The 72,089-nt window shown below is 34.3% G+C and overlaps 5 protein-coding genes across 7 annotated transcripts; 4 read left to right on the forward strand and 1 right to left on the reverse strand.

Moving 5' to 3' along the window:
- Positions 1-13,034: 13,034 nt before the first annotated feature.
- LOC145582869 (TNF receptor-associated factor homolog 1a-like) lies at positions 13,035-23,027 on the reverse strand. Of its 2 annotated transcripts, none has more exons than XM_081639901.1 (13): positions 22,883-23,027; positions 22,206-22,432; positions 20,602-20,713; positions 19,948-20,036; positions 19,767-19,835; positions 19,549-19,678; positions 18,499-18,657; positions 17,688-18,036; positions 16,818-16,930; positions 16,585-16,732; positions 15,290-15,759; positions 15,013-15,217; positions 13,035-14,604 (listed from the first exon to the last, which is right to left on the reverse strand). In XM_081639901.1, exons 2-13 carry the CDS (start codon positions 22,384-22,386, stop codon positions 13,186-13,188), a joined length of 3,444 nt encoding a protein of 1,147 aa, XP_081496027.1. In that variant the 5' UTR covers positions 22,387-22,432; positions 22,883-23,027; the 3' UTR covers positions 13,035-13,185. The 2 variants fall into 2 exon arrangements, with proteins under 2 accessions (XP_081496027.1, XP_081496026.1); XM_081639900.1 differs by having other exon boundaries at positions 13,035-14,607.
- A 12,321-nt stretch (positions 23,028-35,348) lies between these two features.
- LOC145582870 (uncharacterized) lies at positions 35,349-48,842 on the forward strand. Of its 2 annotated transcripts, none has more exons than XM_081639902.1 (9): positions 35,349-35,603; positions 36,127-36,256; positions 37,161-37,233; positions 40,373-40,626; positions 40,933-41,049; positions 42,902-42,953; positions 46,941-47,513; positions 47,749-47,843; positions 48,517-48,842. In XM_081639902.1, exons 2-7 carry the CDS (start codon positions 36,161-36,163, stop codon positions 47,492-47,494), a joined length of 1,146 nt encoding a protein of 381 aa, XP_081496028.1. In that variant the 5' UTR covers positions 35,349-35,603; positions 36,127-36,160; the 3' UTR covers positions 47,495-47,513; positions 47,749-47,843; positions 48,517-48,842. The 2 variants fall into 2 exon arrangements, with proteins under 2 accessions (XP_081496028.1, XP_081496029.1); XM_081639903.1 differs by lacking the exon at positions 35,349-35,603 and adding an exon at positions 36,661-36,769 and having other exon boundaries at positions 36,121-36,256.
- A 692-nt stretch (positions 48,843-49,534) lies between these two features.
- LOC145581800 (quillaic acid 3-O-glycosyltransferase CSL1-like) lies at positions 49,535-53,605 on the forward strand. Its single transcript, XM_081638830.1, has 8 exons — positions 49,535-50,151; positions 50,414-50,506; positions 51,439-51,561; positions 51,658-51,870; positions 51,998-52,097; positions 52,188-52,370; positions 52,568-52,911; positions 53,038-53,605. Exons 1-8 carry the CDS (start codon positions 49,570-49,572, stop codon positions 53,518-53,520), a joined length of 2,121 nt encoding a protein of 706 aa, XP_081494956.1. The 5' UTR covers positions 49,535-49,569; the 3' UTR covers positions 53,521-53,605.
- A 7,002-nt stretch (positions 53,606-60,607) lies between these two features.
- Positions 60,608-62,305, forward strand: LOC145580731 (uncharacterized). Its single transcript, XM_081637847.1, has one exon. It carries the CDS (start codon positions 60,608-60,610, stop codon positions 62,303-62,305), a length of 1,698 nt encoding a protein of 565 aa, XP_081493973.1.
- A 1,899-nt stretch (positions 62,306-64,204) lies between these two features.
- On the forward strand, positions 64,205-67,799 carry LOC145580732 (quillaic acid 3-O-glycosyltransferase CSL1-like). Its single transcript, XM_081637848.1, has 8 exons — positions 64,205-64,810; positions 65,065-65,169; positions 65,620-65,757; positions 65,881-66,093; positions 66,179-66,278; positions 66,489-66,670; positions 66,756-67,103; positions 67,257-67,799. The coding sequence occupies exons 1-8, from the start codon at positions 64,205-64,207 to the stop codon at positions 67,797-67,799; spliced, it is 2,235 nt and encodes a 744-aa protein (XP_081493974.1).
- Positions 67,800-72,089: the final 4,290 nt, after the last annotated feature.

Consider the following 72,089-nt stretch of genomic DNA (forward strand, 5'->3'; position numbering starts at 1 on the left):
TTTTGTTCTAGCCATTGTGTCCTGCACAGACACAGAGAGGGAAGAAGCCGGAGATGAGCAAAGCACTCCAGAAACTCCAGACAGGGTACCCCCGGTTCTAGACTCAGCCGTCCCTGGTGACCGGCTGAGCGTCCTGGGCAGTGTCGTGTGTGCAAATGGAGAGTTCATTTTATTTTTTGAAAAATCAAAGTATACAGCCGGAAACGAGTGTATACAGGCTAAAGAAAAAGAAAAAGAAGAAAACTTAAAGAAGGAAACGGATGAGTTACCTTGCTTTGAGTTCTGAAAATTTGAAAACGGCAAAGAGTAACCGGTGGCCGGGTGACTTCGAAAGAGCACACGGAAATCTGGAACTTGCTTAAACGCAACCGGGATCAGAGCACCCCTCTCTCTAGAAAACTCTCTTTCTCTCTCTAAAAAGTCAAGCAAATGTAAAAAGTGAAGAGGAGAGAGGGGGGGTAAATCCCTATTTATAGGGGGTGAAACGGTGCAAATTCCCGTCACCTCCGTCAAAATATAGCCGTTTTTACTGTTCACATTTCACGGGCTGACACGTGTCACAGGCGCCACGTGGCCTGCCACGTGCCACTTGTGAGGGGCAAATGTTTAGGGAATTTTTACCCTAGACAAATGGACCAATGAGGAAGTGCCACGTGTCAAAGGCTGGCAGGTCATCCTTGGCCAATCTCCAGCTGACACGTGGCCTCTCCAGATATTCTCGTAGAATTGCGGCCTTCAAGGGCCCAATTCCCCAAAATCCGCTATTTGGCGGCGCAGCCCATCAGTCCTAGGTCAGAATGACCTAGGGAGGGGCACTTTTCCCAATGACCCTATAAATAGGGAGATATTCCCAAAAATTGGGGGACATTCAGAAATTTACTATCATTTATTACATCCTACTTTCTCTCTCATCAGAGAACCCCTGAGCTTGGAATCCAAGCAGATCCCCACCTAAATTTCCGCACTTTTTACTCTCTTTCAAGTTACTAACTTGAGCGTTGGAGGCGGAGCACCACTCAACCGGTGTCTTCGTTGTTTTTGCAGGTACAGAGCCAGCAGGACCAGTCTTCGAGTTGTAACTCTCCCAAGGGACGAAAACACCCAAAACATTTGCGATCAAAGATTTTCATCGATATACCTAAATGGGACTAACATTATGAAACGGAGGGAGTACATTTAAATATTATATCTCTCTTTTATCATGATCCCCTCCTTCATTACTTTTTATTAAACTATTAACCCCACTATGTTTCGTTTATAAAGATATATTTCATAATCGAATTGGCTATAGTCCTATAGACACTTCAGACAGTGCACGGAAAGATAATTAAAGATTTCACAAGACGGAAGATTTGTTTTCATCCAAACAACTTTTATAAACTCCATAATACAAGTCAGATAATTAGAAGATGATTTTCCATCAACCGTAAAAAAGATAGAATAAATTAGACTGAGTTATTTCATGAGAAAGACTGATACTGGGTGCTCCGTGCTTAGTGATCATACGGCTGCAATTAACACCTTTTATATACACTCGGAAACCTTTGGTGCACATATAAATATTTCATAATCTTATTAAATTAATTTTCCTCTTGAAGATATGTGAAAATATACTTCCAAGAATGCTTCTTAATTAGTTTGATGAAAAACGTAAATTAGTTCGATAAATATGTCCCAGGTATCTAGTGGAATACTGGAATTGGATCAAAAATTAAAATTAAGGGTTTCAGAGAAAGATATACTCCGTAATCAGATAAGCATAGCATCCAGAAATTAAGATTGAGACTAACAATTATGCAACTGATAATTAATTTCAAATTTTAATTCAAAATGGGCCATTACAATATGTTTGGACGAATCAGATCAAATACTAATATATCAACAATCTCAGGGACATATTCTGAATCATTCAAAACCAAAGTTGAATTCCTCTGCACAAAAAAAAAAAAAAAAGTTAGTTTAGAATTAATTTTTTTTTTTTTTTTAAAAGAAAAAGATTTGAGGGATATGTGGAATTAGATCCAAAGTCCATCAGATTAGGCAGAGAAACACGGTTAAGAATGAGAGAGAATTCCTCTGAAACTCAACCGTGGTTTCTCTGTCTAAACAGATGAATTTGAATCGATCTTTGTTTGGTTTTTACTCCAAATTGAAATGACTGTGACAGAATGAGGTATTTAAAGATCTTTATTTTAGGGTTTTACAAATGCTTGGCGGCTACTGCTGTCAACCCTATGATTCATTGATCCTACCCCTTTTTCCATTCTCTTTCTAACCCTTTTTTTTTTTTTTTTTTTTTTAATTTATACTCATGCTCATATTATATATGGGCCAATCAAGCCCACAATATTATGGGCTGCTTACACCTTTTCACTTTCAATCTGCTTTTTGGATCAACATTATTTCTTCAATTTTCCACTGTTAAGCACCTCATAGATCTGTCAATCAAGGGTCGAATTCAGGTGGTTTGATTCAAGTGGTTTCAATAATTACTAAATATGGTAATTGGGTTGAATAGGGTTAATTTTGAGTCATTTGGATCGGGTTTGAGTTCTCTCTCATTAACTTAGGTTTGGAATAGGGTCAACCAGGTCACAAATTGACATGTAGTCTCATTTGTTTTCAGAAGTAAAATACAAGGATTTGATTAGGAACGTCTTCTCACAAGACCGTGCCCTAATCTATCAAGTAATATAAAATAAGAAAATTTGCTATCCATAAAAGGATTAATATCTTGGTGCCTCGGAGTTGAATACCCTAGAAAGGAAAAAAAAATATGTTGTCTGATTTCCCTTACGATAGATATGTTGAGACTTGAAGGCCGAGAAAACTCCAAAATGTTCTTAACATCATCCATCAGCAGTTGGAGCTTCCATGGACAATTATAATTACCATGTAAAATATTAATAACTGTCAAATTACTCTGTATCTCCTTCAATATAAATATGAGTGATATTATATTGTAGTCCCATATCATTCTTTGTAGTAATTAACTTGTTACGTTACATAAATATTTATCATTGCTCATTACTCGTATCACATACAAGCATTATATTAGGGAAGTGGTATTGATTATGACGAGTATTTAATAATAGAATCTTACAAGATAAATACATATTTGTGTAAGATTACGAAAAAATACATACATCTCATTACTCCGTATCACTTACCAAACACTTACACAAATACACCGTTACGGTAGTAAATCCTAGACAAACACAATCTATTTTATTGAGTAAATGCATTAATCGTGGAGTACAGCAAAACCAAGAGTAGGAGTCTTCACGTAATCTATGACTTGACTAAGCCATATGGTTAGTTTGCTCCCAAAACTTAAGATGTGTACGCTCAAGCCTGCATGTAACGACCTTAGAAATAAATTGACTATGCCTTTTGACGACTTTGCTTCAATTGTCAAAGCCAAGGACGCAATATTCTACTCACCAACACACCATTTTATTCCCTTCGTTCATTACTAAACTATTTTATTATTATTTTGCACATAAGTCATCCTCAACATTATATTTATTTCCTTATCAAATAAGTCAAGCAAAATTTGAGGGAACCAATTTTTATACCAAGTATTCCCTCTGTCCTTTATTTTTTGCCCCATTTGACTTTTTACGATCTCCAAAACACGTGTTCAAATGTATTTATCTCAATTTCAATACGCATAAGAATTATAAATATTGATATTAATAAAATATGCAATGAAACGATTATAACAATATCCCACATGAATATATTATCACTTATAGTTCAGCGAGAATTTATGGTCAAAGTTTTATAAGTTTGACCCATATATTTACAATGGGACAAAAAATAAGAGATGGAGGAAATATATTACAATTATTATTCATCAATAATCATGACATCTCTTTAATTTATTCAAAATATATCCTAACAATCACATGTCATTAATATTTTTTAAACACATCGATCATTCTAATGTTATGATCCTAATACTTTTATTGCTATTAACAATATTGATTTAGCAACATAACCAAAGTCCATTTCATCACCTCTAATTCTATTTATATTAGGTACTCGTCAAAATAATTAATTTTAATCATATCTAAAGTGCTGAAATAAGTTGCCTAGCAAAGCTGTCAATTTGTCATACGATTTATCTCAATCTAAGAACGACTTTGTCATACGATTTATCTCAAGCTAAGAACGACATTAGGCCACTTTATAACCATACCTTTCATACGTTGATAATTGATATGTCAATGTCAAAAAAAAAAAAAAAAAAAAAGGAAAAAGAGTAAAAAAGAAAGAAAAAGATACTTGATATGTATAGAATGAATTGACTTTCTTTTATTTTGCACTAGCAGGATTTTCTTTTAATTTGATTAGGGAATGCTGACTTTTTGAAAGGTGATGAAATATCAATTAATTAGAACTACCAATAATTCAGCTCGCTGCTTTTATGTAATGTTAATGCTGACTTTTTGAAAGGTGATGAAATATCAATTAATTAGAACTACCAATAATTCAGCTCGCTGCTTTTATGTAATGTTAAACAAACTTAATTCGATGCAAAGTACTCCTACATAAGAGGCTAGGCAGCATATATATACTTTTTGATCAAAGCATAAAAAATAAATAATAATTGACCATTTACATATACAATAATTAGTTAATCTGTATTTGGTATTCCTATATAATTAAATAAAATTATTTTCGTTTTATTAGTAGTTTTAGGTTAAGTTCTTTAATTTTCACTTTTTTTTTGAACTAAAATTATCTTTATTGATTTTCTATTGTATTTGTTCTTTGAAATTTAATAAATTTTACCGATTAAAAATTAAATTAGTATTTAAACAGTGTTTGTTTATGGACAGGGATTTTCATTAGTAAAAGATTTGATTATCAATAGGAGATGGAGTAGTAACCAGTTCAAAGTGGTTGACCAATAGCTGAGTCAAACAAAGAATCCTTCTTGCCCAAGTCCTTTGAAATAAAACGTTGAATAATACACACAACTAAAACAGCGTTAAATTTGTTCATTGATCACGTTAACTAAAATTATCATCGTATATATATATACCATCATACCTCATTTGTATCATATCATTTCTAAGTAGCACATCCAACAACATACAACCATAAACAGATCTAGTAATTAAGTTCTTACCAAAAAGCTTTATTTACGTTTATTAACAACTCTTTAAATTAGTAATACGTCTCATACTCTTTTATATTATAAGTCGATCATGGGTTTGAAATTAAGCATGAGATCTTTGTTCGTTATAAGTTGCATTTTATGTGTTCTTGTGGCAAATATTCATGGTGTAGTTGCCATTAGACACTTTCGCGGTGAGGAATGGTTGGCGAAGAGTGATATGATGTCGTCGTTGTTCTTCCAGTTGCTTCCAAAAGGGGCGTCGCCACACTCAGGAAGCTCTCCATGCTCGTACATCCCTGGAGGCAAGGGAGGCCACTGCTAGCTAGTTTTAAGTGGCCTTGTATCATCTGCATGCCATTGCATGCACCCATTATTTCATGTAATTACAAAAATAGATAGCTAACACAACATACACATAAACTAGGATTATGATAAATGTGCATTAATGTATAGAGTGCAACATTTTGTAGTTTAAATTATTTATTTTTTTAATTTCTTGATGACAATTCATTTATACGTACCTTTTTGGTACGTAATAATTTTATTAGCAATAAAATGACGGCCTCTTAAATAATTAAGAGGGACCTTGTAATTTTTTTTTTTTTAAAAAAAAGTGTAGAAATAAAATTTCAGCTTTCTTAAGTAGTCTTAAGCTAGTACATGTGTTTCATGACATCAAACATAGTCCGATTGAGGAGGAAATTAGCATTTACTAATTAACGCGGTTATAGGGATTGGATTAATAATCTATACATATACTATATTCCAAAAACTATAGTGAACAAATGCCTTCTTGATATAGATCTATCTACTTAACGTTAAGTCGTTAACATGACATGTATGTATGTGACACTTTAAACATTCATCGACTTCCTCCTCTCAAATAAAATAGGGTCAAGTCAAGACTCAAACAGTTGAACCTACAAGGTTATGACTTCTTATTGGAAAAGTAAATGAACATAAGTATAATTTTATTGTTCCTTTGAATAACAAACCAACCTATAATATTGTGTATCTACAATAAAAGAACATATAAAAATTTAAGGAAAATTTGTCAAAAACAACCTTTTAAAGTGTCTATTTTATTAAAAACAACCTTTTAAATTTTTTTTTGCAACTTCAGACCACATTATAAATTTTTTTTACCAAAGACAACCTAATGCTAGTTTTCGGCGTTGACTCTATTTTTCCGATGTTGACCACGAGTGTGTGAGGCACGTGACTTCATATATTGCTAATTATACCCCTTTCCCCTCCAATTAACTCCTATTAAAACCCTTCAAAGTGACAAATTACTTTGAGAGAGGAGGGGATTTAGTATGAGTGAATTGGAGGGAAAGGGGTGTAATTAGCAATATATGAGGTCACATGTCTCATACACTCGTTGTCAACATCGGAAAAATAGAGTCAATGCCGAAAACTAGCATTAGGTTGTCTTTGATAAAAAAAAATTATAATGTGGTCTGAATTTGTAAAAAAATATTTAAAAGATTGTTTTAAATAAAGTGAACACTTTAAAAGGTTGTTTCTAACAAATTTTCCAAAATTTAAAGATTGTTTTTCGTTATAATTTACTTGGCCTATCATCAACTAACTTTAATTTTGGTTATAGAAATTTAAAAATTATTTTTCGTTATATTTATCCAACAACTAGGGTAGGCTGCTAATGCATTTATTTTCTCTCTTTAACCAAAATAAAAAATGCGCAATACCTAGTCATGTCCAGAAATCTCTTTCAGCTTGGTATTTTAAAGGGTATATATAATTGTCTAAATACTAATTATAAGAGTTATATCAAACTGTTTAAAAGATAAGGAAGAAAAGCCAAGAAAACTACACCGGTAAAAAAAACATAAAAATACCATACATATGGTTCGCATGCATAAGTGAGGGTATATAAATAAATAGACATTTTTAGGAATATAATTGGTATAAGACTATTCATAAGCATTTATTTAAACTTTTAAAAAGATAGAGATTGTGGTTTGATCATTTTTATTTACTACCTTAAAGGTTTATATGTAGATGCCACTTATCCGATACAATGACATGAGCGGTAACTAATTTGTCAAACATGCATTTTTTAATTTCAAGGTCACAACTTATATTAAGAGTACTCCGTATATCTTAGCTAAGAAAAATCAATTCTTCCAAAAACCATAATTCTAACAAGTAGATCCTACTTATGTCAATAAAAGTGTGCAATAATTGTCCTAACTAACACTCACTAGCTATTACCGAGTAAGGTCTAAAACTAGTACACAATTTTTGAAATGACCTAATACGGAGTATAATTTAAGTGTGTAAAAGTATGACCTCTAGTGGATCATATTATGTCAAATAGTTTTGGTCATTACTCATTATATATGTCAATGTTAAAGTGCATGCAGTCTGAAATTCAATTTAATTGATTCATTCCAACACCAAAAGCAAGTTAGGTTGTTTCTGACTGCCATTATATATATATATATATATATGAACCCAATTAAGCAGCAGGTCAATTGAGCAGCTGACCATTAATTCCAGGATGCTCAAATAGCTCTTTATGTAACAAAATCATGAATTTGACGCCAAACCAAAGCTCTATAAATTAGCGAGCTTCATAGTATTACAAAGATTATTACTCCCTCCGTGTTTTAATAAGTGTTACACTTTGATTTTTTTCACTATTCACATAATAATTTTGACTTGGTTAATTAGTAATATATAATAAACAAATGTTATTGTATAATATATTGTTGGATTCATTATAATACATAATTTCATAATATCAATTTTTATATAATTTTACTAACATTATATAACTAGATAAATTTATAGTCAAAATCGTGTCTTGACATGCGTGTTTGGTAAACTGTAACACTTATTTAAACATAGATGGAGTAGTAACATTTGATCGATAATTGAATTGGCCTAATATCGATTACGTCATTTTTATTTATGCACAGTGATCGAGCTCTATATTGAAGTACTTCCAAGTTCCTACTTCATGTTATTACTTTACTATTCATTCTACCTGTAATAATATGAGAAAAGTAATTATCCCCACTAGTAAATACATTGCCTACATGGCTACATATTTCATCTTAGAGAAGTTCAATCCATTTTCAATTAATGAGATCTTGCGATTGAAATAAAATAGTAATAGAACTCATAACTCCATATGTTTACTTGATTTTTTGATGTCCTACGTTGTCTTTATTGTATCTTTAGCTTTTCATGCAAGTACGGAATATTGTACTATGTTTAATATTTTGTCATATGGAGTACAATATAGGAGCTAAAAATACTACGAAATAAATAACACAAAGGCCTTGTTTGGCAATTGGCTGTTGGCTGTTGGCTGCTGGCTGTTTAACTTGGCTTGTTTGACTGGCTGTTAGTATTGGCTGTTTGTAGTGGCTGTTTGACTATTTATTGTATGTAAACATGTTTGGTAAAATCAGCTGTTAGATATTGGCTGTAACTATGCAAAACAACCTTAAAGGGCATTATTATGTATTCTTATACATTTATTCTCAGTATTATTAATTATTAATTACTAATACAAAATATTAACTACTAATTTATAATTACTTATTATTAATTATAAACTACTAGTTATTAAGTACTAATTACTAATTATTAAGCACTTAATATTAATTACATATTACTAACAATTGTTAATTACTAGTTATTAATAATTAAGTACTAATAATTACTAATTACGGAGTACTAACTATTAATTTTTAAGTACTTATAACTACTAATTTACTAATTATTAAATAATAATTATTAATTATTAATTACTAATAATAGATTATTAATTACTAATTATAAATTATTAATTACTAATTTTTTATTACTAATTACTAATTATAAATTATTAATTAATAAGTATTGATTATGAATTACTAATTATAAATTATTAACTATTGATTATTGATTATTAATTACTATTTATAAATTATTAATTACTAATGATTAATTACTGATTACTTATTATTAATTACTAATTACTAATTATTAATAATTAATTATTAATTACTGATTATTAATTATTAATTATAGATTAATAATTATTAATTATTAATTACTGATTATTAATTATCAATTATCAATTACTAATTACAAATTAATAATTAATTATTAATTAATTACCAATTATTAATTACTAATTATTAGTTGATAATTATTAATTATTAATTATTAATTACTAATTATTGATTGATAATTATTAATTACTAATTATATATTATTAATTATTAATTATTAATTATTAATTATTAAATATTAATTATTAATTATTAATTATTAACTATTAATTATTAACTATTTACTATTAATTATTAATTATTAATTATTAACTATTAATTATTAATTATTAATTATTAATTATTAATTATTAATTATTAATTATTAATTATTAATTATTAATTATTAATTATTAATTATTAATTATTAATTATTAATTATTAATTATTAATTATTAATTATTAATTATTAATTATTAATTATTAATTATTAATTATTAATTATTAATTATTAATTATTAATTATTAATTATTAATTATTAATTATTAATTATTAATTATTAATTATTAATTATTAATTATTAATTATTAATTATTAATTATTAATTATTAATTATTAATTATTAATTATTAATTATTAATTATTAATTATTAATTATTAATTATTAATTATTAATTATTAATTATTAATTATTAATTATTAATTATTAATTATTAATTATTAATTATTAATTATTAATTATTAATTATTAATTATTAATTATTAATTATTAATTATTAATTATTAATTATTAATTATTAATTATTAATTATTAATTATTAATTATTAATTATTAATTATTAATTATTAATTATTAATTATTAATTATTAATTATTAATTATTAATTATTAATTATTAATTATTAATTATTAATTATTAATTATTAATTATTAATTATTAATTATTAATTATTAATTATTAATTATTAATTATTAATTATTAATTATTAATTATTAATTATTAATTATTAATTATTAATTATTAATTATTAATTATTAATTATTAATTATTAATTATTAATTATTAATTAAGGATAAAAAGTAATTTGTTTAATGAAAAACCAAAACCAAAAAGCTAGTAACACTAGCTTTTTGTTTTTGGCGGAAAAGCCGGCTTTTTCACCTAGCTGAAAAGCCATTTACCAAACAAGTATTTTGGCTGTTTGACCAAAAGAAAAAGCCAAAAGCCAAAAGCCAACCAAAAAGCCAACTAAAAGCCAATTACCAAACAAGGCCAAAGTATTAGTCGCACCCAATGTTTCGTCCATCAAGAAGGTATCATCGTCATCTTCTTGCGATGAAGAACAAGTTTTCACCTGATGACAAGTTGGTGGTGGTTATGGCGAAGGAGAGGAGTGGGGTCATCCATGGTGGAAGAGAGAGAAAGTTTAATTGCTTAAAATTATCAGATTTTTTGAAAAAATGCTCAAAAAATCGAATTGGGGCTTTATTATGTGATGCATATTTGTTGAAATTGATTGTCCCATATGATTGTATGTTGAATTGTAAGCATTTTGATAGCATATGCATGTATTTTAGTTGAGAAATGAGCAAGTTATGTTATATCCGTGACCTTTAGTACGAGATCTTCAATAGAGGTTCTGCCATTGTTATACATATCATCAAACAAATTATACATATCTTCAAACAAGTTATATATATCCTCCATCAAATAATTTATATCCTCCAATAATTTATATCCTCTTCTGGGTGGATGATATCCTATATCGACTAATGATATTCTCTATTGACTAGATGATATCTCACTAATGGTAATCTTAATTTGTCTATCACATATCAGCCACTGCAAATGATTTTATACGTAGTATGTAAGACATGGGCATGAGGCGTAGCGGGAGCGAGGCAGAACACTAACAGTCTAACACCATCACTAGCAATATTATCAACTTTTGTAACGTAAATTTCTCTAATTTGTTTATATATATATCGAGCAATTAATAAGAGTTCATAATAATTAAACATTAGCTCATGCAAATTCCAAAAACTGGGTTATTTATTAATTTATCTTTGTTAGGAACGTATGCACGAGTGCACAACTGATAATTTGATGTTATCTAAAAATTTTACTCCATGCAGTAGTTGTTTGAAATATGACTAACATAATGTTATGATGATTATATAGTTTATAATTGACATATTTTTTGTAAGTAATTAATTATATTACTTTATTTATGGTATTAAGTAGTATTGCCAACATTTTTTTGATTTATCCAATTTTTAGTTTCATTTATGTAATTTTCATTCTTACTTTAAAGTTTCTCAAAAAATATTTATTATATGTTGGATGAAAATTTTCAAAATTTATATTTACATCGTAGACATTATAAGACTAATTGTGGGCATTTTATAACGTGAAAAAATGAACTGATCATATTATATATCATTAAAATAATACGATAGTTATTTTTCAAATAACGACTGTAGTACTGTACTAAAATTATATATCAATTTAATTTGATGTACATGTATATATTATAGACCCTGTTGCTAATTTAATTCTAATTGTTTCTAATTCTAACTAGGCAATAGTTATGGGCATGCACGCTCACTTGTGTATAAATTGATTTCAAAATTTTAACATGTATTATATGAAATGGTCAAATACATACAGTATTTGATTAAATGTTTTCAAAGATATGTAAAGATTATTCTTGGATGCGTATTTTTAATGGTGTCCGTTGACGGTCTTAACTTCGTATTGTATTAATTTTTATTTACTTTACTTATAATTTTATATAATTGTAATCATGAAACAATAGTATTTTTGGATCAACATATCAAGTCAAATCTCACAAAATACCCTGACTATTTGTTCAAAAATAATACGGAGTAATAATAATAATAGTACCATGACTAATGTTTTTTAATAGATTGAGAATTTAATTTGTGATCAATACATGAGTGTCAGTTTTGCACCAAAAAAATATATATGTCAGTTTGTCACCCTAAAAAGTTACTTTGTAGTATAGTTGTTTTTGGGTTGTCCTAATTTAACATACATTCGAATAATAATCCTCCAAACAAAGGTCAATTAATTAAAAAAAAAATTGTTCAAAAACAAAAGATAATCTTTATTGTTCCCTCCGTATCCGAATAATTGATATAATTAAATTTAGCACACATGTCAATACATGATTGATTTTATGAAGCTTTATATTAATACAGCTTTATATTAATACTCCATTTATTTTCTTTTCATTGCAACACATCATTTGGACACATGTTGATTAGAGAAGGTAATTGAGCTAATTTATCAAAATAATTTTAACACCAAGAACTAAGAGAAGGGATACGTTAGCTACATCATTTATAAATTATTTTAGTTAATATTTGACTTTATACTTTATCCTCAAAGTGCATGCAATGAAGATTGTTGTAAATAAAAGAAAGTGGAGGAGATGCCTAAAGTCCTTTAATTTTTCCCTACTTTTGAGCTCCTTTTTATTAAAACTTTTGGAGGTGTCAAAAAATATTTTTTTAGCAATTAACAAGCATATTTTAAAAAAAAAATCTGGCAAGAAACTACATTCCACCTTTTAAGTGAAATTTTTTGCAAGAAAATACCAGTCGCCGGATTCTCAGACGTTGACTAGTTAAGTGTTGGTCACATGCGTGTCATGTGTCTATTATAATCTTAATGAACACCTCCCTTCAGCTTTTAACCTGACTAATAAGCTCGCAACTCTGCTTATATACCATCGAAATTCTGGGGATGTAAATAGAGAAATGTGACGTTTTGAAAGTTCCAATAGACACATGACATGCTCACAAGCAAAAGCCATACCGACAGAAGACAAGGTTGCGTCGCAAAGAATGGCCAGAAACAAAAGAACAAAAGCCTCGTGTGTATCAACTAAAAACTGAAAGCAAATAAGCCAGCATCACTCTTTACAGAATGTTGTTTCTCAGGATTACAACCACCAGATTCCAAGACCAAATTCCCTTCATTACTTATTACAAATGTTATCTAAAATGGCCCTTTAATGTCCATTGGAAGGCCTGAACATAGCGTAATTATTTACGCCACATGTCATATTTGAGTACTCTGGAATATTATAAGAGTAGCCATCCACCCCTGAATTCCTCATGCTTAGCAACGACAGATCAGGACCCACCAATTGCCACTGGTTTGGCACTAAACTATCAACCTGACCATTCATATAAGACATAGGATTACCTTGAGGGATGAACTCTCTGACTGAATCATAAGGACTGCCTGCACCATAATCCTGCTGGAAGCCATCATCAGGGTAACTCCTAGATCTATCAAACCTACAAGAGCTTCCCAGAGATCCTGCTTCGCTCAATAGGCTCATATCAGTAGAGTAACTCAACTGCCGATTGAAAAGGGTGGGACCATTGCCAAGACCCTGGAAACCTGTGTTCCCATGTGAAGTCCTGCCAATAACCTGCTCATCATCAAGAAGATCATTGATGATGTCAAGGTGGGGAAATTCATCAGCCAATGCAGTCTGGACCAAACGACCGGAAGTACCAGCTGGCAATTCCGAGGGGAAGAATTCATGGGGTACACTGTTCATGGGTCGATATAAATCGAAATTTGGTGTATCATTAAGCATTGATTGAGAATCATACATCAATCTTCTGTTAATATCTCTCTGGGGGCTGCCCATCCATTGCTGACCTAGAGCCTCATCCTGATGATTAGCAGTAAAAGACATGCTTGAACTGACACCATTAGGTTCCATCCTTTCAGAAGCCTGAGAGAGATATACAGGGTTGGATAATAAAGAATGCTGGTGAGAGAATGTAGTTGATGTGTTCACCCCTGAACTTGCTAGTTGAGATGGATGCGTGAAACCACCAGAGCTTGCACTAAATGAGTTACCCATAATGGCGTTCCTATAGGACTGTGGAACGTAGGGATGGGCTGCTGCTGGGGAAGGGTCTGGACCCAGGCGTCCAGCAGCACTACTTGAACGGGACAACAATGGAGCGCTTGAAGCAGCTGCTTGCACCATGGAAACAACTGGGGCAGCTGGTAGGGTCCCAGGGATAAGAGGAGCACTTGATGGCCTTGACAATCCTGCAACCTGCTGTCCGGTAAGCTTCTCAACCGGTTTAAGAATGGTAGCCTTTGTCGAATCAGGTTTTGATGCAGATGCTGTATAGTATGATGTCATCAAAGTTGCCCTATCAGTTTGTTGATGCCCATTTGAGGATGTTTTCATAGATGTAACCACATCAGTATGAGGACCAATTTTCAAGCTAGAATTTGGCTTAATTGCCGGTGCAGGAGTTGTATTTCTGGGAGGGCAATTTGATGACTGTGGTGCCACTGCCACTCTTTCCTGGGAGAGTACTGTATCAATATGATCTTTATGCTCCTTATTGTCCTTCTTACTTGGCTTTCTCTGCGGCAACACAACATCATCTTCCTGCTAAACCAAACAAACCATTTTGGGGCAATAGCCATGATACTTAGATAAATAAAAGATTCAAGTTCACAACTTATGTAAAGTACGGTGTTTGGAAGAACCACACATAATACAGAAATGAAGAAATCCTACAAGATAGTTTTGCATAGAAACCCAATCACAAAACGACACAAGCCAAGTCTTCTTTGGTGAAATTCTGAGAATTACAATACCAATTACCATATTGCCAAACTCTTCTGAATGCAAAAACAGTCTCGACATCAACCAGGAAAACAAACATCATTCAAAACAACCAAGACATAACAGTCTCATCCAAAAATGTCAAGTAATAACCAAATGGATCATAGAAAGAAAAAATGGCGAGATAAATCAGATTAAACAGCAAGAATATAACAATACAATACTCACCTTTTTTACTGAATTCAGCTCTGGCCACTTTGTCCTATCTTGCAAGGAAGTGACAGCACCCTCAGACTCGTTAAATTCAACTGCTTTGCGACTGGGTGAAGCATCATTACAGAAAAAAGCTTCAGTTGGTTCAGATGGCCAAATATCTACATCATTTCCACCACTAAATTCCTCAGATGATCCCTTTCCTTGATGGATCTTTCCTCTACAAAACCAAATCTCATAGTCAAAAAATGGATCACAATTGCTCTAAGATAGGTAGTGGCCAGATATTTACCTTGATGGTGATTTCTGGCTATTATAATTAGTAAAGGAATTTGATCTGTATGATCCATTTATTACAATGGAAGGAGCAGAATCAGTAGAGCAAGTGGAGGAACTATCATCCATTATAGATGAGCTCCTCTTATCTACTACTCCATTTTGAACCGTTGATATACTGCTTACTTCACTACCACTGGCTTCTGCAGGAGGGTGAATCTCTGATGTGTCTGTGTCCCAGTTAACAGGACTTGCATCTCTATCTTCTGAATCAAGCCGTAGCATGTCCACAGCACATTCCACAGAATCAGACACATCAGACACATAGTCAAGTGTATCATTCTTGTCAGTCACAGTTTCGGGCTCTACCAGGCCTTTCCCTGCAGCAGTCAAATTTTCAAGCAGATGTTTCTCTTGTGCTGTGACAACAGGTTTATCATCCTTCAATTTGTCCTTTCCTTTGCGATTATTTCTCTTCTGTTTGGCCTTTTGTTCAAAAATAAAACACAACAATTAGAACCTTAGTCCAACTTGGCAATTGTTTAAACATATGTCTACATAAAGTATAAAACATTTTAGTATCGCCAAACATTTCAAGTCCACATCCAATATATATATATATATATATATATATATATATATATATATATATATATATATATATATATATATATATAACTCCCTCAGTCCACAAATAACCATCCTATATTCCATTTGAGGATGTCCACAAATCATCTTACTGTTACTTAAATGGAAAATTTTCTTACTCAACCCATGTAAAGAGGACCCCTCCACTAATTCTCTTTCTATCACATGCTCAACCCAAACCCTTCTAAGTTCCTTAATTAGTGTGCTAAAGCCTAGCAGAATATTTTTCCTGGACAGAGAGAGTATATAATTTTAAAATAAATAAATAAAAATATAATAAAAAGAGAGAGAGAGAGAGAAAAAAAAAAAATAAAAAATAAAAAAATAAAAAAACACTCAAGTGTTAAAATAAACAGACAATGTTCAACCTTATAGAATGGACAGTATTTTATCTAAATGATATTTTAGTTTTTTGCAAATTAGCACTGATGCAAATGAAGAAGTTATCCCATTATATCACTTGACCTTGACAGTAATAAAACTTTCTTAGCACTAATGCAAATAGAACCAATATTACAAGCAGTCCCCTTTTTCTTCATCATAAATTCATATCCAGCCAGATACTGGTTTTCAAGAAAACAAACAGTCCCCTTAGACAATTACGCACTTTTGTTGCTAAATTACTTTGAGCATCACATTCTGAATGTCACAAAAAATAGCAACCTGTTTTTTCTTAGACTTTTTGTCTTTCTCACCAGCACCTCGCTTTGCTTTCTCACTCTCAGCTAGCCCTGCAGCCTCCTCTTCACGGATGAGCTCTTCTTGTCTCTTTAGTGCAACAGCCTCCTGGTAGGCCACTTCAATTTTGTTGCTGTAATGTAAAGACTGTATTAGGAACAGTTATGCCACAAAAAAGACATTTAGTAAGAAGAGCAGCTTTAAAAAGATTTTATGACCTGAAAATATGGGCGAGTACAAAAATTTCCACTGTCCTTCGGCCTAATTCCGTCAAACGCCTTTCATCACGCTCGATTGAGTCCTTATTGGAATCCTCTCCACTACCTCCATCCTAAGCAAACCACTAGATGTGTCAATTTATTCAAACAACTAAACACAGCTATGGATTCTCACTAAAATGAAGGGAAACGAACAAGTAAATACAGGGGGCCAAGGGATAGAAAATATTCTCCATCCTCCAAAGCAATAAACTTTATTAAGGTCCACAAATGATAAAATATAATAATAATAATAATAATAAATAAATAAATAATAAATAAATTAAAACCAGTACTTGTTTAATGCTCAATACTATTCAAGTATTCTTGTTTAAAAAAAATACTATTCAAGTATTATGAGCTAGTACCATATTGCAATAAACATAACATAGCTAGCAGTGCTCAAAGAAGGCCACAGCAAAAATCACCAAACTATCAGCAACATGCTGTCAACTAAATTGCAGTAGTCGAAACTTATCATTGAAAACAACAAAATACTTGTACTCTCGTAGTGATGATACTTCAAATATTAAAATAAATATTAAAAAAAAAAACAACTAAATATTATATATAAATAAGGCAGCACAAATATTTTTCTTAGACAAAAACTGTAATGACTCCATGCACATATGAATAGGACCTGAAATGGAAAATGAAAAGTAACATCCACAAGAATCCAATGGGTGTTTCTAAAACCAAATAATATAGGAAGAACAAGCCACAATTTTAGTTCAACAAATTTATATGAAACAGTGGAAGCCAAACATAATGACCAGGTACACAAATATGCTGACCCTGAATACAAAGAACCAAGTCTTAAATACAACTCACCTTTGTGCGGTTCTGAGGACCCTTGTCATCCTTTGGAGGCAACGGCTCCATGGCAGCCCTCTCAAGAAGTAATAGGACATCATCTACCAAAATGAAAACATCCTTTTCTACTCTAACAATTGGAGCAGGTGTATCCTCACCCTCTATCAATTTTCCCTTTCCTTTTTTGCCCTTGCTTTGACCTTCAAGAGCTTTTAGCCCACTGTACAATGAGTCCATAACTAAAGTAGATGTGACTTCTTTCTCTATGAAAAAATGTTTCACAACAACTTTTAATATCATCTCCTTCTTTTCCCTCGACATGCGACGCCTAGTATTTTGATCCATTCCTAGCCAAAATGCACAAAAGCTGAACAAAAACCGATTAAAGTTTGCATAGCAATAAATAGAAAAGATATTAATTCACATTTTTGTAAAAAAAGATAACATATATACACATATAATACACAATTCACAAGAAAGAGAAAATCTAATTAAAAATTTTGGAATGCAATTATTACTTCAGATATACATATACTTCCTCCATTTCACTAAAATTGCAGCACTTTGACTTACGCACTACTCACATGCTATGCTTTGACTAAATTTTATGATTAATGGTTAAAGAAAAATATTAACATGTGGGAACAACAATGTAAATCAACTTTTTATTCCAGCAGTATAAGAATATAGTAACAGAAAAGAGCCATTTTAGACTAAGATCTACCATGAACTGACTGTTTAACAGAGGGATAAATATCATGTCAACATAGCTGTTTCACAATGCAGTCAGCAATGACAAAGATTGAGTTCATAGATATAGAAACACTACCTTGACCACCTAGCTTTGTCCTCTATCAACTTTCCCAGTTTCCCTCTTCTCTCTTCAACAAAACGCCGACATATTTGCTCAACATTGGTCAAGTACACCCGAACAAGTTCTCTTCTATAATTACAATCAAGACAACGAAATGGCCGATCTGCTTTCTCCCTACAAGCAAAAGACAAATCAGCAATACGATAACTTCATACAACGGTACACAGCTGCTTGGCATACAAGTATAAAATCATAAATTACTGCTGATTATCTATGGGAAACTGATCAAAATCATGTTAAACAACTTTGAAGAAACATAATTCCATGCACTGAATAAAAAGGACTTGACATAAAAGTCAATCACATTGTCAACCCAGCAGATTCCCATAAGTCAATTCTAAATTGCACACCCTGGGCACGTGTTTTGACAGTTCCATCTTGATTAGTTGTACAAAACAGACCACTAAACAGCAAGTTTGATGTCAAAGTAAAACAGGACTGTCAAATAATACTTCAATATGGTAATTAGAGATGGCAATGGGCTGGACATCAAGATTAAAAATTAAAAAAAAATAAAATAATAATAATAATAATAATAATAATAATATTAATATATGTTAAACGGGTGGGTGGATGGTTAGCGGGTGAAGTAAAGTATCATCCACATCCGATCCGATACATCACCCACTTCATTTGTCACCCGCTTATCATCCATTTAATTCGGGTTCGGCCAAATATTTAAAGCGGGTGGAGCGAGTTAGCGGATATCCATTTAATATTGCCATCCCTTGGTAATGGACATCAAGCGGTGAAACATTTCTCTAAAATTCAATCTAGTAAGCAAACACATGATATAAGTAGGTTACATAAATCATAGCCTGTTGCTTTTATAGGATGAATTCTGAACAAGCAGACAAATTACAATAGTTATGATGCCATGACTGGCTTAAACAGCTGTATACAATCAACAAACATTACAGCTTTTCAGAAGAAAATCCAGTCTTATCTTAATACAAAAGACTTATATCTCTAAAAAAAATAAGGGCTATTTATTAAGAAAACTACCTGATAACTTGAACTTGAGCCTTAATAACAAGCGCATCTTCTTCCACAAAACCATCTGACACTTTAGATAGCTCCATAAATTTCTTCCACCCCCAATCATGCTCTTTTTTCCAAAAACGGTGTAATGTGTCTGCAGTATTTTTGTGCATATCGTATTAACATCAGAGAAACCATTCAAGAACACGTCCAAAGACCAAGACACATTTTCAATTACTGACCAGAATATTTTGATTTTTTTGGGTCTTTATTCACCACAGCAATAGTGAATTGAGCAAAATGGCTCCATCCTGCTCACCAAAAATGAGAAACAGTTAGGTGGACAGAGCTTTGAAATTAATATAGTAGAGGTGGTGGGGAAGTTAAGGACATGAATAATGTAACTGGACAAATGAAACAAACCTGGAAGAAGCTTATCATGGTTTGCTACACAAAGAAACAAAGAAAGGTGATTACACACATCACAGCCCTGGGGGTAGATCAAAATGTACCTGACAAAAGAAGAAGTAACATTATGACAGAAAATTAAAATCACTGAATGCAGCCCCAAATGCTAACAACTATTATTTCATTAACCTAAAATACAGTAAACATTAAGAAAATGAACATCAGTATACATGACCACGATCAAAACTTCTTTAACCAAGCGAAACTTCATATAGGCTTGTAGAGTGCAAAGTACAAACAAATATCTTCAGCAATCATCCTATCAGCAATCACATTAGTATGGAGTTTATATGGACTGTGTATTCCATAATTCATGAAGGCACATGCAAATTAAATGCTACTAAGAAATCAAAATATGAATTGACACAAGGATGCGCAGGGATAAACACAGAGACATTGAAAAGGATTATTACATGGGACAGCACACAAATAGTAAGAAAATGAAGGGGGAAAGCATCAAAAGAAGGTAGAGGTAATATGTTACAATAAATAAAATTATTATAATAGACGAACCTTGACCTTCACAGAGCATACAAGAAATATGACAATAAGGGAGAAGGGAAAAAAAGGTAACAATTATAGCAAGGCAATACGGCAAAAGTAACTAACCACTTGTAGCCACCAACTTCAAAAGCATTACTTCGAAGCTCTCTCTTGTTGATTGTCGAAAAACTATCAATCTTCCATGTGTACTTACCATACAGATCAACAGGTTTTGGCCCTGCAAGAAATCAAATGAGGATCTCAAGTCATCCAAACTGGGGTAAAGCACAAGGATGACCTTGCCAATACATATGCCAATAGAAAGAACATGCCAGTACATACGTCAAAAGGAAGACCACATCAACGCAATCATTCAAAAGAACCACAGAAGACCACGCCAACTCAGAGAGGAGTTGATAAAGAGAGAAATAGATATCATAAGCAAGAAGTAAGCATACAATTCCAAAAGAACAAATGCTCAGCAGGAAAACACATTAAAGAGAAACCAGTAATGGAAACACTGACCACTTGCAAGAACTACCAATGATCCAACTATGCAGAATACAAAGTAGTTCATATACAAGCAGACAGAACCCTAACCAGTTTAAACTGATGGATAAACCACAAGTTGTGTGCACACTACACAAAAGTTTCCACAGCAATATTATGTGATCCATACAGCTTGGATCCACAAAAGTCAAAAACTTCCCAGTGAGTGTTTTATAATCAAAACATATTATCAAACAACTAAACAAATTTAATACTTCCTCCGCTTCTTTATTGTTGCAACACACCATCTTGGCACACTATATGAGGAAGGGATTATAGAGGTAAATGAATGAATCAATCTAAGAAATTTAAACCATAACAACTTACACTTTTTCTTATTGATGTTAAAATTATTAAAATTAAGTTGTCCATTCACTTAATCTAATGCTTTCTTAAAATGATTGCCAAGCTGGTGTGTTATAACTATAATAAAACGGAAGAAATACTTTTAAAAATGTCTCCATATTACACCGTGGTTGCAATTTACCATACATTTAAGATCCCAATTTCTTGATAAAATATCAAAATTCGAGTTTGGTATTTGTATTTACAAAGTTGTTAGTGACTTATGAGGCTCAAACACTTATTGACAGCTGAAGTTTGGTATTTGTATTTACAAGGTTGTTAGTGACTTTGAAGATCCATAGGAAGGGAAAACTAGCTTATAGCTAGAGAAGAGGTATTCCAAAAAATTTCTTGAGTTTCCAGCTTCAGAGAAAGGGATATACTACCTTTTGAGAGTTTCCGCTAATCTTAGGTACTCACAGTTGAATGTCACCACATACAGATACAAATTTTCAGCTTTCCGTGATCAAATCTTAAAAATGTTCCTTTGATAAGACAACATTACATATAACGAGACATGAAAGACTATTGCTCCCATATGCTTGACGATGTACTTAGAAGTGGTAGTTGAGTAACATTTATATTTCAAAGGCCATAAGAGAGCACTTTCTTTAAGAGTATCTTAGGCCAATCATTCCCTTAGCACTACTCTTTAATAAATTAGAATGTCACTCCATCGAGCAAATTATCAGCAGGAAATTTCAGTATCTTTTGCATCCTTTGCGAAAACCATGTAAAGCGCATTCATAGATTCCTTCTTAACTTTCTTAAGCAGTGACGATAAAACTTAAAACAGCAGTAATAAGCAGAGGTGGAATAAAATGAACCAAAATTACCTCCATCATCATCACTGCCATCAATATCCCAATACGGAGGTGAAGTCGAAGGGGTGCCATTCTCAACCTGATCGGAAGACCGACATTCAACCAATGCATCACTTGACTGGCAGCGTTGCGCACTCGATAATCTCTCCAACGACCTTCCACAAGCAGATTCCTCGGTCATAGTTGCAGGCATAAATAAACCGAAAACTCTGCCAACTACACCCTATCAGCTCCTCCCACTGTAACAAAACAAATACAATATCATAACAACGACGAAAACTTCTGCATGTATACTGAAAGATATAGCACAAAATGAAAACAAAAATATGTAAAGTAATCAACAAATTGAGCAGCAAGTATACTTATACAATCAATCAATAACATCAAAAAAATTAATAAAAAATAAAAAATTGGAAGGCAAAAACCCTAACCAAATTAAACCTAACAGTTGCGTCAACCGAAAATGAATTGAGTAGAGAAGCAAAGAAAATCAGAATCGAGTAAGAAATTAAAGAGGATCCTAATCCCAAATACTCAAAAACCCTAACTACAAGTTGAACTAAAAAATGAAAAATTTCCAGAAATTAATGAATTAAATTGGGGGTTAAAGAGATAATTAGACGGACAAAGTAATGGAAATCGGACAACAAAGTGTTTGTGTAAGAATAGATCGATTGAATAAGACGAACCTGAAACGTTTCAGACGGAAAGAAGCAAGAAAAAGTTTAATTGGACAAATTTTTAGGGAATTTTATTTCAAAGGAGAAGAGAGAAAGATAGGCAAGAGAAAATATGTAAGAGAGAGAATTTTGGGATTTGAGGTCGAAGGTGCAGCTGCTGCTCAAACCCGAGAACTTATTTTATGTGTTTTTCATATTTTTTTATTTTTTTTTTTTTTTAATTGGCTTGATTTGTCTTAATGACTAAATATTTCTAGGGTAAAATGTTATGGAGGTGCTTAATTAAAATAAAAAAAAAATGGCTTAAATTGAAATTATGGCAAGGTTTTCATTAAATTAATATACTATGTCTTATGAATTGATAATTAATAATTATCTAAAAAAAATTGATTATTAATTGTAAGAAAATATGAGATAAGTGAAGTAGAAGTCTAAGTGGTAGTGGGTGATTTGGTTCACTAGTTATTCATCTTTTAAGAGTTTGAGTGATTTGTTCTAGAATTTTTTTTTTTAAGTCATATAATAATAAAGTACACGCAATACTATACTAGCATTTTTGCATTTAAATAGTGACTAAACGTTCTTGTAATAAAATTTGTCATTCACCACTACCTATTAATATTTTACTTTCAAGAGAAGGTTTTGTGTGAGTCCGGTTTATAATGCATACTCCCATCCCCTACCCACTGTCACTGCCCAGCCTCCGCCGGCGACCTTCTCCCTCCCATTCCCCGGTGCCTGCAACCCTCCCCCACCAATCCCCGAGCCACGGCGAGTTCAAGGCGGAGGACAGATAGAGCGAGTGCGACGCCATAGCAAGGTAATAGTCAGATATTAGGGGTCAGGCTTATTCCAGCAATTCTGAATGTCTTGGTCCTGCAGCCAATCCGTACCACAGAGGCTGCTCTAAGTATTTTCGCTATAGATCAGACACTTAGCACTGTACCTGCTTCATATTTGCTGATACTTGTGCATTTATCATAGAATTTTCTGAAATAAATTGGCTATTAGTTGTGCAGTCCATCTTTATTTTTACTACGTTTTTGCTTACTTAGACTCAAGTGTTAACCATGGAAATGATGGCAAGGTGAGGCAGATACTCCATTGTTTAATATCTGATATATTAAATCTATTTTTTGACAATTATAATATAATATCTAATATTTATAATCTAATATCTTAACATTATAATCTAATACCTGACTATTATTATCTAATTTCTGAATATTAAGATTTTTATTTTTCTCAATTTTTATTTATTTTTTTTATTTTATGGCCGGACTCACATGAGTCCGTTCTACACAAAACTTTTACTACTTTCAAATAAAAGAGGAATATGAAGTATGTTACAACTAGTTGGTAAGGCACTTATTGTGAGTATTTTCGTAATTTCCTATCCATATAAATATTTACATACTTTGGTCTTTCTATAAGCTTTATTAATTTTTTTTGGTCCTAACATGGTATTCCTAATTGCACGTTTTTATTTTTGTTAATTTACTTGCATGCTAAATAAAATATCATTGGAGAAAGAAAGTTTGTTATAAAAAAACTACAAGTATCAACCTTAAGATTCTAAGTCTAACAAGTATGTAATTATTGTTTTTCTAAAATCATATGATTCTTGTATAAAAAATTAAAAAAAATAAAAAAAAATCTTTACTTTCCACAATATTATCCCTTTATTTGATGAGCCAAGTGAACAACTTCCCTTCTTTGATTCCTCCATTTTTCTATTTGTCTCATATATTTTTTGCATTCTTAATGCAAAATTATAAGTAAGATATCTCATAATTAAAAGGAAAAATTGTTGGGAATAATCCCACCTTTGGAGCTTCCACGAAAAATAATCTCATCTTTGCGATATTTTTAAATAATCCAACCTTTATACATAATCCGCTCAAAATGGTCCCAACCGGTCATGTAAGCTATTATAATAAGTTACATGACACGTGGCAGTCTATGATTGATCAAAAAAATAAAACTAAAATAAGATAAATTTTTTTAAAAAAATTAGATTTTTTTAAAGAAAAAACAAAAAAAAATTAAAAACCACCCACCATCCACTGCACCACCCACATGCTGTCGCCTCAGCCCATCACAGCGTCGGCAGCACCAGACCCCCTCCCCCTCCCCCTCCCCTGAACCACCAACCCCCTCCCTCACGAACACCTAGGCCGTTTTTAGAACATCCCAGGCGAAGCTCCGGCGAGCCACAAAACCATCCCACATGCTTTTTTCTATCCCGATCCCAGCCCCCTCTCCTTCCCCGATCCCTTTTCCGGCTACCTCCCCTTCCCCACGTCCCAATTTCATCCTCTATCCCCTTCAAACACCTCGATTTCGGCCCTTCTACCCTTCCCACATCTTGATTTCAGTCATGGTTTTGGTGGATTAGTGCCGACGGAAAGGGGTAAGGGATGGTCAGAGAACAGCGTGGCGATCTGGGGTCTAGTCGCGATGGGGCTGGGCTCGTGGGCTGGTGGTACGGGCGGCGAAGTGGTTGGGGTTGCTGGTTGAAATTTTAGTTTTTTTTTTAAGTTATTAATGTTGATTATTTCTTAAAACAAAAATAAACTTAAAACTTATTTTTTGACCAATCACGTGATGACACGTGTAAATTAAACTTAATAAAAAAAAATTTACCTATTCAGCCGGTTACAAGTCACTTGGGACTATTTTGAGCGAACTGGGTATAAAGGTTAGATTATTCAAAAATATCCCAAAGGTGGGATTATTTTTCATGGACGCCCTAAAGGTGGGAATGTTTCCACCAATTTTTCCTAATTAAAATGTCACTGATCATTATAGAAGTTAAATATTTATAAAATTAAAATAAAATCTAATTTAACAAAATCTCATGTTACATTTTAAATCATAAAGAAAACGTTTAAGTATTGATGGAGTATTCCATTGAAATCTCTCGAGATTCCAAGTGTATTTTCCTTTCAAGTTTCAATAGTCCATGTCCCACTACACAAGAGCTAAAAAAAAGGGAAATTACATTATTTAGAGGAGTATATCATGTACTACCTTCGGTACACATTATATGCAACTTTGGAGATCTCACGGAACCCAAAGCAGAATTTCATAATAGTAAATTAATGAATAAAAGAGTATGCAATTAAGGGTAGGAGAGAGAATGGAGATAATTAACCACCACCATCAACGACAGTCACCCCACTAGGCTACCACCATAGCCAAACCGCAGCCTCTTCTGCACCACCTCCACTCACCCCTGAACCACCGCAAAACTAACCTGAAGCCACCACTACTCACCCAGAACCACCGCAAAACCACCCTGAACCAACCTAAAACCACCTTGAACCCACCTGAAACCACTTTGAAACCCAAAAACCCACCCGAAACCAAACCTAAACCTACCCAAAAACCCATTCGAAACCAACCCTGAACCACCCAAAACCCGAAACCACCCAAAACCCGAAACCACCCTAAACCCACACCCAAAACCACTATAAACCAACCCGAAACCACCCTAAACCCACACCACCACAAACCCGAAACCACCCTAAACCCACACTACCACTAACCCGACCTATTCCTGTCGAACCCACCCCGAAAACCAGTCAAAACGTTCCACTACTGACAGGATAAAGTCGTATCACCTAGTCAAAAATAAGTCCTAAGTCCTCTAACTATGCAGATAGGGAAGAAGGGTCGAACCACAGGGAAACGAGTCAATTTATTCCTAATTAAATTAAATAATCTAAATTATTAAGTAACCAATTTATTGTTATGAAAAGAACTAAACTACGAAGATTAAAGTTTAAGGAGAAAATCAAATAATAAAAGCCTAGGGTATCGATTCACCAATAAATAATATTCCAGGGTAAAACAAAATAATCAACCATCAATGCATTAATTAATCAGATCATAAAGGGCTTTCACTATGTATTACAATCACAGAATTAATCTACCGGTATTAAATCGCAACTTTCGAATCTTGACTTAACCATTTATAAATTAACCTGCCTATTGAAACTAAGCCTAAACATCAATTTTCATCTGTCGAATCTCGAATCAATATTGCTAAACTCATACAATTAAACCAGTCCTAATCTAATTGCATAACATTAAATCAATCTATAGGAAATTAATCAAGCACTGACAATCAACAATAATAAATTACCCCTTCATATTATTTATGGATCCCCACAACCCTAGAAAATAATCTACTTACACATAATTAAATCTAAACTAATCAAAGCAATTAAGCAAAACATGACGAACAAAAGCAAATAAATTATTGAAATAAAAAGAGAAGAAATTGTTAACAAAGTTAACGGAAATTATGAATTGAATTAAATCAAGAGTTGTAGAGAGCGAAAACAAGAGAGAAGTTTAAGCTTAAGAGAAGATTAAACTAATGAGAAAGAGATAATTGTATCAAAAGCAACTAAAACGTATTTATACAATATAAAAATCCTAAATAAAATCTAAGTAAGAAAAATGTCGAATCCTTGCTCCAAGACACGCGCTGGTCGGGCGCCAACTCGCCCAGCCGGGCCCGCCTTTTTTCATCCTTGAGACTCCTGGGCGCGAGATAGGGCGAGCATGCCCTTTCTTGATCTTTCGCCCCGCTTGGCCGGTCGCGCCTTCGGGCAAGGCCACATCCGGACGGGCGGATGCCTTGGACTTCAAATGGACTAATGATTGGGTCGTGATACTTAACCCAATCCAAATTTCCTCTAAGGGGCTTGAATACTCGGTCTATTGCCTCGGCTTCTCATATATCGAGCCCTTAATCACCGGTTTGATGACTCTAACCGGTCTTGGGCTACGAAAGATGGTCGTGCTCCTCCAATGCTCGTAATTGCTCCAAATAATCCCGGGAAAATGCTCCAAATGTGCAATTTCCTACAAAACGCTACCAAAACTACGAAAACACTATAAAGCACACATTAGTAATAAAAGTGGCTCTAAAGAGCCAAAAATACTCCTAATTATGACCAAATGACGGGGGTAAACCACTATATAAAATAGACATATCAACTACTAACCCCGATCTACTCGAACCTACCCTAAAAACCTCGTTAACCACCCAATACAAGCCCAACAACCCCTACTTCATCAGATCTGAAAGATCTAGTTAAGAGAAGAAGAGATAGAGGGGGGGTCTGATTCTTGCGACAGAGAGAACGAAAGCGCTAGAGAGAGAGAGAGAACGAGAACGTGCGAGATGTTGAAGGTGGTGGTGGTCGGTGACGTTGAAGATGGTGGTGGTCGGTGACGTTGAAGGTGGTGGTCGGAGGAGTTGTGAAAGATAAATGGATGGAAGTTGATTGTTGATTGGATTTTGTTTTGGGTGAATTGAATTTGGTGAGAATAATTATGGGGCGTTTGGTTGGATGGATAGGAATAAGAGGGATAAGGAGGGAGGATAAAGATAGGGAATTGATAGGTGGGACAAGGATAAATAATTCTTATCCCATGTTTGGTAAGTATGGGAAATAAATTAGGGATAAGTAGTAAAATTATAAAAATACACTTACTAACTTCTACCCTTTCCCTTATCCTTGCAATTTCATTAAGGGTAATTTGGTATTTTTAGCCTATTTCTTATCCCTTCCCCTTATATCACCCCCCTTAGTTATAGAAATGGAGGGATAAAGGGGTGTTTTAATCCCTATCCTCAACTCCCTTTTAATCCCCATCCCTCTAAACAAACACTACTTTTCTTTTATCCTCATCCTTTATCCTTATCCCTCCCTTTTTATCCCCCTAAACAAATACCCCCTTATGTTAATTAAGTTAAATTATTATTTAATGAATTCTGGTTTTAGTTATTTAATTGTGTTTATGATATTTTGAGTAAGGGTATTTGAGGGATTTCATTAAAAAAAATTACTTAAAAAGGAAAGAATGGGAAAGTTGCATCTAATGTGAAATTTCCGTTTTTGGCAAAAGTTGCATATAATATGTTCCGAAAGTATTATTTATTTTAAATAAAATGTTTGGGAGTAGATAATTGTAAGGTTTTCTCCTTGGGAGGGGTTTTGGGTTCCCTCTAGGGTTTCCCCTTGCAGGGAGGGTTTTTCTAGCCCCCATTGTTAGATTTTTTCTGTTTTTTGAAGGTTTTCCTTCACTCTTTTCCTTTTTCCTTTTTCCTCTTTCTCTTCCATCTCTTTTCTTCAATCTCAATTGTAAATTTTTGTAGGGGCTTCTACCGGTGATAAGCCCTAAAAAACTTTTTAATTGCTTTCAATAAACAGCACTCAAATGAGTATTATCTCTTGTGCAATGATTGTATTGCTTATTTTTTTCGTTTGGCAGTTATCTTTCATTAATGAAATCATTTTTTTTTCTCGTTAAAAAATAATAAAAAAAAAAAATTGGGAGTAGGGAAATTGTCTTACCTCTCCCCTCTACTCTCAAGCGTTGACATGCGAAGCTGGGTGGCTAAATTTGTGAGAGGTGTCAGTCAATATGATATTTCATCTTAACTTAAAAAAATATTATTATTAAATAAAATATATTAAAACTCACGTCAGATCTATCTAATTCAAATACTTCTTACTTCTTATGTTATAAATCTTATAATATTTTTAGTTTATTTGTTACATTTGGAATTTTGATAGTTTTTAATGTAAATTAAAGTCAAATATTTGTAAAATTTAAATCAAAACTAATTAAACAAAATTTCACACTACATTTTGAAGCATATAAAGATACGTTAAAGTATTATATAGAGTATTCCATTTCCATTGAAATCTCTCGAGATTCCAAGTGCAAGTTTATTTCAATTTTAATAGTCAATGTCTCATTGCACAAGAGCCAATGTTAGAGGAAACTAGAATGTTTAGAGGATTATATCACGTAATTATATTAAATTAAACATATAAAACCTCACATCATATCTAACACAATAATACTTCATATATGCTATAAATCTTATAATACAATCCCTTTGTTTTTAGTTTATTTGTTACATTTGGAATTTTGATAATTTTTAATGTTTTTTGAAAGGAAGTAGCGCTTTTATATTTATATATACTTCATACCAAAACGTGAAAATTATGCAAAAACATAAACATAATATGTACTTTTGTTCAATTTTTTTTTTTATAGGAAGCAACTCATTCGTTTTTTTTTTTCCTTTCATTTGCAAGCCTTTGACTTTTACATTATTCATACACTAGGTTAAAACTCGTGCGATGCACGGTTTATATAAAGTCTATTTTTAATTTGTACATTTTAAAAATAAATCGCTATTATACATGAATATAAATAAGAATTACGTATATTTTGTAATTTTAAAGTTTTTTTATTTAAATCAAAATTATAGTATTGTATCTGTTCAACGTTGTCTAATTCATAATTCAATGTAAGAGGTCATTTATTAGTGTGCTATTTAAAATTGTTTCAATTTCCTACGATAAATTGATAGGTTTTAGTTGTAATGTAGAAGTTTCCAATATTTAAATTTCAAAAATGTTAAATATATAACCCCCAAAAAAAAAACAGGATGACATCATCATTGCATTTAGGCGGGAAAATTTTTATTGAGAAAGCGACACGTGGGCAATAGTGATGTCAGTAACTTCTGTTTTAGTAATAGTTAATAGATTTCACCTTCATAATATATTATGATTTATAGTTTAAGAAACTTATAATTTATACTTTTATAAAAATAAAGAAAATTTGTCAAAAAAACCCTTTTAAAAGCATCATTTTGCGAAAAAACCTTTTAAAATTTTTTTTGGTTAAAAAAAACCACTACACTCATTTTTATTTTATTTTTTTGCAAGATCAGAGGAAACTTGTTTACTTAATTACCCTCTAATACTTAATTACTATCTAATTTCCTCCCATTTCTTCTAACTACCCTCTAACCCACCTAATTATTTAATAATTAAATTTAATTTATTGATCGAAAAAAAACATCACCTTCCAAACCACCAACCATTGTTGTCAAAATCGCGATCCGGATCGTAGGATCGTGTGATCCTACAATCCCATTTTAGCCAAACGATTTGGATTGGATGCAGAATCGCAGAGCAAGCAGAATCGCTGTAGGATCGGTCAGAATCGCATAGGATCGGTCAGGATTGTACAGGATCGGACAATCCTGTTTTTCGCTTAAATTATCATTGGGTTGTACAGGATCAGTTAGGTTCGGACAAAATTGTGCAGGATCGGTCAGAATCGAGTAGGTCGGTCAGGATCGTACGATCCTACTTTTTACTTAATAAAATGAGCCTAAAGCAATTAAACTTTTCTCTAAGCTAAGAAAATTATTATCTAAATACTAAAACTATAAATTTTACCATTTTTATGGCTTAAAAAATGTTATCTAATTATGTAGCAACCTTTTTATTACTCTTTTTATCAATTTTGTAGGATCTTACGATTCTACAATTCGATTTTACCGATTCGATCCTACTCCTCTCACCGATCCAAAGTAGGATCCCGATCCTGACAACCTTGCCACCAACCCCTCCCCCATTGGACCCGCCATCTAGATACTCCTACCCTCAGCGACCTATCTCCATCGCCGACTGACCCTCGTTTTCCCCCTGATCCCCGGTGGCGACCACCACCTTCCTTCGAAGTAAACAAGTGTGTAAAAGCAAAAGGTGGGGCATGGGAAGAATGAAAGAGTAGGAGCTAAACCGGAAGATTAAGGCCATGGATTAGCATAATGATCAACAATTGGATTGGGATTTGGGTTAGGTCGTTAGGGTTTTGAAAAGGGGTTGATGAAATTGATGGGGGTATAATAAATTGGTGGTGGTGTCACCTACGTTTTGATACATAATTATTGAATTAATTGATGGGATTTAAGGATTGTAAATTGATGAGGAGATTTCTAGGTGGGTGATTGAGGTAAATTGAGGAGAGAGAAATAATTCAATTGAAATTTGGAATTTGGATTTTGGTGTGAGGAAGAAGAAAGAAAGGATGGAAAAGTGCAGGAAGATGATGGAAGAGTTGTGGAAGGAGAAGAAAGAAAGAAGAAGACATGAGCAAAGGGGAAGCGAGGAGGAGATGATGGTAGTCGCCGGCGGGGATAAGGGGGAAAAGGATTTTGGGGTGGTCGATTTTTGGGGGGTTTTGGGGTAGCTGGGTGGTTAGTTTTAGGGAGTCAGGTGAGGGTATGGTGGTCAGTTGAGGACTAGTAGCCGTGGGGGATTGCAGATGGAGGTTTGGTGGTGCTACAAGGGGAGGGGTGGGGGAAAGGGAAAGGGTGGCTGGGTGGTGGTTTTTATTTTATTTTTAAATTTATAAATAACTTAATTATTAAATGGTTAAGTGAAATTTAAAGGATAATTAGAATAAATTATAGGTTAATTAAGTCAATTAGATGTACTAGGTTGTCTTCAATAAAAAAAATTTACAATTGGGTTTTCTTGTGCCAAAAAGCTAAAAAATGGGTTTTCTTTTTTCAAAAAGCTTTTAAAAGTTTTTTTTAGCAAAATGGTGCTTTCAAAAGGTTTTTTTTGGAAAAAAATTTCAAAAAATAATAATAAAAAAATAAGAAAGTAGTTTTTTATTAACAAAGAAGATCAGTGCATTTTCTATATGCCTGACCACACCGTGTGATCGCTTGTAAAAACTAAGAAACCTCTTATTATACTTATTGAGTACTCTTAAATAACAAAGTAACACCTGCATTACTAATATATTAACCCTATATTAATAACTAACCCCTATAATCCTAACAGAGTAACCCCTATAATATTAATCAAGTAACACCATGATAGCTGATTACACAATGTGGCCAACTACATATAAAAGTTAGTATAGGAAGATATATTTATATAAGAAGAAGAAATTAATAACTGTATGTAGGCATCATTTGAAGCGCGCCTACGTTAAGCATGTTGTGAATATGGTTGACACTCTTAGGAAGTGGGAATTGACAAATACGATTAGTGACACGATTAGGGACAAAGCAAAGTAGGGACCCGCCAACAAGTTTTTAAGGAACTTGTAAACCGTTTACGGATCATTTAAGGCAACCACGATAAGGGACAATGATAGGCAATAACGATTGACCCGTGAAGGTTACACCCCATTCATAATCCATGAAATTACTAACTCCATATGGTTCGGAACCACGAAAGGAGGATCGAGGATGATGGTACGAAGGGAGTCATAGAGTCACATTGGCCCCGTATTGGCCTCTACTCGATTCTTATAGCGAAAAGTATTTCCTGCGATCTCAAAGGCATGCAAACAAAGATTCAAATTGCTCCAAACTATAATTAATGCTAAATTGGTTGAATATTAATGTACACATAATAATTCTAAAATATCGTGATCACTTGATTAAACAACAAGATTAAAAAGGAACCTAAACCGGTTGTCCAAATTATCTTATTAGGCGTGATTTTCAATTACATATTCCCTTTAAACATGCAATACAGTGATCAACAATAAAAAATAGAATAAACATCAACATTGGAAGCAATTTAACCATAATAACGTTAATCAAATCAAATAATAATAAACCTAATCATGATACTAGCAATACAAGAATAAAAATAAGAGTAATTTAACCATAATTACTCACTTTCCGCGTTTCCTTGAATTGCTACATTATGAATAAACTGTTAGTAACTTCAATAAATAATAAAATCAAATTAAAATTAAATTAAATAAAAGTAGAGTTGATTTGGTCCAAACCCTTAGTCAATTCTACCTTTCACGCCTTGGTTTAAGGATGGAACCTCAACTCAAGTATGGACTCCTTGGAGTGATAAGGGGAAGTATTGTGGAAGAATAGGGAGGCTAGTATTTAGACTAGAGAGAGAAGAGAATGATTGTTCGTGCCTCGAAACTGAGGAAATTAGCCTCGTATTTATAGAGAAAAGGTGAGGGGTGAAGCACGAAACCCTTGAAGTGAAAATGTGCCGTGGAAAAACCCTAAGAAAACACCGCGTCACGGTATGTGTGTCGCGATACGGCGTGGGGTACCGTGACACGGTATTCAGGTTTTCTTGAAAACCATCCAGATTCATTCTTATTTTTGCTTAACAACTAAGAACGTGATACTTTAGGCGTCTTTTCAGCTATTCCGGAATAATTTCAGGCTTAGGGTTTTTATTATTTATTAATCGGGCTTAATTAATAAATAACACGAAATGAATTAAAAGGGTTTGGGCTAGAATATGAGATGGACTGAGTTTGAATAAATGGTTTGACTGATTTGTTAACTGAATATGCTGACTATGTTTGACTGAACATGGATTTTAAGCACTTTTGAGATTAAATACTTGACCCGATCAATAATGACAGTGAAAGATTACTCATCATCGGGTTTGGTTTTTGGGAGACATTTTTAGGTGTCTATAATAACACAAACCACAAAATCCCCCTTTCTTTTCTTCCTTTATGTTTATTGTGTGAGCTCCATTAAAGTTGTTGTCGAAGGATTTTTGTCTTTGTCAAGTACAATTGCTAGATATATTATTAGATCAATATTATGGAAATAATTAGTTCATTTTTTAGGTCGTCATTATATGTTGCTGGATGTGCTCAAAAATCTTTGAGCTAGTTAAATAGTCCAAAGCCCAATAAATGAATCTTATGAGGTCACACTTTATAGTGATGGATTAAACAAAAGAAAGAAGGCCCAATGTTGCCGTGTTGGGCCTTATAGAGGGTGGTCGACCATATGGATCGGAGTAAATGGAAGGTGTTTAGTCTTGCTCAAGACTCCATTATATCATAATGGAGGCTTGCCTAGGTTTTTCATATAACTAGTCCTAAGTTGATTGAAGACCAAATAACCCCAAAAACCCTAACCCCTTCTACCTCTTTTTCCCCTTCTGCGTGTGTGCGTGCAGTGGTGCTCGTGGCCGGTTTTTCCTTCCTCATCTTCGTAGAAGGGGGAAGTGTTCGTGCCTAACTAACTAGCATTAATGAAGGATTAATCCTAACTCGTGGACCAAATATAGGAATCACGTTTGAGGTTCTTATTCTCCTAGAGTTCGTGGTCAATCGCGAGTGGAAATCACACATCAAAGGTTTAATTTATATTTTTCTTTATGTGTTATGCTTGTAGATCTTGATTGGGTGCGAATAAATATGATTCGTGAAATTCTGCAATATAGTACCTAATTCCCTACAATTGCTTCTTTAATACGGATGAAAATGGTTAACAGTCCACACTATCCTACATAATCTATGTAAAATCTCGAAAATAACCCATGTTAAATAATACAAAATAAAATGTATCCTGAAGATTGGAGCGTGTTTGACAAAATATAGTTATGAAGTAGTTAATTGTGATTTTGTTAGCTGTGCAGGTAATTGTTAGTTGTTAAGAGATTGAGAGATAACTTAAGTGGTCAAAACTTCTCTCTCGATTGCAGGAGTCAATAAATCATTAAAGCAATTCTCATCCCAAATTTCTATACACCAAAAAAAAAAAAAAAAACTCCGTAAAATGTTAGCCAATGCATTGTCGAACAGGCCTTTCCGAACACATGGAGAAAGCTTATATTGAATTTTTGTTTTTGGAAGCTTTTTAAGCATCTAAGGAATGAGAAATAATATTGACAGCTGACATTATTATGTGCGTGTCAATAATCTAAATTTCCCCCATTAAGCTTTTCTCACTTTAAAGCTGCACTTCTCTCTCCTCCATTGAAATTTGAAAGCATACTTTCATTTTTTGAAAACGCTTTGAAAGCATACTTTCAATTCTCCATTAATAATACAGCACTTCCGACCAACATTCGTCCATGAAACAGCTTCTCAGGTAAGCCTCTTCTTTTTTTTTTGAAAATCATCGAATATCAATTTCGCAATATAGGGTTTGTCGTTGATAAAATTGCCAGTATTGTTAATTTAGGGTTTGATTTTGTTACTAGAAATCTTGTATGTGCAATTTACTTTGATTTTCTTAAGCAAAGAGAATTTTATGCGTTTTTTGGAGCCTTAATTGATAAACCTGTTAATTTTAATTAATTGAGCTGTTTGTTTGTGAATTTGTGATATGATTTTGGGGGGTTTATAATTTATTCTTTCCTGAATCAGATTTAGGACTTTCTTTATAATCTTTATCGTCACCCGTAATTGTTCGGAACTAGTTTGTATGAACTCTTTCCCGCAAGGTCTCTTAGACATGGCGGAACTTGATTTGAAATAAAAGTCCTGCTAATGTTTTTCCTAAAAAAATTAAAATAAAATAAACCCACTTCATATTATTAATTAGTAAAAGGAATGTACTATATTTATCTGTTTATAATTTATATCATTCACTTAATTTATGTAACTCGCAGTTTGTCATGCTGGCTTAACTTTTGAGGCTTGTCCATGGGAAAGAAACATTGTGTTCGTTTTCAGATTGGTCAGTTGGCTGAGGCCAGGACTTTTGTTAGTGGTTTTCGTGGTGCGTGGTTTCGGTGTAAGGTATTTTTGAGTAATTCTATTTTTTGTTCCATTTATTACAATCTTTACAGATTTGTTTCAAATGTGGTCTTTTCACCTTTGATTTGAAATATGGTATTTTTCCCAAACAAATCCTAGTTGGTGCTGAGGTGCATCTTAAAGTATTTTCACGAATGGACTTATAATCCAATTTAAGAACTTCTTGCAACCTTTAACGTCTATTCCGAGGATTATTTTTCTGTATGCATTTGGAAGATTACGAAAGCTGTTTTTGATAGCCACCTATTACTAAAGGCTTTGTTTGGTTTGACGTAAAACATTTTTAATGTGAAATGATTTTTCAAGGAAAACATATAGTATTTGATTCCATTATCTTTTTCTGGTTGGGTTGACCACTGATTCTGGGCAAAATTTGACTATGACAGTATCACCGGAGGTTTGAACACTGGCCTTGTCTCTTTTTCTAGCTCTTCATTTTGGATGCTGTTTTCGTGGTTTTCAGGGAAGCGTTGAATGATTGTGGTTCTGTTTGCAGTAAGTTGTCTTGGGTTAGAACTCAGAAGGGGAGCTGTGTAGTTCTGTTTAAATTTTAAAAGAGGGCTACTGCTGCTGCTGGGGTCTTTTTCTAGGTGCTTAGATACGCGGATTTCTTTTAAGTGAACATGCATTTATGAAGCCAAAACTGAGAAACTTAGACTAGCTTGTCTTATTGTTTGATTTTAGCATTCCCTTTTGTGTTTTCTAATCTGTCTTCACTTGGCAAGAATATCACATGTCGATGGATTATTATACGTGGTTCTGTTAGGCTGCTTTATTTCTTATAGAACTGTGGGCTTGCGTTATGATGTGTTTCATATTTTTCAGTTTGGTAGTAATATTTGATTTTGCCTTTTACTCTAACAAATTTTGATGTATTTTTGTTTAGATAAAGAAGAGTACCACAAGAAAAGGTCGGATTACAGCATATGTTGTAGAATATTATGACTACCCAGAGGAAGGTAAGTGATTGCCTCTTGTCTTGTGGTTATTTATGGCTGTTTGCTTGGACTTGTTTTGATTTATAGTAACTCTAAGGCAGTGTTGCCCAGTGTTTGAAAAGGCACGCCTAGGCCCTGAGGCGCAAGGTGATTAGGGGTGAGCGCTTACTTTGGTCTTGGCGAGGCGTTTTGGGTTAGGCGCACAAAAAGCGCCCGAGGTGCACCCAAGGCTATAACTCTATAACTCTGGGATGGTTTTAAAATGACAACTACCATAACTCTATAAACTTGATACTAAATATCGAACCTTTTCTGGATTGTTGATGTGTTAAAAGCTACAAATAATAGACAAAAATATCTAAAGCATTCAAGAACTAAATAAAGAAGACTTGTGTTTGGGAGAGAGGAAAAAAAGAGCCCAACTTCAAATTAAGTTTCACGTGAAAAAAGCTCCCTTGAATTTACATGAATCACATCAACCTGAACCTAACTAAATCTCGAAATTAACACTGGAAGAAGCCTTAAATTTACATTATCCTACATTCTTCTCTGATTCAGTTTTGTACAGGGATTTAAAATTTTTGGTCTATCAAAGATTGCGTTTCAGCCCTGTAAATATCATTGTCAAAGCCAATCCCAATAAGATGAGGTTGGACCGTTGGTTGCAAGAACCATGATTTTATCTTTGTTTATCATGGTGAAAGATGTTTTCCCTCCATGTCGAAAATGGGAATGGATTGACCCTAATTTCAGATGAGGTTGAGGATTTTGATGATGGGATGGATTTCCCTTACTTAGACCCACCATTGAGGCGTTGCCGTGCTTTGTTGGTGTGGTGGCAGCGAGGAGGTGCAGGGGCTGCAGTGAGGAGTGAAGGAGGGTAGTGTGTTGCAGGCTTTGACTGCCGTGTTGGTTTTGGGTCAGGTAAGGGTGGGGGTTGGGGTTTCGGGTGAGCTATTAAGGAGGAGAGATAGAGTGAGAAAAGAGGGAGGTGGTAGAGGTGGTGGTGGTGATGAAGGTTGTGAGGGGGTAATAAAGGAGGCATTAATGTCTTTTCCTTCTTTTCACTAATCCTGGTTTAATTTCTAGCCAAATTAGCCTCATTAATGTCATATGTGGGATAATATTCTTAATTCGGGTCATTTTGTATAATAATTATAATAAAGAAAAAAAGGAAGGGTCACCATTTTAATGTAGCAATTGTTGAGGGCCACTATTGAGAATTTCCCTTTTTTTTTATTTTTTTTTTTCCCCATCCTCTTAAGAGTATCAGGTGCATGAGCTAGCTTGTGATAGAAGCCTTCTTCCACTAGATTTCTTTACTGTCCTATAAAAATTCTATATTCCTCACTATATTTGATGCCTTCATGAATGCTTAGAATGAGTATTTTTGTAATTCCCTTCAAAATGAGCATATCAAGTGGTTAAAGTCAGCTCCCTTCCCTTTCAAATACACAGATTTTTGTAACAAAAAGTTTCTCTTTATTAGTGTGGACATTGCCCTCTGCTGTTGACGTTTCACTCTTCACCTTAATAATTGTGGTCAAGCTACTGCTGAGAAGCTTTTAGTAGTCAAATAAACCATCATGGCTCTAAGTAGCAGGACCTTCTGGTAGACCTTAAGCATTTAACCATCTAAGTCTACCAGTGTAGACTTGCTGTGGTAAATGAACATGTAAATTTTCTATATTTCTTGTATCTGTTTGTCATCTCTCTCTGATTTACTCTTGCTTTTTTTTAGATTTGTTTTATACCATAGTGGTAGGCTGGACCTTAAAAATTGAACTGGAAGGAGGGATCGGGATAATGATGGGAATTATGGGAATGACAAGTGAAGAGAATTTTGTGGCAGGACTGGCAGCAGTTTTGGTCTTTTACGGCATACAAGTTTGGGGCTGAAAGGATAATGATGGTGTAGACAGTGGTGGCTAGAATGAGTAGTTTTGCAGGTAATTAGTGGCAGTGGTGGCATTGATGGTTAATAGTGGTGATGGTGTTGTGGCCAATGACGGTTAATGTGGTAGCGCTAAGTAGGAATGGAGCAAAAAAAAGAGGGTCTGGGCGAGGTTCCATACTATATATCCTTAAGTAGCTGTTGCCATCTTTTCACAGTTGCTTTACTTTTTTCACCACAGCATACTAAGTCATTGGTGACTTCTCTTGTGTTTTTTTTATTTTTTATTTTTTTTAATCTTTTTTGTTTCTTTCTATTTCTGTTCTTCCTCTCCATTTATCTGTCTCCTTTCTTTATCTTTCTCTTTTCTGTCCATCTATTTGTCGATGAACAATGCCAAAAAAAAAAAAAAAGAAAAAGGAAAAAAATGATAGTCAGCTCAATTGTGGTAGTTGAATGAATCAATGAAGGAGAAAATAAAGAAGTCGAGAGAAGGAAAGAAATAAAAGTTGGAAAGGGGAGGAAACTGATAGTCTGATACAAAGGAATAAGTTAAGGGAATTAGTCAGCTAGCCGGAATTTCGACTTCTTAGCTGGAAAATAGAAAGTAGTTGCTGTTTTTGAAGGTTTATTTTATTATATGACAGGCACTTATCTACAATATTTTTAAAGGGATTTTCTCACAAAAATGAAGTTTTTAAGTAGGAAATTTGTGAAATTTTGTATAACTTAATGCTTAGTATGTCATGTTATGGCTTGTTTGGCATTGTTTTTTGTTTTCAGTTTTATGTTTTTTAGAAAACAAAAAACCAAAAACAGGAAACAAGAAAAAAGTGTTTTCACTTTTATGTTGTCAGCTTTCAAAATTATCCTAATTTTTATAAATTTGACTAATTTTTTATTTATTATATTACATGTATCATATGATTTTTTTTTTAAAAAGACCAGAAAACCACAGCGATGCCTAACGAACCCTTAGGTTGCAATTTCGTGTGTCCATGCATAGCTTTTGGGGTCTCTGAGTGTTATTTACATGGGGGTGAATAATTTAATACTTTGCTTTTGGCTAGATTTTGATGGTGTACGTACATCCTTTATTGTTCCTTGGTGTTGCTAATTTGTTCTTTATGCCTAATCTGTCACTGTAGCTTGGTAAATGCTACTTTGAAATTAGTTTTTATGGACTTGATCATGCTGTCCTATCCACTGAAGCTCTTATTTGTTTCTGGAAACACCTTGAGTAATGCCATTAATCTCCGTTTGCAGCCGATGAAACGGTAGATCTATATCGCTTTCCCCCAGAGAGCAGTAATGGACATAAGGCAAAAAAAGAGCTGATGTTGCGCCCACAATTTCCAGCTTTTTATCGCGAAAGTGAATTATCTGATGTTAACGTAACTTCTGAAGTCATAGTTGCAGTTACTGATGTTTGGAGAGTTGGAGATTTGGTGGACTGGTTAACTGATGGCTGTTACTGGTCAGGAACAATAACTGAAATCATAGACAGTGACACGGTTCAGGTAATAGCACTAGTGCATGTTATGTTTGTTTTACATCCTCGCTAGATTCCCTCTTAGTAGTATTAAAGCAGCACTCCATGTTCTCAGTTTTGCTCTTACTTAGTCTAAACCCCTGAAGCTCTATCTTTGTCTCATTCACTCTAATTAGCATTAATGCTAGCTCTAGTCTCATCCACCAATACAATATCATCTGCAACAAACGTATGCCATGACTCCTATTTTTGTATCTTTTATCGTATGATGCATTGATGCTGTATCTTTTCTCTTACGAGTCAAATATATTTTATTAACTTCTCTCTCATTTAGATTAAATTACTAGAGCCACCCAGAGGTGAAGGATCATCTTATACTGTCAATTGCAAGGATCTCCGCCCATCACTGGATTGGTCTCCTGAATCTGGTTGGACAGTCCCTGTACCTTTGGTAAACTCTTTCTACTAGTTTGTTGTTGTATGTGGTATTGTTCAGCTTAAAAGCACATAGTTTCTTTAACAAAACTTGAAAGTGGCTAAAGCAGCAAATGCTTCTTGAAACTCTTCCTACTATTGCATTGCATCTTTGACTTGGTAAATATCAAGATTTCTTCTTGGTGGGGTCTTTGGGACAACTCCCATGCTAGGCTATATAATTGAGCTGGTCTGAATCTGATAAAGGCTAGAATGAAACCTGGTCTTGTTTCTAAGCATAATTGTTGGACCAAGTCTGACACATATTATTTGAAAATTTTCTGTTCCCTTCTGTTTTGTGATCAGTAGTAGCGTATTTCTGTTCAAGGAGGCATGTATTACTGATCCTGTTTTGTAGATTGCCATGCATTTGGTGCTTGGAAATTATTATCTTCCGCCTCAAAGATAAAGGTTTTACATGACAAGTGTGTATACATTGTGACATTGTGTTAAGCTTTTACAGCTGCAGTCCTTCATCTGAAAATGAAATACTTTTTTTGTATATTGCTATATTCTCCTTCAGAACTGGTATCTTTCTTTGGACCTTGTTTCCAGTGTTTGATAAAGCACTACTTCTGAAATTAATATGTTCACGTAGCTTAATAAAAGGATCGTTTTCTTTTGCCCTTTATTAGTGCTGTCATGCTTTTATGACTGGCTAACCCAAACGACGTTATTAGCCTCACCATCTTTTTCAGTCTTGTTGAACTCCAGGGAGTCTGTTAAGAATCTGGTTATGTCCCTGTGCTTTGAATTCAAATTGGAGGTGATAGGTTCTTGTTATCAGTTTTCTCAAAGCAATTCACAAGAAAATAGAAGTGAGCAAAGACCGGGCCGGGGTAAAAAATTCAGGCTGATGCTTGCCCAAAACCCACAAAATTGGATTGGGCCTACTGGGCTTTGAGTATTTTTCAGGCAGGGCCAATTAAAATAACTAAATAGCTTAGAAATGCATCTCCAAGGCCTGTTGGAAAATAAAAAATTTCCAACTGGGCCCGACTTTGGGCCGAAAATTTCTGCCCAAAGCCTGCCCCAAATTTGGCCAGCCTGGGCCTAACATGATCAGCTTTACGTGGAACATGTTCAATCCTTAATGCAGGGAAAGATCTAAGAAAAAACTTCTGTTAGTTCTCTATCAAAGATCTATTTGAAGACCACAGAGCATTGGTGATTTGCTAAGCAGCATATTGAGAGCCTCATGCCGTCACGTTCCCCTTTATGTCCTGAATTCCTTCCAAACCTTTGCTGCATGAAATAACCTTGAACAAATACAATCATAAACTTAGTTTTTTCATTGATTTTATACCATCCTCTTTAATCAAGTAAACTTCAGGTCAATGGACTTAGGTTTGTATGATAATTAATGTCGAGCTTTGACGAATACAATTTTCATTGTGTATATATTTCCTATACTAGTTGGCATCATTTAATTTTATACTTTAAATTTACTCCACATTAATTAATGCTATTTTAAATTTAAGTAATGAATATATCATTAGTTGTTTCACTTTCTAAAATAATTTGTACGCATTGCTCGCACATAGATCTAGTAAGAGATATAATTCATATAAGAGCATAGTGAAGGGCTTTATGGAGGAGGGAAAACGAGGAGGGGGAGGGCCTGCTGAAATATTGTTCAACAACAGCAGTTTGCAAAAGTGTTCTTTTTTATTTTTTTTAATTTTATTTATTTATTTATTATTATTATTATTATTGTTATTATTATTTATTTATAATACTGTAACATCAAACACAGGACTTTTCTACTTGAAATTTCAAAAAGTTCTTTGTTGTTGTAGCATCTGAATCCATGCTTACTATGCCTCCAGGAAACTCAAAACGGACAATTGCATGCGCGTTTGATTCAGCCGTTGAAGCAAGGTATTCTTTCTAATCTATTAGCTGCTTGCTTCCGGATTTCAAAATTTATGAAGTTTAAAATTCCACTTTCCTGTTGCTACTGTCTTCATTAATCTGATGGGAGAGTTTGTTAGGTGTTTGCCCATTATCATGAGTCCCTAATACGTATTTTTGTGTATAGAGTATTTTAGTTGAAAGATGGTCAATTGTGATGTAAGTCATGTTACTAAAAGTAGGTGATTGTGATGTATCAGCTTTTTCCCACCAAGGATTACATTTAATTTGGAATGTTGAGATCTCAATGAGTTTTCTCTTACCAATTTTGATGAACTTTACAAATTTTAATCTGTATCTGCCATTTCGAAAGTTAGTATCAGACTACTTCTGAATTCGTAGTCCTTCATGAATCAAGTCATAGACTGCAATGCCTTTGTATTATGCTAATGTTCTCCCCATAATCTGGCATCTTTGATTATGTATTACTATTTATGTACTTTTAATAGTGTAAAGTGTAAAGGGAGTTATATCATAACTAAATTTTCTGTTCAGTTTGAATTTAAAACAATCCAAGATCGGATAGCCATATGGTATCTGGAACGTGACAATATGATATCATTCATAGTTTGTCGAAAGTCGAAAGAGGTTCCATATATTGTAATGGCACACTCGTCAGTATTCTCTATTTAGCCCTTGATTTTTTTTGTAAGTGTACATTATACTGTGATGGAAGAGATTTACTACCAATCTTCAAGTTTCCTTTGTACAGATTGAAAGGTTTCTGAGTGGATGGATAGTCTGTTACTAGGAGAATCTTAGCATTCCTAATTTGACATAATGGGCTTCACACATTATAAATGAATAAAGACTGATTCAATTCATAATATGAGGGTTTTTTTCAATTAATGAGTGAAAGAGTACTAGAAAGTAGAAACTAGGTCTAGGTATAGTGTCGATGACAGCTTGGCTACAATCCTCCTAGAATCTAACTCCCGTGTCTGACAGTAGAATCTTATTACTATTTGTGATGTCCTTTAACAAAATTCCACTTTCCCCAAAATACACTGCTTCCTCCCAATTTTTTAATCGCACCATTTGTTTTGTTTTTTTTACCTCACTATTCACACAATTTTATTTGACTATCTTTTGTGTTTTATACTTCCTACATTAACGGTTAATTGCAACAAAGGGGTTGCGCGCGGACTCCAAGGCAAAACTAAAAATAAGGGCATATAATTAAGTATTAATCCTACCCCAAAAAAAAAAATAAATCAGAAACCAAGAACAACCACCTAGCCTAGAACAACATCGAAACTAAGAACAACCACCATCAAAACCACTGAAATCCACCCACGAACCCAAAACCACCACCACCGGAACTCAGAACAACCACCGCCAAACCTAGAAAAACCACCACCAAAACCACTAAAATCCACCCATGAATCCAGCAAATCCTCCGATGAACCACCAAAACCTTTCCATGAACCACCAAAACCACCCCCATTGATCACCAAAATCACCGACGAACCACCACATCCCACGAACCACCAAATCACGAACCGCCATGATAACCATCAAAGAACCCACCCCAAAACCAGCCACACATCATCCAAAAACCCAACCCACGATTCCACAAACAACCCAAGAACCGACTCCAGAACCACCAACAAACCACTCAAGAACCCACTCCAATTTAGCTAAACTACTTCGATCCAAACAAAAATTCGTTCAATTAGATCTATGGAGGAGAGAGAAAGATAATTGAGAAGATGATGAAGGTGGAGAGAGAAAGACCTATGGTGGTGATGAAGGAGGAAAGAGAAAGATCTATGGTGAAGATGATGAAGGAGGAAGATGATTTTCGTGGGTAGATGTTGGAGGAAGAGAGAGAAATTTGATGATTTGTTAAATTTTAGATCTTAAATTAGATTAGATTTGTTTTTAATTTATTATAATTTAAGTAGATAATTGAGTTTATGAAATTTTGAATAAGGGTGTTTTTGTAATTTTATTTAAAAAAGTTACTATAAATGGAAAAATTTGGAAATGTTGCAATTATTGTTTAGCATCCGTTTTTAGTATATGTTGCAATTAACTATTAACGGAGGAAGTATATAAAATTTTATTGGCACGTGTAATCTTATTAGATTCGTCTTGATTTATTCTTTCCACATCAAATATTTATAATATTTATTAAAAGCAAGATATTACTGGCTAATGTAAGCATGAAACTCCAAATGGTGCTATTAAAAATAAAAAAGAAGTATTACCTTTTTCTAATAATAACATTCCTAGTTTGTTATGAAGGGCTTCACATGTTGTGTGCTATAGGAATCCATAAAGTTCATGACAACTTTGCTGCAAAGCCTACAATCCTTTAAAAATCTAATTCCTCTGTAGCTACAGTTGAGTACTCTTTTGTGATGTCCGGAAACAAAATTCCACTTTCCTCTGAAGTAGGAAATGATTTAATCTTGCCCATTTCTCTTTCCATCCATTTACTTTCTTGTTCCCTTGTTTCATCTCTCTCTTTCAACCCTTCCTTATTTACATCCAATAATTACTTGTAAAATTTATGAACATGGTATTTATTATGAGACAAATGTAGTATGAAGCGTGAAAGCACTCATAAAGGCATTTTAAATGCTGTATTTGCAAGCAATATGTTTCTTTGACCGGAGGCCTTAGAAAAGGGGGAAAAACATTTGAGTTTAGCTAGAAGCCCTTCTAAATTTTCTCCTCTCCCTCACCTATTTTTGTGGATGGCCAATGGCTGATGTTGGGTGTTACGGTTTGAGTGTTTGGACATTGGATCGTGTGGCACACTCTCTTTTCTTATGCTGGCACTTGGCAAGGGCACAAGCCTTGTGTGGAAGCAAGACTTGTGAGCACAAAGCAGCATAAGTGGGCATCTGAATCTCAAGGGGCACTTCTATCTATTAGCGATAGAATGCGGGTGATCGGGTGACGACCGTCGACACAAGGACTAAATCACTTTTTTTTTAAAAAAATCACATTTAGTGAATTTGGGGTGGTAAATTGCATTTGATGACGCTATACCTACAAAGGTGTAACAACACGCAAGCATAGAAGTGAGGTAACACTTGCTAGGAAGCTTTTGGATATTCATTAATCAGATGCTCCTTAATGACTGTCTTTTTGGGTTTAAATTGTTATCCCAATTAACACAGGATTGACGAAAACATAATATTAATGGAATCTAAAGCCTAGAAAACTTTTTTTAAAAAAAAAGTCTATGAAAGCATTTAAAACATGGAAAAGAGGTTTGATTCAACCACTGGGCCAATGTGTCATTGTGTCCTTGTCATACATAGCAGTAGAGATTTATGTGCTTAGAGGTTATTTGTGACACACCTTTAATGCTTGCTCCATTTGGACAAAGTGACTCGACAATCTTATCTTATGGACTAGAATTTTCAAAAGATTATTAGTGGTTACTCTTTTCCAAGGGGTTTCTAGATAGGTTTCTTGGAAAAAGATAAGTAACAATTCTTTTTGTTTTTGTTTTACCTTTTTAATTTTGCACCCCGTGATTAGGGTAAATAGTATTATACTATTATATAACAGAAGCAAAGTTTTTTTAACCTGTGTGCAATTTTGGTCAAGTGATACCTGGAGTTTCTGTACCTTATAAAGACCTGCGCTTATAGTATTTAACAAAAACAAACCTGTCTTAGTACTCCTATAATTATTGTTGGGTGGCATTGTGGACTTGTGGTCAAACTTTGTACTATATCTCTATGCTGGTCTTTACATGCAATCCTTCGTGTTCTGGCTCCTCAGGGATTTCTGGTCTGTAGGATAGTTGGAGGAATTTTTATCTTGGATAACCTGCTGATTGCTAGTTCTCCATTTTGGTTTCAGTTGAGTACATATTTTGCACAAGGGATGTTCTTTGAAAGCATCTGTTATGTGTATCAAAAGTTTTCTAACCTTTATCTAAACCATTTGTATGAGGAGGTTAATTTATTTATTATTATTTGCCTGCAGCCCTGACTTCAAAATGCTTGTTTGATGTGCTGAACGAAGACAAGCAGAATGTCAAGGTCACACCAAGGTCCTCATTGGAGTTTAATCAGTCAATCTCTTCTCATACTTCAGCTAGCTCATTGCCACATCTAAACAGATCAATACACTCCAAGGATACATTGAAGCAGTGCGAAGATATTCCTAAAAAAGCAATGGAGCAAACACATGAGGTAAATGCGGAGTTGGAAATAAGGGGGTCAACCATTGGGAAGCATAGTTGTTCAGATGGTGTTTCCAGTACGTATGTTCGAGATGTTTCAGCTGAAGCCCCAGTAGCTACTTCTGACGAAGAACAGTATCATGAAAAAGGATCTGCAAAGAAAATGCGGTTGAATGAGACAATAACTCTAAATTCTACTGGCTGTGATGACATGGAATCAATAATCTTGGATTTGGAAGAACTTGTAAATAGGGTCAAATGGCTGAAACAGATGCTGAAGTTTGGAATTCCTTCAACTCCTCAGGGTCCAACATGGGAACATATGGAACGCCCAGCAGCTTCTACTCGAAAATGAGCACTTAGACTTGATTTTGGTGAGATTCTCCTTCATTAATTTCTTTTTGAATTACTGCTGCTTGTCATTTTGATTCATTGCTCAACAGTTTTCAATTTGGTTCATTGGAATAACTATTAAGTATTAACTACCTTGATGGGCCTTTATTATGTCCATTGGGAGGGAGAGGATATAGGCAAGTGATGTCAGAATGACCTAGAAAAATATGTTGATTTGCAGTATTTGTGATGCTAATTTTGCTGTTTGCTTGGCAGATTTGGGAATGGGCTGCTTCTGTAATTGGTGTAAAATCAGTTTGTGAGATATATGCCATTAACTTCAATGTGAATGTTTGGGCTTGGAGAATATGGTAAATCTTTTTTGTACTTTACCTTGCCTTTTATTTTGTGAATTTTGTGATTGATCTACTGGCCTTCTATTCCACTAAAAGCATCATTGATCCAGTTTGTGTTTGTTCTGAAATCACCTTATCGAGAAACATTTGCATCTTATGGATGATGAGATTTTTTTTTTGTTAATTTTTTACAAAAACGTTTCTCTCGTGTCCTAATATGCTTGAAGTTGAGTGCTGAATCGAGAAATATAGTAATGTTAGGGTTTTTGCCTGGCCAGTTATGTTAAAAAAAATAAAAATCTTGTGACTATCTTTAGGAATGAATCTACACTTGTCGCTTTTTTAAACTGCTTTTTCAATGAAACATCCGAATTCAATCACCTTTCATCTGTTGTTAGCCTCTAGTAGCTCAATCTCTTGTTTATGGCTGAATTGAGACCCTTATTGGATTGTCAAGTATCTGACATAGGAGTATAGGACCCTTGTTGTGGAAGTGTGGTAAATAGAAATTTTCCACTGTGCATAGTATGATGATTGATGAATTGACAAAGTAAGTCATATCTCCTCCTCTATGTGCCCTAAACACCCCCCCCCTCTTTCCCCAAGAAAAAAACCAAATCTAAAGTAAGATTTCTGAGATTTTTTTCGTATATACAAGTATAATGTTTATTATTTATTCCTTTTACAGTATAGAAGCAGGATTGCTAAATGCTTGAGCACCTCAAGGATTGGTTTATTCGTGTCAGAGCCTTGACCTCTCTGCATCTATCAACTTTGTATTCCACTGCTGAACGCTCCACGAGTAGTGTAATTGCCTAGAAGCTGATCCTATGTGTGATTGATTTGCGTGCCGTGTATCTTCAAAATCAGTTGTAAATTTATGTGCAGGCTTAAGCTAAATATTTTTCACTCTTAATTACATTGATTGTAGCAGGGTTCTTTTTACATGATACAGGATTACAGGTGATAGGTGTACAGAGATTAATGGTGAATTTTTTTATATCCATCTTTCAACATATGTTCTAAGCTGCTCTCGTCAAATAGATGAGTTTGATCTATCATTGGAAGTTTTGAGTTAAGTCAGTTTTGCAGAAGTATTAACTCATTATTCACCCCAATTACCGTATTAGAGCGCCCACAATGGTAACTCATCATCACCCTCACAGCACTCTCTTTACTCAATAATTGTTCTAGTCTCATTATCTTGTATGCATAATCTTTGTTAATCGGTATTTGTTTGTCCCATTTACTAATGTGATCAAATTGCATCTAAAAAAATTTAACTATTCATGTGATCAATCTTAAAAAAATAGTAATATAAAAGAATCATTTGTCTAAGATCAAAAGTGTTAATATAAGAGAACAGTAAGTAGCAATTATTTTTAATGAATCCTAATGGAATTAAAACAAGCCTATAATATCTATCTTGATTTGTAAATAATCCAGACCTCAATTAGTTAACACCCATCAACAAAATTGTGTTTTAGGGTAATTTTTAGTGGCTTTTTCGCTTCCGTTTCATTTGGAATTTGTTAAAAGAAAAATGCATTGAAAATTGTGCGAGAAAGAAAACAAAGTTTAAAATAAAAATAAGCATGACAAAAACAGATGTAAGAAGTGAGACTAGTAACCTAATCTTCTATAAATGTCACCCGTGTTCCTCGAGCGCATTCTCGCATAAACCTAGTATTTATAAATACTAAAATTACTAGCCGAGTAGGAAGTCTCATATCATTTCAAAATGGGGGCAACACACATTTGCAAAGTCCAAACCAAAAGAGCCATTATCAACCGTATTCACATCCTCATACACTCCTTTGCCATTCTTGCTCTCTTCTACTACCGTTTTTCGTCTTTCTCCAACCCTCATATCTCCCTTCTTCCATGGATATTATTGACCATCGCCGACCTCGTTTTCACCTTCATTTGGGCCATGACCCAGGCCTTCCGTTGGCGCCCTGTCTTGCACGACGTGTCTGGCTATGAGTCCATCAATCCACGTGATCTTCCAAAGATCGACATTTTTATATGCACCGCCGATCCCACAAAGGAGCCTGTGTTGGAAGTGATGAACTCGGTGATATCATCCATGGCGCTCGATTACCCGCCTGAAAAGATGGCGATATATTTGTCGGATGATGGAGGTTCTCCTTTGACTAGAGAGGCTATTAAGAAGGCCGTTGAATTTGCTAAGGTTTGGATTCCTTTTTGTAACATGTATGCTATTAAGACTAGGTGCCCTGATGCTTTCTTTTCCGCTTTGGGTGATGATGAAAGACTTCATCGTGATCAAGACTTTGACGCTCATGAATCACTGCTTAAGGTACGAGTAGTATTATTTCTGTTAAATATTACTTATAATTTTGGAATAATTATAATTTGTATATCACAAATAATACCCTAATACTTTAATGCTTCATATTCAACTTGAAAATTGTGCACTATTATTTTATTTTATTTTTGAGGAAAAATGTGCACTATCTTAGAAATTACACTAAACAATATCTAAAATGTCTTAGAAATAAAGTAACACAAAGTAACAATTTCAATTGATATTGACACTGATTTCTGATGTTGTATTGCAGTCGAAATATGAAGCTTTTAAGAAACATGTGGAGAAAGAAAGCGGTGATAATAATAAATGCACCGTTGTGCATGATCGTGCCCCTTGCATTGAGGTGCGTTTCTCTCAATTTATTAATATTGTCAGCCGTATAAATTTTATCATTAAATAGTCATTTTTTTATTTTTATTATTTTTTTTTTTATAAATTGTATAATTATATAATGGCAAAAGCTAACAAACGCCGCGAGGGTGTTGGATAAGCTAGCTTAAAATAGAAGGATTAAATTAAAAATTAACATTAATTATACCGATCGATGCGTGATTTTTTCATGTTTTTTCAAATTAATACTACTTTAGGTAATATTTTAAATGTTTATCCAATGCCTCGGAGACGTTCGTTAGCAAGATCCTTTTATAATAAAGTACATTGAATCTGAATATTACCAATCCTATTAAATTATTAATATGAAATTGAATACACTTATGGGATTAAGTCCTTTTAAGTAAAAAAGCAAGCAATTGAATGTTACTCCATAATTATTGCATTTTCATCTTGTTATAATTTGAAGGATAATGCTATAAGCATTAAATACACTCTTAAAAATTGTTCAAAAATTAGAAATTCATAACCAAAGCACATAGAAATCAGTGTAATTAGTGTTTATATTTTTACGATTTCCTAAATTTATATGATTTTCTAGTGTGTATTTAATATATTATATTTAGGGTTATGTATAGCATTTTTCTAATTTAAATGTTCTTAAAAGATGAGATATGATCTATTAATTAAAAAAAAAGAGATATGTTAATTTATTTATGGAGTAGAATATGTTTTTTCTAGTGGATAATCCATGTGCATCATGTTCCAATTGCATATAAGAAAATTGTATTCTTAGAAAGCATCATTTTTTCAATAATTGGAAAATGAAACCCAAATTATGTTATGCTAAAACTCAGTTGTTATTGTGTAATTGTGTTACATAGATGTAATGGGGTTCGTTTAATAGGAGAATTTAAACTGACATCACAAAAAAAAAAATGTCAGATTATACATGACAGTAAACAAGATGGAGAAGGAGAAGTGAAAATGCCCCTTGTAGTTTATGTAGCCAGGGAAAAGAGACCAGGTCATCCTCATCGTTTCAAAGCTGGAGCCCTTAACGCTCTTGTAAGCAAGTCAAGCTTCATCATATTCAATCTTACTCCGTAATATTTTATTTTGCAATGCCATCAACTGATCAAATTTGAACTTAATCCTTGGCAGCTCCGAGTATCAGGACTATTGAGCAATGCGCCTTACTTATTGGTGTTGGATTGTGATATGTACTGTCATGATCCAACCTCTGCTCGTCAATCTATGTGCTTCCATCTTGACCCTAACATGGCTCCTTCTCTTGCCTTTGTTCAATACCCTCAAATTTTCTACAACACGAGCAAAAATGATATCTATGATGGCCAAGCCAGATCAGCTCATACGGTACACTGCTCTTAGCTTTGGACTAATCGATTTTATAATAATGTTGTTTACATAACTTTATATTTACATAGGCTAAAATGATAATACATTATGTAATATGATGAATTCCAATTTTATTATGTTGCAGACGAAATGGCAAGGCATGGATGGACTCAGAGGACCGGTCTTGAATGGAACTGGGTATTATCTGAAGAAGAAGGCGATATATGGAAGGCCTCATAATGAAGGTTAAATGGAAACCTCTGATATATATTATGGAATATGCAATGATATTGTGTATTATTATAATTGGTGACTAAATATTATTGTTTTTGCAGATGAATACCTCATCAATGAACCAGAGAAGGCCTTTGGTTCTTCTACAAAATTCATCGCTTCACTTAAAGAAAACTCGAACCAGGATCTTGTCTTGAAGGAATTCACAAACGATTTGTTACAAGAGGCTAGAAATTTGGCTACTTGCACTTATGAAGCAAACTCGCTATGGGGTGTTGAGGCAAGTATTTGATATTGTACTTGGAAAATACTTCTTACTACCTCTGTTTCATATTATTTGCAACTATTTGACATAAAGTATAGAGAATAACATAAAGTATAGAGAATAAATGTCTAATCGTTGCAAATAGTATGAAACGGAGGTAGTATTTATCATATAAAAGTATCAAATTCCTGAAAAAGTTTTCTTACATACAGGTAGGATTTTCGTATGATTGCCTGTTGGAGAGTTCATACACTGGATATCTCTTACATTGTAAAGGATGGAGATCTGTGTATCTTTATCCCAAAAGACCGTGCTTCTTGGGATGCACGACAATTGACATGAAGGATGCTATTGTTCAATTAATAAAATGGACCTCCGGATTACTTGGAGTTGCCATGTCAAAGTTTAGCCCTCTTACCTATGCCATGTCCAGGATGTCTATTTTGCAAAGCCTGTGTTATGCGTACATCACGTGTTCAGGTCTTCTTGCAGTTCCGCTCTTTATATATGGTGTTGTTCTTCCATTCTGCCTACTTAAGGGCGTTCCTGTTTTTCCTAAGGTAAGACTACTCTTCCATTGTGCAACAGAGTACCTGCAGATAGATGATCTGCTGTAACATTATGCTACATTTATGTATTTGTGTGGTGAATAATTAATGATGTTTGTACTGTATGTGACTTTGAAGGTATCGGATCCATGGATGTTGGGTTTCGTGTTTGTATTTGTATCCTCCCATGTTCAACATCTATTCGAAGTGCTGGCAAGTGATCATTCAGTGCAACAGTGGTGGAATGAGGTGAGAATCTGGATCATGAAAGCGATAACAGCCTGCTTGTTTGGATCAACGGAAGCAGTAATGAAGAAGATTGGGATACAGAAAACAACATTCAGATTAACAAATAAGGTTGTCGAGAAAGAGAAGTTGGATAAATACGAGAAGGGAAAGTTCGATTTCTCAGGGGCAGCAATGCTAATGGTTCCTCTCATCATTTTGACAGTACTAAATTTGGTGTCGTTCGTTGGGGGAATTATAAGGGTGATCAACCACAACAACTATGATGATATGTTTGGGCAACTTTTCCTGTCCTTTTATCTCCTGCTTCTTAGCTACCCTACTTTCGAAGGGATTGTTACAAAAATTACAGACAAACTTAGAAAGAAAGAATAAGGGTGATTGAGTAACTGCCTAGTACAGTTTTCACTTTACTTCTCTAGATTAGTCCTTGTTTTTGTTTGTTTATTAGATCAGCAACACTTGTAGCCGGTTGCATTCACAATAATAATGAATTCAATACAGTTTGTTCTGTCCCTTTTGCAAGAACAAGAACGAAGACTATACAAGTATATACAAACTTTTGATTATCAAAATATAATCTTGTATGGTCTTGCATTGTTGGATTCATATATTTAAAATTTTCACCTTTTAAATTTTTTGAACTTACACTAATGATTTGTATATCTAGAATTTTGAAACTCTAATGGTTTTTTTTTTTACAAAGATTTCATATAACGAAACAGAAGTACAAAATAACAAAGGACACAAAAAAAAGGAAACTGAAACAAAACAACAATCAAAAAGACCAGAAAAGAAAATGGCGTTGACGAGCACGAACAGCCAACCCGTGAGCTGGAGCAACCCAGAGACGAGGAGCCTTACAAATCCAACAAAAATCAAATTGTAACAGAATATCTCTGATAGCCCCTAACAACCAAACACAAGAAACATCATCCGAGCACGAACGACATAACATGGAAACCAAAACTGAGCTGTCCGTATACATGAGAGGACACAAAAAACCTTTTCGTCTAGCAGCCTGAAGAGCCCATAAGCAAGCCTGTAGTTCAGACTGTAAAGTTGACGAAGTCTGATCACGATTGTTCTTCTTATTTTAAACTCTAATGGTTGCTACAACAAATGTTGTAGCCGATACTCCATATTGGACTTTGCATACAATTAGTTATAAAACAAGTTTGGTAATGAATGACGAATTATGTATTTAAATTTTATGATGAAGTAGTTACTCTATTGTTTTTCTATGTAACATTTAAGTTTTGAGTAAAACTCAGTTAATGTCTCATATTAACAAAACTTGTTTATATCACCAAATATTCTCTCTTCTCTCCTCCACTCACATTAACATTATTTCCTTTTCTCTCCTCCATTCCCAGTCTCCCATGGCCACTATTTCCTTCTCTTTCCTCCCCACCCATGACCATGCCCACATTTGACTACTTTCTCGGCTCTAAATCGGCGAGTAGTCGACCGAACAAAAGACACCTTAGGGTCTATTTTGATTAGCTGAAGTGAGCTGAACTTATTGGAGCTGAACTGACTAAACTGAATATTTTATGAGAGAAGGAAATTAAAATAAGAACTGAACTGAACTTATTGGAGTTGAACTGAGCTGAAAATAAGCTGAAGAGAACAGACCCTTAGTAGCAAATTATGTAAAGTAGGCCCATTATATGAATGATATGCAATTCTTTATTCAACATTGAAAATACTACCTCCATTTTCTATTATTTGTAACGATTTGACATAAATTGTGAGTGAAATAATCTAAATCATTGCAAATAATATAAAACGTAGATACCACGTATTATTCAAAATTGAAACTTTTCCGTATAAAAATAAGGAAAATTTGTTAGAAACTACCTTTTAAATGATATTTTTTGTTAAAAACTACCTTATAAATTTTTTTTTTGTGAGAACATACCATTTAAACAAATTTTTTTGCAAGGACATACCAGTCACTGGATTTTCAAGTTTGACTTTAAAAACACGACGTTGACCAGTCATGTGCCGGTCACGTGACTTCATTAAACCCATTTTTTTTCTTTTTTCTTATTCTTTTCCCTCATCTTTCTCACGACTTACCCCTGACTAACCTTCTCTCTCCTCAATTCATCCCCTCTTGCAATAACTCCATCATTCAACTGTAATAAAGGATGGCAAAAATTAAATTACTTTGAAGAAAATTCTACTACACGCTAGTACTTCAACCACTACAATTAAGGTAAGTGATTACTTATTTGGCGCTGACAATATATATATATATATATATATATATATATATATATATATATATATATATATATATATATATATATATTTTTTTTTTTTGGCTTTGCATCTAAGTTTCTCCAACTATTAAACATGATTAAAAGGTGGAGTCATAAAGAAATGGAAAGCTAGAGCAAGTACGGGAAGCAAGGGGGACCAATTACTATTTAGCACAAAGATATAGGTACGATTTCATCCAAAAAGATGAAACTTTTGTGATTTAATTAATGGAAATTGCGAAATAAGATGCATGACCTAACATTAATTTAATCGTTAACCTTAATCAGATTAGATTAAAATATTGGTGTTTTGGATTTAATAAGTATTTAATTAATTAGTTAACTTGATTGGGTTATTTTGTGTTGGATCTTAAAATTTAATTAGTTGCATGTTGTCTACTCCATAGTTATTATGTTCATACTTGTGTTATTTCCAGGTTTATTGGTAGGATTTACGTGAATTTATATGGATCTTGTCAATATTAGGTTGTATTATGGGGGGAGGTTTGTTACAAAGAATAGAATAACTACTTATGAAAAGGGAGAAAGTAATTATGTTGGGTTGTCCTTGCATCCAAATGTAGAAGAGGTGTGTTACTTTGAATTTGTGGATTGGATTAAGAGAGAGTTGGGGTATGAGGATGTGGGACAGATTTGGTTTAGGAGATATGGGTGTAGTTTATTTGTTGGTAAGAAGGAAATTAAAAGTGATGTAGACATTCCTGAGTTTCTACAATCAAAGGAGAAAGATGGCTGGTACAATATGTATGTGGTCCATGAGCAAATTAAACAAAAAGAAAAGGAATTTAGTGTGCAGATTGGAATGAGCTATAATATTGACTCTGAAACTGAGGTAGAGAAAAGCAGAATGAGCAGTATATTTGGTGAGTCACACTATGTTGAGTCAGCACCATCTTGTTTAGAGGGCCCACAACCTGATGAGTCAGCACTTCAGATAGATGCCTTGCACATGTCAGATTCCCATATCCAAATGCAAAAACCTAAATCTAAAAACTTCAATTCAACAAAAAATTGCCTCCTCTAAAGCCTTTTGCTAACACTACTCACACTGAAATTGAACCAAAAAAAAGCCTCAAAAAATATCTTTCCACTAGCCAAAGGTACAAGGATTTACAAGTTAATCCTGATGGTGAAAATACTGATGCTGACAATATATTAGAGAGTGATAATGAAGACAATGATGTTTGTCTAAGTGAGGGAGATTATGAGGATCAAAGTGATGATGATCTTTTTGCAGATAATGTTGATTTTAATATAAGTGATACAGTTAGTAGAAGCTTAGTGGTTCATTCCAAACAGACAGGTGGGGAAGAAGGTGAGGATAGTGGTTATGATATACACTTAAAAAGTGATGTGGACCTAAATGAAAGTGATGAGGATATGCACAGTTTACATGGGTTTGATGATGAAGGAGTTGATTATCCTGTGTTCAATCCCAAAGTAGATTTCAGAGGTAACATCAAACTTAGTGTAGGTTTGAAATTTCCATCAAATGAAGTGTTTAGAAAGGCTTTGAGACATCATGCTATTGGGAGTGGTTATGATTATTAATATTTGCATAATGGAAATAAAAGAATAACTGTGTATTGTGCTAAAAGATGTCTCTGTCCTTGGAAAGGTACTAAAATTATAAAGTGCAAATGTGAGTTGACAAGGAAGTGTAGGTTTAGAGTGCATTGTGTGAAACTGAAAGCTGAAGAAACTTTCCAAATCAAGAGTCTTTGGTTAGAACATGTGTGTGGCCACCAACACCAGAATCCTAAAGTCACTTCTCAATACCTAGCTGAGAGGTATTTACAAGATTGGAGGGAAAATTCTACATGGAAGTTGGTGTCTTTTATGTTGAGAGTGAGAAGGGAGGTCAAGGTGGAGGTGGGGTATTATAAGTGTTATTATGCTAGGCAAAAAGCTATGAGGATGATATATGGAGATGCTGCAAATGATTACAATAAAGTCTGGGATTATGTAGAGGCTATAAGGCATTTTAATCCTGGTAGTATAGCTATAGTTAAGGTCACAGGCATAGAGCATCCACCTGTCTTATTCCAAAGGATGTACATTTGCCTACAACCATGCAAACATGGTTTCATAGCAGGTTGTAGGCCTATACTTGGTGTGGATGGGTGCCATTTAAGGGGCCCATATCCAGGAATTTTACTTACTGCAGTTGGAAAAGATGGTAATAATAACAACTTTCCAGTTGCCTGGGCTGTAGTGGAAGTTGAAAATTCTAAGACATGGAAATGGTTCTTGGAATTATTGGTGAAGGACTTAGGATCTGTTGCAAATGCAGTAACTTGGTTGCATGAAATACATAATGAGGGTGGAGACAACGTCAGTTACATGTCTGATCGACAAAAAATGAGTGCTTCCTTAAACTAATGGCTGCTTTGTCTATTATTTTTGAATTGTTACTATGTATAAAAATGTATATCTTATTTCAGGGTTTGTTAGATGCTTTCAACAGTGTTGTCTCAAATGCCAAAACCAAGATTTTGTTGTAGGCACATCTGGACAAATTTTAAGTCCAAGTTTCCAGGAGAACTCTACAAGGATCATTTTTGGAAGGCAGCTAGAGGCCTAGAGCAACAACTAAGGTATAATTCTTTATTCCTATATGTTAATTTAAGCTTTGATGTTGTTGTTTATGACTTATGTTTGTCACTTGCATTGCATCAACACCATTTTGATGAGCACGCATATGGAAGCCATCAAACGTTTGAACGAGGAAGCTTTTAATTACTTAATGGATATACCAACAGCTCACTGGTCAAGGCATGCATTTACTACTAAATCTAAGCCTGGGATGCTATTAAATAATTATAGTGAAAGTTTTAATAATGTGCTTAGGAAAGCTAGAACTAAGCCTATATTGTCCCTCATGGAGTGGATAAGGAGGTATGTGATGAAGAGATGTTGTTCAAAAAGAGAAGGGGTAAAAAAATTTGACGGTGAAATCATGCCATCTGTTGTGAAAATGATACAAAGGGGACTTGAACAAGTGAGTAATATGAGAGTGAATGAGGCTGACCTTTTTGAGTTTTAAGTGGATGATGGTAATGATACGTTTGTGGTAAACATGGAAACCAAAACTTGTGGGTGTTTTAGGTGGAATTTGTTCGGCATTCCTTGTTGGCATGCCCTTGCATGCATTGTGAGGAGAAGATTGAGGTATGAGGATTATGTACATCCTGCATACAAAGTAAGCACATACGCAGCAACTTATGCACCTGCTTTTCATGCTATGCCTAGCCAAAATCAATGGCCTAAAACTCCTTATCCGGAGCCATTGCCACCCAAATATAAGAAAATGCCTAGTAGGCCTTCAAACAAAAAGAGAAAAAAAGAGCCCGGGGAAGCACAAGAGCATAAATTTGTCAAAAGGGCTAAAAAGATGAACAAGTGCAGTAGGTGTGGAGGTTTAGGACAGTATGCCAATAACTGTCAAAATCATCCTCTGCCACCAACTATCAAGCCAAAAGGCGGAAGGCCTAAGACCAAGTCAGCTGCTAATGATCAAGCCATACCTGTAGTTGCTTCCACATCTGCAATAACAAATGAAAACACTTCTGGTGCTACCTCTATCTTGTCTGCTACTAATGTACAATGTACAAGAAAAATAGGAGCTGCTACGACAAAGAGCAAATCAAAGCAACCTGCTAGTGTTGCTACAGGAAGGTCAAAATCTGCTTCAAGTTCACAATCGGATGTTGCTCTTAGTGTTGATCAGAGATGTGGGGGTGTTATTAATACTTGCTCAAAAGGTGAGAGATGTGGGGGTTCAAAGGGTGATGCTTCAGTGACAAAACCTCCAAAGACCACAAAGAAATCTAACCACAAATCTGTAATCAACCCTCAACAGTCACAAACTAGTGCAACATGCCAACATCCAAAAAACTTCAACAAATGACTAAAAGTGTCATTATCTGATTGTGTCTTTTTTTATTAACTTGAAAGGATTTTGTACCTACTTTTGGAAACATTTATTTAGGATTGATGGTATTATTTTTGCAAATGTATGTGGGATTATTATTGAGATTTTTGCACATTTTGGAACCATTACATTGCAATATAAGTTGCAACAACCTTGTTATCATAATAAAAAAAACGTTTCTTTTTTTTAATTATATTGCAGCAATTTTTATTTTATTTTATTTTATTATTATTTTTTTTGAGAATTATATTGCAGCAAAATATTTTATTGCATAAAGTGGTGGAGTTTACACAGTTACAACTTAAACATAAGTATATTCCACTTCATTCAAACCAACCAAAAACACTGAACAAGGATTCAAAGTTTCTAACAATTCAAGATCTAATCAAACAGTTTCACATGAGTGAAATTAACTACAACACACAATACAATACAACCACGAACAAGCAGCCACTGATTATTTTGGACCCCAATGAAAGGAGATGCTTGGTTCCCCCATATTTTCTTCATCTTCTCAATTTCCTCACAAAGCCTTTTCTTTTCTTGTTCTGTACAATCTAGCCTTGCTTTCATAATGCTTAGGTTAGTTGCCAACCCATGTTTCTATGCTATTTAAAGATGCCATTCATTTGTGCGAATTGGCCAGATTAACATACATAAATCCTTAATTAGACCCTAATTTTCAAAAACCAAAGTAACATACATACTTGAATAACCTGATATTTAGACTTGTTTGTAATTTCTACAAATATTCAATTTCTGGAAGAAAGTTTGAGGTGAAAGCTTTTAGAGGAGAGATAAATTGAGGAGAGAGAAGAAATTGGGTATCATTAAGGGGAAAGTCGTGAGAAAGATGAGGGAAAAGAATAGGAAAAAAGAAAAAGAATAGGTTTAATGAAGTCACGTGACCGGCACATGACTGGTCAACGTCGTGTTTTTGAGGTCAAACTTGAAAATTTGGTGATTGGTATGTCCTTGCAAAAATTTTTGTTTAAATGGTATATTCTCACAAAATAAAAATTTATAAGGTAGTTTCTAACAAAAAATATCATTTAAAAGATACTTTTTAACAAATTTTCCTAAAAATATAAAATTGAAAATGAAATACCCCGTTTCTCCTTTAAAGTTTATAAACTACTCAAGTACTCAACAATGAAAGAATTTTGAAATTCATGAGAGCGCCAACAACTCCAGTTGTGAACTACGTACGCAACTTTGAACCTCCAAGTTTCCAACAATGGCGTCCTCCAAATCATCAACTTTGAAGCTGCTAATTCAACAGGGTCCTCGTCAAGGCGAAACCCTAGAATTCACCTCCAGATCCACTGTTCGAATCGGCCGAGTCGTCAAAGGCAACAATCTTACCATCAAAGATTCTGGGATTTCCTCCAAACATCTCATCATTCAATTCAACTCAGATTCTGGAAACTGGGAAATCAAAGACCTCGAATCTTCAAATGGTACTATCTTGAACTCCTCTCAACTTAAACCCCTTTCCCCTTCTGTAATTCAAAATGGGGATGAGATTAAAATTGGTGAGCTTACCTCTATTAGGGTTGAAATTGCTCTAATTCAGGAGGAAACTAACAATCGTAGAATTACTAGGAATAGAAAAGCTGCTGTTGATTTGGGAACTAAGGGTATTGAGGGTTCCAATTTGGAATTTGGGGATGAAATTGATAACCCTAATAGGCGACCTGCTTTAAATTCTAGGGTTGGGGATTTGAATGTAGATAGTAGTATGGTTGAACATATTCCAAAACGGCGCGGAAGAGGGCGGCCGAAGAAAGAGGATGGACATTTTGAGAATTCGGAAGGTGTTATGAGTAAGAGGAACACTAGGAGAGGAGAAGTTGAATTTCTGGGTTTAGAACAGGTAATGCAGCCGAGGAGGACTAGGCGTGGAAAGAATGCTGAGGTTGTAGAAATGCCCATCTCTGTCATGGAGGAAAGCAAGGGGTTGGATGTGGATGTGGATGATTGTAAGGAAGTGGTCGAAAATAACAAGACACGAGGAGGTCGTGGGAGGAAAAAGAAGCCTATTGTTAGGAGTTTAGACAATGTCCTAGATGTTTTACCGGAGGAGAAGATGAATAATCATGAGGTATTAGAAAAGGAAGTTCCTCAGCAGCAATCTCGTGAAGATTTGGAGGGTGATAAAATGAATGAGCAAGTTTTAAAGGTGGAGCTTTCTGAACAAGAGGGAGGTGCTCTGTCTTTGAAAGAGCAGAATATTGCAAAACCGATGGATGAGACTACTCAGCAGGAAAATGGTCTATGTGACATAGAGAGTGATGCAATGTTGGATGATCTGAGAATGGAAGAAACTGAAGCTGCTCAAGATGTTGTTTTGGAAGAGGAAGTGAATTGTGAGGTGTTGGGGAAGGAATTGCCAGAACAGGTGGTGAATTTAAGGCAGCAACCTTGCATAGAAGGGATGGTTGCTACTACTGAGCAAAATGTACTAGATGATAAGACAAATGCACAGTTTTTGGAGGGGGTGGTTCTTGATCCGGATGGAGCTGCTCAATGTGTGAGAGAGCAACATTGTGCGGAGGAAGGTGCCCAACAGGATGGCAGTCCGGTTGGCGTTTCTCATGTTGAGGAAAGGGTTTGTAATGGAGTAGAGATTGATGTAGTGCTGAATGATGGGAGAGTGGAAGAGTCAGATATTGAAGAGATTGTTAAAGAGTCAGAGTTCAAGTGTTATGATAGAAGCAAAGAGGCCACTATTGTGCCCGACCTGGAAAAGATGACTCTAGGGGAATGGTTTGATTATTTGGAAGTATATTTGCCTAAGCAGATTTATGCTGCCACAGATGAGATCATTGAGGTCATGCAAAAAAGAGCTAAGCAGTTTGATGAATTCATGTTGCAGCAGCAGAAAGAGAAAAAGACTGCGTTTGGCTTTGGAAAAGATGACGACTTAAATTAAATATGGTAAATTCTAAGGTTCTTAGATATTGATGTACATTTTTCAGTTTCTTGTTAAATTGTTAGAAATCATTATATATCTAATGCTACAAAGCTTTCTTTTGATTTTGTTTCTCCTTTTAGATGTATCAAGTATTTTGGCAAATGATGTGCTTTTATGACATGTCAACTTTGTTTGTGTGGATGACTAGATTAGATCTTATGTGCTCTGTAATCGGGCATCAAACTCTTTGTTGTTATTGTTTTATATAGGAATAGGCACTCCAAACCTGTGTAAATATTTTTAAAATGTTTTGTGCTTTATAATTGCATTTGATTGCTTGTAATCCATAAAGATGCAGTGCAACCCCCTAATAAAGAAAGATTAATGAGTACTTTTATTTTTATTGTAATGATAGCTACTGAGCAATTAAAAGCCAGTGTAAGGTTTTATTTGAAATGCTATGTTAGATATGACGGCTTGATGTATATCTATCATTATAAATTAAGGATTACTCATAATGCTTTCTTTCTTACTATTAGCTAAGTATGGTAGATAAACAAGATGAATCAATGAAGCATTATTATCCACTTTGCTCATAGTAGTTAATGAGAAGCTCGGTGGGTGGACAACATATCTTCTTTTGCAGTTTGCTTGTTGAGTAGGTAAAGGCTCAACTACTATCAAGGGACTAAGGGAGCCAAGGTTATGGAGGATTCTATGGGGAAAAATGGGATGAGCAGATATACCTATGTAAACTTCTTAAAGAGACATAGCTAGGTGTGTTAGATAAAAGTCATATATGGTTTGAATAAAGTTGATTATTCCATAATGTTTTATAAATGCCACAAGGTTTATATCTTGTAACAATGATTGAGTAGTGTCAATTTTACTTCAAATTACAGTAGATCGATTGATAAATTTTTGCAGATGACTGTATTTTGACTGATTAATCAAGGAGCATACGAATGAATTACTTGAATTCCATGAAACTTAAGGTGTGATTACCAGTAAATTTCCTTCTATATCCATGAAACTACTTAAATACCCAGAGAGATTGGTAAATCTGCATATATTTAATTACCTTGCAGAGGCACTAGAGATTAGATGAGGAATTGAGTGAGATTTATACAAAGTTTGATGTAAATATGTGAAGTATAAAAAACAAGCCAAGTTTTGAATTATTATTGGATATTTACTTGGAGAAATCTTTTCTTTAGTCATTTATTCTCTCATAATTATCAGGACTTTCAGGAGAGCTTACATGTTTATACATACAGCTCATCAAATTGTACGTTGTGCAGATCTTCTTTAGAGCTGCAATTCTCAAAACAAATTTCTTCTTTCTTTCTTTCTTTCTTTCTTTCTTTCTTTCTCTCTTTTTTTTTTCTCTTTTTTTTTTAATGTCATTTGGTGCTTACATTCTTTCAGATTTTGGTCCCTCAAATTGATATTTTATCCGTTCTCCGCAAATAAATTAGCTCCAATTCTTTACTATGCAGAATTGCAGACTGCTGATAGTTATCAAGTTATGCACTACTTTTATAACTGTGTTTATCCATATCAATACAGAAAATTCCATATTCTAGGTATATATTCAAATCACCTTGGTTTCTCTCCTTGTCTCAATTACTGGGATAATATATTTTAATTCAATATAAAGTTGATTTAACTTGTTTCTTTGAAAATTCATCCTCCTAATTATACTTTTATCTTCCCATGCATTTTATATTATATTTTTAGGGGCCCTAACCACTTTTGGCTTTACATGTCTTTCCACAAGTTAGTTTATTTTTTTGTCCCTTTCTAGAATTGAAAGCATTATATCTAACTTTATCTAAGTTGATTCATTCTGGTTGATCATGCTATTTAATGACCAAACTTAATGTGTGCCAAATCAACCATAAGTCCAGAAGAGCAATGGAGAACAATCACACTCATGCTACTTCTCTTCATCACTGCCATGTTCATAAACTAAAGGCAGTTCTCTATCTATCACATTCCCTTTCACAATTCCTGGCCATAGTTGCCATTTTCTACTACAGAGCAATCTTTTTCCTTGACAAAGTTGGTTTTAAATTGATTCCTTTTTTACTGTGGCTTGTACTATTTGCTGCTGAGCTTCTTCTTTCATCTATTTGGTTCCTCAAGCAGCCATTCTACTGGTGGCCCGTTACTCGGACCATCTTCACAGAGAGGCTGCCTAAGGATGAAAAGTTACCTGGAATCGATATTTTTATATGCACAACTGATCCTAAGAAGGAGCCGACCTTTGAGGTCATGAATACTGTTATTTCTGCCATGTCTTTGGATTATCCTGCTGAGAAATTAAGTGTTTATTTGTCTGATGATGGGGGTGCCTCTGTGACATTGAATGGTATAAAAGAGGCTTGGGTATTTGCAACATGGTGGTTGCCTTTCTGTAGGAGGTATAATGTTAAAACAATATGTCCTCGGGCTTATTTTGAGAAGCCAGAGGAGGCAAGTCAGAGCAGGGAATTCGTTGAAGATAGAAACACACTTCAGGTATGGCTTATAAATATACACTTCTCTCCTGACAATTTACAAATACTCCATGATCTCTGTTTCTTCAATAGTACATCTCAACTTTCAAACAGTCAAACTAATACAAGTATGATGCTTTGTAAATTTATTTATATTGTTCAATACTTTACCCTTTTACTGCTTCTAATTGAACTGCTGGTACTTCTTAATTATTGAAATTAGTTAAAACACATGTAATGCTCAATAGTCACCATAGGAGTAAACAAATTGTGTAGGAAAAATACAAGGCCTTCAAGTTGCGAGTTCAAAGGAAGTCAGTCAGCAATGAGATCGATGATGATTCTAAGAGAAGTGCTCAGGATCATCCGTCGAATGTGCAGGTTGATTTCTTGTTTTTAGATGTTGTACACTTACCTTGTCTGTTTTTTTAATATTTGGTTCCTTCAATTATTGTCTATATTTGTATGATTTTATGCATTTTAAAACAGCAAGTATTACCATAGAAGCTTATTAAAACCTTGCAATGATTAAGGGGTTATATTAGCTTAGTTGAGCTAAGCTTGTTTAAACAATTTCAAGGTTGGCAATGATAGAGATTAGAGACATTTTCCAGTCTTTTTAATTGTATATTAGGTACACTTTGTTAAAACTTATTTTATTCAGCACTATACTATAGGAGTAGATTGAATAATTTGTGAGGTAGGTACACTTTGACTAAACAATTGGTATATGGACACAAAGACAAGTAATATATGTCAATTAGATTAATATTAACAACTTCAAATTTTAAATTTGATGATGTTAAAGTCTCTATGTCTATGTTGTTGCAGGTGATAGATGGGAAGGTTATATTAGAAGATACTTCAACAAATCCAGAACATGTAGTGATGCCTTCCCTTGTTTATGTTGCCCGTGAAAAAAGACGTTCTCATCCACATCACTTTAAGGCCGGAGCTCTTAATGTTCTAGTATGACTCTAGCACTTTCTTAAAACCTGTCTTTGATGCAACCATTGCTCTTAAGGATGTAGTGAGATATTTAGCCTGAATTTCCTTATGCGTATCTGTTTAATGTAATTATATGAATTGCAGCTCAGAATTTCTGCCACATTGAGCAATTCTCCTTGCATTCTAGTTCTAGACTGCGATATGTACTGCAATGACTCAATTTCAGCTCGACAAGCGATGTGTTTCTATCTTGATCCTAAATTATCACCTACTTTAGGCTGGGTTCAATACCCCCAAGTATACCATAATGTTAATGAGAATGACATCTATGACACTCAGATGAGATTCCTATGGACAGTAAGTCGATCAATCTATGGTTATGTTATCCGTATTTCAGTTAATCTTCAGGGAAGAAGTTTTAGTTTTGATCTCTGTATTTCAGGTTTATTGGCCTGGGGCAGATGGACTTCAGGGGCCGGTGATATCTGGTACTAATTTCTACATCAACAGGAAGGCTTTGTATGGCATCAACATATATGAAGGTGTGTTTGTAAGCCTCTTCTAATTTTGGTTTTGTGTTTTAACAATTGTACCAGTAAAGGCAAGATTCCATAAATACTAATTGATGGTTTAGATTTTGAGAAGCTATGTTTGGGACTTGATTTTAGAATCCCGTTATATATTGCCTTACCTCTAAGCCTCCTTATATTGTTGTATCTACTTCTCACTGACAGTATCAAATTGTATTGTAGGTAATGACATAATGAAGGAAGCAAGAAATATATTTGGTCCTTCCACTGAGTTCAACAAGTCACTAAGACAAAATGACATGCCTAGTGAAATCAAGCACTGTGAGGTTTGCACTGCTCCAGTACAAGAAGTCCAGTATTTAGCCTCTTGTACTTATGAAGAAAATACTAAATGGGGTGAAGGGGTAAGTATGTAGAAGTGTAGAACCCAGTTTTAATGAGTAAGAAAACTGAGAAAAAGATCATCATAAGTTATTTATTCATGTGCAGGCTGGTTTTTGGTATAAAAGTGTGGTGGAAGATGCAATGACAGGCTTTATGTTGCAGAGCAAAGGGTGGAGATCAGTTTATTTGAATCCACCTAGGCCACAATTTCTAGGTTCTGCTACGACTAACCTTGATGAATATTTGATTCAATTTACCAGATGGATCTCAGGCCTTGCTGAAATTGGGCTTTCCAAATATTGCCCCCTTTTCTACAGTCCGTCAAGTATGCAAAGTTTTCATCGGATATCTTCATCCTGGGTCGTCTTATACGGTTTTGATTTTATAGCAGTTTGGTGTTTTGTCACCATTCCTCTGATTAGCTTCCTCTATGGTGTCTCATTATACCCTAAGGTAAATACTACGTTATGTAGGTTGTGTATTTGATATATATAAGTTATTGATTAATAATTCAACTCTTTAATAGTAAGGTTAATTATATGTGCTTTGAAGTAGGAGTATTGCATGTTTAAACACTTAACTAAAGGAGTTTAAATGTGTTTGCAGGTATCAGACCCATTTTTCATAGCATTTGGATTTGTTTTTGTATCATCCTTAGTGAAGCATCTATGTGAAGTTGTTGACACGGGAGGGTCAGTAAGAACATGGCTAAACGAACAAAGGATTTGGAAAATAAAGTCGCTTACATGCTTTGGTTATGGAGTTGCTGATTGTGTGATGGCGAAACTCGGGCTTCGAGAGGCTAGTTTTGTACCTACTAATAAAGCCGAGGACAGTGATAAAGCTAAGTTATATGAAATGGGGAAGTATGACTTTAGCACATCAAACATGTTTCTTGTTCCGTTTGTGAGCGTCGTCTCCTTAAACCTGTGTTGCTTTGTGGGCGGAGTTGCAAGAGCAATCGGTGTCGGAAATTGGGAAGAAATGTTTGGTCAGGGAATTCTCTCATTATATGGGTTGATAATCAGTTATCCTGTGTTGGAAGCCATGTTTATTAGACAGGACAAGGGTTGCATTCCATTGTCTGCTACTTTAACATCTTCCGTCTTTGTTGTGGTTTCATTCATCTTTGGATATTTTATCTTCTAATTATTCTAAAAGGATGAATTCCTTTTTTTTTGTTTTTATATTAATTAAACAAATAAAATTGTCGGCTATTCATGTAGTCATGTTTTCTGTAATTAATGGGGAATTAATGATAAAAAAAATGATCACGGACATCAGTACATGATTTGGCTTGCTGAAGGCCTAAAGTAGTATCTAGTATGTCCCCCATAACTAAATTAATTATTAAATATAAATAAAGTATATATTTAATCAAAAGTCTGCAACATTAATAAAAATGTAGTTAGATGAATATTAAAAAATTATAATTACAATTACAATCGGAAAAGGACGTGTAACAACTGCTACAATGGAGTTGTATTTATAAAGATTGTCCACTTATGGAGTTATCAACGTAACTAACAGTGTTATATCTGCAGTGTTATATTACAAGGTTTAGATCGCTAACAATTACATATTCAAGTGTACATATTTGTATAAAAAGGCCACATACTTAGATCATCAAAATGTCATGAATGGGGTATGCTAAAGATTCATCATTTATGCCTGTCAAAAAAAAAAAAAAAAAAAAAAATCATCATTTAAAACTATTGGTGCACCAGATGATAATAAGCGAGAATTCTATGTAAGATGCTGCAACCTTAAACTCTGAATAGCACTAGTATATGAGATGCCTCTTCTCATATCATATACGAGTACATTGCTTTGTGAGATAAGACATTCTAATTGCACTAGAATGTATGATATGAATCAACTCTCATTCAAACAAGTCTCTTGTGACAATTGTAATGCATTAAAATGTATGTAGGTCATCCAAGAAACACATACTGACATACACACAAAGTACTAATTATCTGAAATTTTCTTATAATTTTGGCTGTTATGATGCAGCTGAGAGTTTCTAGCATATTGAGCAATTCTCCTTATGTTCTGGTTCTAGTCTGATATATACCGCAATACCTCAAATCTCAGCTAAGTAAGCAATGTATTTTTACCTTGATATGAAGATTTCTTATTTTCTTCCTCTATTTTTTAATAGTTGCAATACACACTTTTTTCACGGTATTTAAGAAAAGTGGGTTTACATGATTTAATGCACTTTAAAATGGGGTGATGAGAGGGTGTTAGGACTAGGAGTATAATATAGTGGACCATGAGCTTAAAATAAAGGATATAATACAATTTTCCCCTAAAATGACTTTAAATTGTAGTGTGTTGCAAGTATTATGACATTTCCATTTTAGAGAACTGTTGTAAGCATTTAAAAATGGAAGTATAAAATAATACGGAGTATTTTTTTTTTGGTAAATAATTTGTTTCCTTAATCAATAGATTTTTTTCAGTAGAAAAATAACTAAAGACACACTAAGAGATTACGCGTGTCATTGCTGGTGTGTCTTTTAAGTATATAGTTATTGATGATTGTTCATCTCCAACCGTAGCCACGCTCATAAACTAAATTGATACCATAGTTCTTATTATAATAATAACAAAATTTAAAATAATCGATTTGAGCTTGATCCATAAATGGAGCAACCCGAACATGACTCGACCCGATTTAGACTCAATCCAAATATGACCCGAACATACTCGACCCAAAAATGGTATGACCCGAACAAACCCAACCCAAACGTCCTCTCCCTTGTAGCCTTGCTCTCCCATGCAAGTGCAACCCCACTCCCCCCCCTCCCACTCCGATCTTGTGCAACAACCTCATCATCGCTGCTCTCCCCTTGCAAGTGTGACCCTTCCCCCATTGTCCAACAGCGTGGCATTGTGCCACCTCCTGCTACCCCCGTCGGGTTACAAGCGGGCAATGGTGCAGAAGGTGTCCCACTTAGTGAGAATAAGCAGCCTCACTCTCCTACTGCACATCAATCCCCCCCTCCACTTCTTTTGTCCCACCACCACATCCCATGGCCACCAGTAGTAGCCATGGGATCTTTAAGCCTAATCCAAAGTACCGAGACCATTCTCTTCATACTACTACCTCCATATCATTCATTCCAAAGATTATGATGCTCTTCATTCATACGCAGAGCATCCATGCTCTTCATATGCTGAGAACCCGGTTCATGCTCTTCGTGACCATAATTGGAAAATTGCTATGCAGGAAGAATATGATGCTCTTATTGCTAATGGTACTTGGGACTTAGTTCCCCGTCCGACTAATGTGAATATTATTCGTTCGTTATAGATTTTTCGGCATAAAATGAAATGTGACGGCTCTTTTGAGAGACGTAAAGCTTATTTGGTTGATGATGGTAAAACTCTTGATTGTGATGAAATATTTAGTCCGATGGTTAAACCGGCGACTATAAGGGTAGTTCTCAGCGTTGCACTATCTAAGTCATGGCCTATTCATCAATTGGATGTGAAGAATGCTTTCTTACATGGTAATTTAAATGAAACTGTGTACATATATCAACCTTTGGGTCTCAAAGATCCTTCTAGGCCCGATCATATATGTCTTCTGCAAAAGTCTCTATATGGTTTGAAACAGGCACCACGGGGCTTGGTATCAGCGTTTTGCAAACTTTGTGGCTACTATTGGTTTTGTTCACAGCAAATCCGACAACTCATTGTTCATTTATCACCATGGTAATGCTACTGCTTACATTCTTCTATATGCTCACTGTCTCTTCAAAATCTCTTTGTTGTCATGTCATTTCACAATTTAGCTCTGAATTTGCTATGAAAGATTTGGGTAAATTAAGCTATTTTTTGGGTATTGCTGTCTCCCGGGACAAAAATGGCTTATTTTTGTCTCAAAAGAAATATGCTCAGGCAATCATTGAAAAAGCTGGCATGGCTAATTGCAAACCTTCCTCTACTCCGGTTGACTCCAAAGGGAAGCTAAGTACTAGTTCTGGTGCTCCGTATGATGATCTGACTTCTTATCGTCGTCTATGTGGTGCTTTGCAATATTTGACCTTTACTCGACCAGATATATCCTATGTGGTGCAACAGGTCTGCTTGTTTATGCACGCACCTCGTGTAGAGCACATGAGTGCGTTAAAACGCATACTCCATTACATCCAAGGTACAACTAACTTTGGTTTGCAATTGTATAAGTCATCTGTTTCTTCTCTTCTTTAATACACGAATGTTGATTGGGGCGGATGCTCGGACACTCGTCGTTCTACATCAGGATAAATTAAAGTGTTTTTTCTTGGCGATAATCTGATTTCCTGGTCTTCCAAACGCTAGCCTACTTTGTCTAAGTCTAGTGCTGAAGCAGAGTATAGGGGCGTTGCAAATGTTGTATCTGAATCCTGCTGGGTTCGTAATCTGTTGCTTGAGCTCCGACGTCCTATTTCTAAAGCAACATTAGTTTATTGTGACAATGTTAGTGTCATTTACCTTTCTAGTAATCCAGTACAACTTCAGCTTACTAAACATATTGAGATGGACATACACTTCGTTCGTGAGAAAGTTTAACGGGGCGAGGTCCGTGTCCTACATGTGCTATCCCGATACCAGATTGCAGACATTTTCATTAAAGGTCTGCCTAAGGTTTTATTTGATGATTTTCGATACAGTCCTAGCGTTCGCAGTCCTCCCGTTTCGACTGCGGGGGTGTGTAAGATTATGTAAATAATCTTGTGTATAATTAGTTTGTAATTTACTATGTAGCCTTAGTCCTAACCCTAGTATTCGTTTGTATATATAATGATGTTTAATCAATGAGAAAGAACGACAAATATTCTCTCACCGATACCTAACCCGAGTCATACCCGAAACTCAAATTGACCTGACCCAACTCGAAAGTTAGTTGAACCGAATGTAACCCAACCCAAACCCAACCCGAATGACGCGTTTCCCAGGTCTAATCTTTGTTATTTTTGAGCATTTTGTTGCTGACTTGCTGCTAATAATCTGCTATAGCCTCTAGATCATTACTCCGTACAAGTTTAGAGCTGAATATTAGGAAAATCATACATTTAATTAGTTAATGCAGCAGAATTAAGTACGCAATGAAAGAAATTTGAAATTCCAGAGAGCGCCAACAACTCCAGTTGTGAATCAAGTACGCTGATTTCAATTCTTCTGATTTCAATTGAACCTCCAAATTTCCAACAATGGCGTCCTCCAAATCATCAACTCTGAAGCTGATAATTCAACAGGGTCCTCGTCAAGGTGAAACCCTAGAATTCACCTCCAGATCCACTGTTCGAATCAGCCGAGTCGTCAAAGGCAACAGTCTTACCATCAAAGATTCTGGGATTTCCTCCAAACACCTCATCATTCAATTCAACCCAGATTCTGGAAACTGGGAAATCAAAGACCTCGATTCTTCTAATGGTACTATCT

Source organism: Chenopodium album, chromosome 15, assembly GCF_948465745.1.
Source record: "Chenopodium album chromosome 15, dcCheAlbu1.1, whole genome shotgun sequence".
Taxonomy (NCBI): Eukaryota; Viridiplantae; Streptophyta; class Magnoliopsida; order Caryophyllales; family Amaranthaceae; genus Chenopodium; species Chenopodium album.

What these genes read in the sequence shown, in the direction of transcription:
- LOC145581800 (XM_081638830.1), top strand. Translation starts at nt 49,570, where the DNA reads ATGGGGGCAACACACATTTGCAAAGTCCAAACCAAAAGAGCCATTATC. An exon ending in ATCGTGCCCCTTGCATTGAG is followed by an intron (nt 50,507 to 51,438) that starts GTGCGTTTCTCT and finishes AAAAAATGTCAG; the next exon opens with ATTATACATGACAGTAAACA. An exon ending in CTGGAGCCCTTAACGCTCTT is followed by an intron (nt 51,562 to 51,657) that starts GTAAGCAAGTCA and finishes AATCCTTGGCAG; the next exon opens with CTCCGAGTATCAGGACTATT.
- LOC145582870 (XM_081639902.1), top strand. Translation starts at nt 36,161, where the DNA reads ATGGGAAAGAAACATTGTGTTCGTTTTCAGATTGGTCAGTTGGCTGAG. An exon ending in GTGCGTGGTTTCGGTGTAAG is followed by an intron (nt 36,257 to 37,160) that starts GTATTTTTGAGT and finishes ATTTTTGTTTAG; the next exon opens with ATAAAGAAGAGTACCACAAG. An exon ending in TAGACAGTGACACGGTTCAG is followed by an intron (nt 40,627 to 40,932) that starts GTAATAGCACTA and finishes TCTCTCATTTAG; the next exon opens with ATTAAATTACTAGAGCCACC.
- LOC145580732 (XM_081637848.1), top strand. Translation starts at nt 64,205, where the DNA reads ATGGAGAACAATCACACTCATGCTACTTCTCTTCATCACTGCCATGTT. An exon ending in ATCATCCGTCGAATGTGCAG is followed by an intron (nt 65,170 to 65,619) that starts GTTGATTTCTTG and finishes ATGTTGTTGCAG; the next exon opens with GTGATAGATGGGAAGGTTAT. An exon ending in CCGGAGCTCTTAATGTTCTA is followed by an intron (nt 65,758 to 65,880) that starts GTATGACTCTAG and finishes TATGAATTGCAG; the next exon opens with CTCAGAATTTCTGCCACATT.
- LOC145580731 (XM_081637847.1), top strand. Translation starts at nt 60,608, where the DNA reads ATGGCGTCCTCCAAATCATCAACTTTGAAGCTGCTAATTCAACAGGGT.
- LOC145582869 (XM_081639900.1), bottom strand. Translation starts at nt 22,386, where the DNA reads ATGCCTGCAACTATGACCGAGGAATCTGCTTGTGGAAGGTCGTTGGAG. An exon ending in TGGCAGTGATGATGATGGAG is followed by an intron (nt 20,714 to 22,205) that starts GTAATTTTGGTT and finishes GATTTCTTGCAG; the next exon opens with GGCCAAAACCTGTTGATCTG. An exon ending in GCTCAAGTTCAAGTTATCAG is followed by an intron (nt 18,658 to 19,548) that starts GTAGTTTTCTTA and finishes TTTTGCTTGTAG; the next exon opens with GGAGAAAGCAGATCGGCCAT.